Source organism: Akebia trifoliata, chromosome 14 (assembly GCF_017979445.1).
Source record: "Akebia trifoliata isolate Shusen 1 chromosome 14, ASM1797944v1, whole genome shotgun sequence".
Classification (NCBI taxonomy): domain Eukaryota; kingdom Viridiplantae; phylum Streptophyta; class Magnoliopsida; order Ranunculales; family Lardizabalaceae; genus Akebia; species Akebia trifoliata.
The window spans coordinates 34378097-34450185 of record NC_141388.1 but is presented as its reverse complement, the minus strand read 5'-3'; the positions used below and the strand labels follow the sequence as shown (position 1 = coordinate 34450185).

Here is a 72089-nt window from a genome sequence, read left to right as displayed (position 1 = left end):
ATACTCAAAATACTCACCTGACGCTAGGTGTGCCAGAACCATAGACTTTATGCCTCGGGATACACGACCGCACATCCCCCTAAATTTGTGTAGTTTTGTATCCCGGTGAAAGAAAATCTCTAGTTTTGGCACACCCCACATTAGGCGAGTATTTTAAGTATGCCACGTGGGGGTGTCAAATTATCATTACTCATTAGAAAAACCTCAAACCTCTTAGATGCTTATAAATGTGCATCCATGTGAGATTAGACCGAATTTCCATCTACAAAACAAGAAAGAAAAAAAGCTATAAGAAAATGCATTAGTGCCTGTAAGATATGGAAGAAACAGACAGATCATACAAGCAAATGAATGTAACAGTGTAAAATAAAGATAACATGTATCGACCTTTTAATTGTAGTTGGCCATATTGTGATAGGTGAACTGTGATGAAGAAGAAAGCATAAATTTTAAAAGCATTGTGATGCGAAGCAATTCGATCAAGATTGAATTCACAGGATGGAGGCTATAGATTTCTTTATATATCGAACTTTTGCAGAAGAAATCCATGGCATTGTATATCGAAAAGGATTCATGGTGTTGCACTTCAACTAAAAGGTATACAAAAGAACATTTAAATAAGCCAAACCTTGGTTAGGGACCATTAAATCTGGACAAACATTGTGTTTTTAGTTGCAATATTTGGTTTCAAATAACAAAAATATCATAAATGCAGATCATTTACACTTTAGTAAATACCAGGAAAAAGGAAAAATAGAACATCAACATTTATTTAAAAGATAAGAAGGATCACAGCATCATGAAGATACATAAATCTCAGAGATCTAGTAAAATTTGTCTGATTTTCTAAAATGATAATGATCCATACCTAAAAACCCTTGACATGAGTCACCTTCTTTCCAATGCCATCAATTTCCACCTCCGTGCATCTAAATCATCCAGGCTTACCTGCACATGAAAGTACTTCACCACCTTTAAACATTTCTTTTTTATATTCTTCAGCAAGCATTTATAAATATAAAACCAAAATAAGCCTAATATCCTATCTTATAGTAAATGCAAGGCGTCTTTATGGCCTTTTTTTGTGCCCAGTGGAGATTGTGATCTCACCCCCCAAGTGTGTAACATACTCCTTTGGGCTTTATAAGCCAATAAATTTTAGTCTTCCACTCAATGGAAATAAAACATATAGTTTCCTTTAGTCCTCCTCAGTTTGATTATATTTTAAACATTTAATTTGATTTTGTTATCCAAACAAATACTTTAATCCAACAGGTAATAAAATAGTCAAGGGTTTAACAAAACATTTGAAAAAGGAGTCTTCTGGGGTGTGTTCAAAGCGAAAAAATGACATCTATTTGTTAGATACCATGTAACCAGCGAGGTTGAACACAAAGAACTTAATACTTGTGTGGAAAGAGATCAAGCAAAATTAACAATTTTGTTCTTCTTTGATTTTACCAAAAAAGGAACTCTTTTTCAATAAATAAATAAAAAGATTTTCCTGTAAGAAATATTGGATGTATGCTAACAAAGTTGAAAATTTTTAGAGAAATTTACTATCGAAATTCAAAACCTCAAGTTTCGAACACATTGTTCTATCCCTACCTACTTGACTAGACCTTTATTATGATGATAAATGTGTGGTTTTACTGCATTTGAATTTCGACTTATGATGAAGAACAAAAGAGTAGGGACTTACAAAGAGGGGTTGTAGGCGCGACTTGACACTTTGGTCTTCCCATTCCAACCCTTCAAACCATTCAACATTATCTCCAGAAAGCTCCCTCAGTTTAGTAGAGCTTTGCAGGCCCAAAGGACGCTTTTCCAAGTTAGGACAATGGTGCACATGTAGTAATTCCAAGGAAGGCCAATGTATATTGGGCCGATAGAAACCCAAGAGCTTCGGTAATGTATTTAGCCGTAAAGTCTTTAATCGAGGGAACTGAACCGTCTCGTCCTGCTCTCTTTCTACCACTGTTTCTTCTATCATTATTTCCTGATGATCCTCTTCTACCATTATTTCATCTTCCTCATCCTCATCCTCATCCTCCTCTGATTTTATTATTTTCTTCATTTGGCTGCAGTGTTCAATCTCAAGATTCTCTAATCTCTGAAGTCTTTGAACCATGGTTCGTGTAAAGAGATATCGTAATCTTCCACAACTTCGCACTGTCAGGAAATTTAGCTCCTGGAAGCTTACAAGGGGAATGACTCTCTTCCATATTGTAGTCAGACTTGGTAATAAACTCAAATACATCTTTCTTAAACGAGGGATAGCAACATGCCCTTCTTCAATCCCTACTGTGTGAAATACTTCCTTCAACTTATTACATTCACTTAATTCCAACACTTCTAGATTTTGCAGCTTGAACAACAATTCACATGGTAAAAGTTTAACTATTTTATGGCAATTATATACTTGTAAGGTTTTTAATTTGCCAAGGAATCTATTTCGAAGTGATCCAAACTCTTTCAGTCCTCGTAGATCCAATTCCTCCAAACCATTAAGTGTAATTTGTGGAGAATCTTCCACCACACGCGTAAGATATTCCATTTCATTGGACCCTCCTATTTTAAGAACCTTCAGGTTGTCAAATCCTCCTTCACCAAGTTTTACAATACTCTTGAGGCTTTGGCAGTGGTGTAAATAAAGTAACTCTGTTTTTCTCAACAATACCTTCACCCAGTTGGCAAGTGGATCTGATATAGCATAAAGGTCCGTACTCCTCTGGTAATCAAGATGCCTAACCCCGGTACTACCGACAGTTATAATAAAAATTTTCAAGTCTTCACCAAATATGGAGATCTCTTGGGACAAACATTTGACATTGTTTACTACATTCAAGTGTAGGGTAGTCAACAAGTTCAAAGATCCCAACTCTGGTAATCTAACATTACTTTCATCTTCCAATTCCCTATGCCTCAAAGAACCGTAAATCCCCATGTATAACTCTTCTAAGCGAGACAAGTTCGATAACACAGTTTTTGGAATAATTTTAAGACAGGGGATATTTGAAAAGCTTAAAAACCTTAGATTGGTCAATCCCCCTATTCCTTCTGGCAAGTTTTGTATCTTAGTTCCACTTAAATTAAGATATTCTAGTTTCTTCAATTCTCCAACAAGAGATACATCACTCAGTGGATTATCCTCTAGACAAAGTGTTCGAAGGTTCACAAGGCATAAGAGTGATGGTGGAAGAGATGAAAGTACATTTCGACTTAGATCAAGGGCTACAAGGGATATCATTCTTTCAAAAAAGCAATCTGGGATTGTGGTAAAAGAGGCATTTGATGATAATGATAAGGACAAGAGTTGTAGACATTCTGGTTGATCTGGGAGCTCACTGATTTTATTACCTATTAGTGATAATCTTTTGCATGTTCTTAAATTTTTCATATCAGGCCACCGTTTCAATCCCAAGCCTGCTTTTACAATAAAACTGTTACTTTCCTCATGTGCAATTGATATGACTGCATCACGAACAATGTCGTGCATCATTAAGCATCCAACTCGCCATGTACTATCACCTTTTAACAACAAACATGAAGCCATAAGTTTGTTGAATATTGTATGCAACCTTCTTCTGGTATCTTCTAAAGTGTCAACATTTGGAAGCAGTTCCTCTCCCAATACAAGCCATATCAAATCATCCACATTAAAATTTGTGTCTTCAGGGAAAAAGCAACAAAATAAGAAGAAATGTTTGATTTCTTTGCTTTGCAAGTAATCATAGCTCAACTTTATCGAGGGTAAGACCTCCAACGTACCTTCTTGGAAGTAGATGGACGTTTTCAGTTGCTTAGCCGCATCTTCCCACAAAAGTTGGTCCTTGCCTCGTAATGCCCTTCCAAGTGTAACAATTGCTAACGGTAAACCTTTACATTCCTTAGCAACCTCCCTAGCCAATTCGTCATCCACAACAACATCACCCACATTCGATCGAAACAGATCCCATGAATCTTGATTTGATAGCCCTTCAACTTTGATATTCTTTTGGGTATTCAAAGCATTACAAATATCTTCGTTTCTGGATGTGAGTAGAACTTTGCAAGACTTCTGATCATTTCCGAAAGAGATTCCCAAATCAGCCAAATTCAGATTATCCCATATATCATCCAAGATAACAAGGATTTTCTTTTCCTTCAACCTCACCCATAACTGTGCTGCTCTTGCAGAGATGTTGTCGGATGCAAAGTTTATTCCCAATTTCACTGCTAGTTCACCTTGAATTTTAATCAAATCTGGGTTTTGGGACACAGTTGCCATGACAACCCTGTCAAAGAGTTGTCGACCTCTCATCACTTGTTCTCCTACTTCTTTGATTAAGGTGGTTTTACCCATTCCTCCCATCCCCCACACCCCGATTCTGTTGATCTTCTTATCCCTCAATGCTTTGATGATTTTATTCTTTGTAGATTTTCTGGATGAAAAAGGCTGGAAATCTCCAAAGGATACGAAGCCAGGAAGAGGTGCGGGATCTGATACACAACTAGCGCTGCTGTAGTTTCTCCCTTGGCATATGAGTTCGTTCACGATGTCAATATTCTCGTGTGCATCTTTGCCTAGATGATAGCGAGCCAAGGACCACCAGCCTTGGAACCACCTATTGATATCTTCGGATGCACGAATCAATACCGTTGCCTCACCTTGAACAGTGATCACCTTATTTTGCCACCTTTCAACAATTGGTTTGATCAAATCCCCATTCTCCTGAGCTGTTTGGACATATCGTTCAATGCCATCTCTCATACTTCTCAAATCAGTCAATTTTCCTTCAAGGATTTCAACATTTGTCTTGCAGTTAAAAGGATAACCGACGTGAGTCAGGATACAAGGAATTGAGCAACTAATAGCTTCTCTAGCAATCGATTCCATTGCTGTACCTGTTGGACAACGAGTTGGTTAAAAACTAAATTGGGTTATGCGTCCATATATATATATAACATTTTCATGGAAAAAAAAAACGGACAAAATGGTTGTATAATAGAATTTTGAAAGAAAGTAACGAAATTGAAACAGAAGATATCCATATGGAAGTTTTGTTGAAGCTAAAAAGAAAAAAAAATAAATCAGCTTCTTTTGAAGAATTGCATGCAATTTTAATTATTAATTCTTTGGTTCTCACAGATACTCATGAATACCGAGATAATTTGCAAAACGTCACCAACTAACATATCATATCAGGAAGCTCTGTTGAAGATAAAAACAAATAGATTAGTAAAAGAAACACTTTCCTTACTAACATAGTAAGATTTATTCCTTACTAAAGGTTGTTTGGAGATAAGCAGGAATTCTCTAGTTTTTAATTCTTTTGAAGTTTTGCCTCAACTTGGCCTTGGTAAAATTTTCAATGTATAAAATTTGCCAACAAAAAACCAAACGGGTCGTTTTGCTCAAATGGATTATCGCATTAGCAATCCAAGGCCACAGCCCTCTAGATTTCATGAAAAAACTCAGATTCAAAAAAAAAATATATATCAAAAAACAATTATTTTTTAGGGCTTGATCCAAGGTGTTGAAAATGGAAGACTACCAAACTTCTGCCAAACTTCCAAATTTAAAATTAAAATATAACGGTGAAAAAAAAAAAAAAAAACTTATTTTAGAAAAAAAAAAAGAGTCAAAGTTCACAGAATTATATTCTCTACAATCCTGAAGCATCGGATCATGTTTTTGGATGCCACAAGGTTAGCGCAAGGACCCTTGGTAAGAGTGGAATCCTTACAACTTAGTTGGGTTAGTCCAACTCAGTTAAAAGAGAGAGTAATGTTTCAGCTTCTTTTTGAAGAATCACATGCAACTTTAATTGTTAATTCTTTGGCTGTCATAGATATTCAAGAATATACATATTTTTCTAAAAATGAAATGAAAAACCAGGAAAGAATAGTTTAGCTTGATATCCATTCCAAATTCTTGCTATATATACTTAGAATTCTTGCTATATATCCTCAACTTGACCTTGGACGCCAAAAGGTTAGCCCAAAAGGATCCTTAGTAAGAGTGGAATCCTTACTAAGTTAGTAAGGTTAGTTCCACTCAGTAAAAAAAGAGAGTACCGTTTCAGCTTCTGTTGGAAGAATCACATGCAACTTTAATTGTTAATTCTTTGGCTGTCATAAATATTCAAGAATATACATATTTTCCTAAAATTGAAATGAAAAATCAGGAAAGAATAGTTTAACTAGATATCCATTCCAAATTAAAACTAAAATAAAAAATGAAGAAGAAAACGACTTACTGAGCACAAAGGATCACAGTGTTTCGTTCTTCAGCAGTGGAGGGCAGAAGTTGATAGAGAGAGAGAGAGAGCAAACTTAATGAAGGACTAGTTCAAGGTCAAAAGTTGACAGCTGCAGTGCTGCACTCCAAAATTGAAAATATCAATTTTAGACCTTATTTTTTTTATTTCCTATCACTTGCACTCATGTCGATTTTACTTCTTGTTTTTGACAGTTGCACTCCAAAGATGAAAGAATTGTTCTAAATTGACTTTACATTGACACTTTCAACTATAAATTTATTTCCTTCAGTGGGGAACACACGAGGGACATCTTGACGTGGTGGCGCGCACATGCCCATAGATGTGGTTTCTCCAAGATACGAGTAAAACGCATCTACGGACATGCGAGCGCCACCATGTCAAGGTGTCCCCCCACTAAGGTGACTTTAGCACAACTCAGAAAGAAATCTATGATTACATTGCATTACTCGGGGTCTCTCTCTCTCTCTCTCTCTCTCTCTCTTGTTGAATAACAACGAAGAAACTCTCTTTATTTCTCTCGTTAAAAAACGAAGAGAAGAAGAAAATCTATGGAGAGCGATTAACTTTTTGTTTTTTTGGAGATGCAAATATGTCAATGGAATGCAAGTAGGATTTTTTAAGTGATGGACTACAATAGGAGAGATCTTTTGCTCACATAAAAATCAATTTTGAATTTCACATAAATCGTGGCTAATCATTTTTGCAACTAATCATGGGTGGTGCGCAACTAGGCACCTGAGATGAAAGAAATAGGAAAAGGAATTTCAATGGGTGAAGTATTTAAAATAAAAACCAACTCTATTCAACATAAACTTAAATAAACCAAGAAATACAACCTCTGTAATCGTTAAAGAAATGTCACTAAGGACAAGGGATGCCTTCTCAAAAGGAATATCGGGGTCTTTTCTTTCTTGCTTTCCAAGACGATGATATTTCAGTACTCCATTGATTGGTGAGACCAAGAATTTACGATTCAGAGCCCACATAGAAAACTTTCTCTGATCGATTGCAGGTTCACTAATACAAGAAATTTATGTTTACACCACTTCTTGCTAAGGAGTCCAATACATCAACTGTAATTGTTAAGATGTACAAAAAAATAAGGGTCCAACCTCTTACTAACTCTCTAATGTAGCATATCATGGTTACTCTCCCATGCCTTCTACCCACATATTTACATTCATCAATCCCTTACAACCTTTTTTATGGGAAAGCTGGAATTGAACCCATCAACTCAGAGTTGCTTTGCAATGCGTTAAACAAACTGAGCTATGGGTCTAAGACCTGAATCCCTTATAACCTCCAATGGTCTTTCAAAGTAGTTCCTGAAAATCTGAAGATTTTGTAGGAGGGCTTTGAATTTTTTTTCATTGGATCCTGCGTAGCCAATCATAAAAAGAATTTTGTAATTTCACTCCTACAATTTGAAAAACTCGACCACTAGCAGCTTGTCTCAGAAAGTGAAAGAGCTTCCATTGGAAATGGAACCAATATATGTATATATATTATATCACATGTTTAAACAGTTCTGACCATTACTAGAAAACGAGATATTTTCCTTAACAAGAATTCAAACTAACCTTCCGCAACTTATCTAGTGCACCCCTGGTATCAAAAGTTTCATTGCCCTGTTCATCCATCGTAATAGCAGCAAGCTTTGCTAAGAAAATGAACGTCTCGGATTACTGTAAAACATATAACTTCCATCAAGAATTTTCATTGAGTCATATCAAAAGTTGGGGTCACATACCAAAAAAGTATCCCATACATCAAAAGAAGCAGAAAGCATGTGTCAAACAAGAGTTTGTATGATACAAATATGAGTGACTATTTTATAAGATAAACAATTGTATTTCCAACAAAAGGGAAGATAGATAGGGAGAAAAAAAGACTTACATTTCCCATATTAGATCTAGCCTTTGCTTCAAGGGTTGCTGATTCTGCCTCCTGTGCGCACAAAGAAATCAAGAAATTTGAAAGAGGAATGAACTAAATAGCATTAGAACCAAGCGCTACTTAATTATTATCCTCAGAGCTTCATACAACATAACAGTAGGACAGAAGAACATTAGCAACGTGCAAACAAGTAGTTCATGTTGCTGTGACAACTTAATCTCAAATAAAAAGAGGCTTTCAAAGGGTTAAGTTGATAGCTCCTCATGAAAGGTAACAAAGTTAAGTAGGACACGTGACATATATTTTATTCATTTAGACCACATCACATAGAAGGATAACCAATAAAAACATCTCAATGCATAAGTACTAGATCATGCTTTCATAGAAACAAAATTTACTTACTAAATAAAAGCATAATTAAATCACAAAATCCAAAAGCATACACCAATTCTCCAAATTGAGACAAAAATAGTAGAAACAATATCATGTACAATGGGCTTCAAAATGTAACAAAATATGAGCCATATTAATGAAATATATGCACCTCAATCTGTTGAAGTTTGGCTTCAAAATTTTTTCCCTATCTTCTTCCTACACGAAATTATGAAAAGAGAAGTAAACTCTAATTCAACGCAAAGTATGTAATAACTAGAAACAGAAGAAAATTCCTTCCCCAACGAACTAACATAATTAATGATCTACTTCAAAAGACCCCGCTTAGGATTCAGTAGAAATATCCTTCCTGCTTCCATTTTCGAGATGTTTACAAGTATGGAACCAACATGTTCAAAGGGATCCTCTGCCACACATGCAACAGAAGGAAGAAGTATGGCTAAAGTAACAAAACTTGGATTTTTTTTTCTCGTATAAATTAAAAATCAAACCCCCACCCCACCGCAAAAAAAAAAAAAAAAAGGTGAAATTGCCAAAGCCACCAACTTTTAATGCAACAAAAATTGTGGATAAAATTTACACCCCTTTAATCTAATATGCTTGTGGAGAGTATCATAAAGACTAAATTTATTAGGTCAATGGTATAGGAGCATAAACAAGGCATAAGGTAGTAAAATATACCACTTTTTTCGCTTGATGACGTACAAAATGATCTCACAAGCTTCATAACATACAATCCTTGCATCTTCTCATCTCCATTCTATAGAATGAAAAATCACAAGCCAAACTATTCCCAATCAGAATGAGAACAACCCTACCAATGATAGAACAAAAGCATATTCATTCCCAAGCTTCTCTTATATAAAATTGTTTCTAAACAACAAAACTTATGTAATTTAATTAAATGTACTTCTAACATAAAGAAAAACATAAACAGTAGCAGTATAATCAAAGGCAATACTTGAAGTAGAGAAGGGATGCTTGCATCCAATTGCGTTAGATTAACTAGGATCATAACCAACAACCGGGTAATGCTAGAGTCCTTCTTATATTGCATCTCCATGGCTGTTTTAATTATTCCAAGGGCGACCATCTTTGCTGATAGTTTTGAATTTCGTGGAAGATTTACAAGAGCTTCAGCTGCAGGTTCTGAAACCTCCTGAAAGGTCAATTAAATGAGTTTAATCTGCAATAGTGGATCCAATCAGCCCAAATTTTGGTCTTTCTTCCATTAATCATGGAACCATCCATAAGTACGACTAGATTGGATGGTTGAGCTCATTCAATCCACAAAAATTATGGTTTGGGTGGGGAGAGCTTGGCATGCTTTAGAGGTGATATGGTAGTTGAGCCATTCTGGTTGATGGGTATAGACTTCATGGAAACACATGGTGTGGCTGTATCAAAAACAATATTATGCTAAAAATACAAGCCCAAATGTCAGATTAGAACAAGTTTTCATTGCCCAATATGGCTCAGCTATGGTGACTTAGTTTAACTCATTAGTTTTCTATTTTGCAAGTTTGTTGCATTCTTTCACATATTTGTTCATGTTCCATTCAGAATGTTATGCTTCATGATGTCAATTAGATTCCTCTCAAGATGAAAAAAATAAATGTTTTTTTTCTAAAGTTTAGAACACACCTTATTTTCTCCTAAGAGACGGGACAGTGAGGGTAACAAAATCTCCGGGTAGCGGGCAAGTGATAGCAAGCCATCCTTAGAACCTGTTAAGTCCCGAACAATGTCAACAGCTGCATTCTTCATTTGAAAAAAAATTTCGTCATTAATACAAGAAGAATAATTCCAACAAAAAGAAGCAATACGTATAATTATGTTCAAGTTATAACCACAATCATCATTATTTTCACAAAACCTTATCCCAACTATAGGCGGCAACAACATGAACGTTATGTCACCAGTCAATCCTATTTCAGGGACAATGAAACAGAAACTTCATAATAACTCTGTCGGCACAGCATTTAATTGAATTAAGCAATTAAAAATTCTACAATTAAAATAAGCAATAAATTTTTCTACATTCAAGTTAACCATAATCATCATCATTTTTCAAAATTTCTTATAACATTCAATCCCATCTGGAGCTACAAATCCAATGGTTAAGGCACACATCTTCATATCAAACTAACCCAATAAAATCAAACAATCTAAGTATAAAATTATAAACATTTATATCAAAAAAATATAGAGAAATAAAAAAAATTGAAAAATCAATCAGGTTCTAAAACATACCTATAAACTTTAATGTTATTTGAGGATTTAAAGTGAAATCAAGGTGTGGGAGAGGAAGATGGGTTTGTAGGAAGGAGAATTAAAGAGTGAGAGAAGGAAAATGAGCCACAAAAATCAAAGAGAGAGAGAGAGAGAGAGACAGAGGAAGAGAGAGAGATCGAGAATCTCTAGGGTTCTCAACAAGAAAACCACGCCCAAAAATCGAACCACGAAAGCTTGGCACCAAAATAGATTGAGATTCATCAATGTTTTCGCGAAAACCACCTCTACAATGCATCTCTTTGGAGACGTTTCATCAAAAATCGCCAATACTTCTCTTTAGAGGCGATTCTCACAGATTGTCGTTGTTTTTGTTTCTTAGGAGTAGCTTTATTTAAAATCGCCCCCGACCTTGCTCTTTCCGTGGCGCTTCGCAAATTTATTGAAGAAAATCTCCATTGATAGCCTCTGTATTTGTAGTGAGAGAGAGAGAGAGAGAGAGAGAGTGAGAGAGTGAATGAGACGAAGGAATGAAGTGGAAATGAGAGGGAAGAGGGAAATGATTTTCGTGGGCGAGTCATAATTTTTTTTTTTCCGTAAGTTACTTATTTTGTACTGGGGAAATTTTTTTCCGCTGCCATTTGAAGATAAATCGAAATTACATGGGTTCCTATAGACGGATAAAGTGATCCACTACAACAAAATATATCATAGTGGGCTATGCAAGGGTCCTATTGTAGCGGATAAAATGATCTGCTACAAAAAATATATCATAGTAGGCTATGCAAGGGTCCTATAACGACAGATAAAATAATCCGCTACAAAAAATGTACCATGATATTCTATAGCGACGGATAAAATTATCTGCTGCAAAAATGTATCATACTAGTGGGCTATGCAAGGGTCTTATAGCAACGTATAAAATGATCCGCTGCAAGAAAATGTACAATAGTGGGCTATGCAAGGGTCCTATAGCGGCGGATAAAATGATCCGCTGTAAAAAATGTACCATATTGAACTATACATGGGTTCCTATAGCGACGGATAAAATGATCCGCTGCAAAAAAATGTAGCATACTACAGTTGAAATAGTCATCCGTTGCTATTAACCGACGCTATAGATCAGAAAAGTTGTAGTGTTTAGTGGTGTGAATGGGTTGATTTCAACTCTATTCCTAAGACAGTTAGAACCAGATCATTGTAATTTTTTCGGTACTTGTTCCAAAATAAATGGAACTGGAACCACGACCCCAAAAAAACACGGGTACCCATCGATTTTGGTTCTCAAGAATCAAAGAAGAAAAAAAGTATTTCAAATCATTATAATTTTTTTTTCCTTTCAAAATATTAACATATTATCTACAAAATTATCAACTTAGTTATAATTTTTTATACTAAAGATATAATTTAATGATTTTTTTTTTCAAAAATAAAAATTTATCTTTGCGAAAAGTAACAAATATTTTGAAGAGGTGGCTCATTTTAAGCTCCAGTCCAAGTTTATATGAAAAATTGAAGTATTTTATATAACATGAAATAATTTTGATATAAAGAATACCTTGAATCATTTATTGTATCATCTACCATATAAAAAGTAAAACGAAAACAAAAGTTTCATCCGTCTATAGTTTGTTTTTTAGTGAAGCCACCTCAATGGGTACCTCACAACATAATGTCTAATTCATTTCCTTCTTTAAATATGAAGTAAAATTTTTAGTGATGCCACCTCAACATCTACATACTTCTTACTTCTCTAAACAACCACTTACTTCTTTAAATATAGAAGAGTCGTGTTGGGTGACACAATGGGGAACAAACACTATGTGAAAAAAGCCCATATTTGACGGTCTTTGCTCGTCAAATATTTTCTTGTAGAATTTTTTTTTTTTTTTGATAGTCCTAGACTATCAAATTATTGGACAGTGAGCTTAAAAAACAACAAACAAAAATCCATAGAGTATGGCCGTCGAATTTGGAGGTTTAAAAAACAATAGCATGGTCCTCTAATTCACCAATCACAATAAATGAAATAATAAAAAAAAATCAGAAAAATAAAAAACAAAAGCAAAATCATAAAATAAACTCCAAATTAAATTAAACAACTCAAAATTCATATTATATATTGAAATTCCATTACTAAACAAGCTCTAATAGAAGCAATTGACACTAACAATCCAGATTTCAAGTATAAGGCTAAAGCCTCAAAAATACCAATTCCAACAACTAAAAGTTAGGCAGTAGAGACAGATGCTAATTGCTTTCTTCCAGTCTTTTCATCAAGTGGTCTACCATTATTGCTTTCTCTTGAAAGACCCCTATCAGCACACCAATCGGCCCAAAGTCAGATAGAAAAATAGACATAGTTGTGCCAAAAGTATTTCATACATGTATAGTGAACTCAATATAAGATGGCATGTTGAGTTCCTTAGAAGCCATTAAAGGATCTATTTAACTTCACCTGAGGCAGATTCCATGTCGGCATTTTTTGCGATGTCTTCAGCCACAAATGAAGCCACGACACTAAGGAGAGGAATATTGAATATCTTGGATATAATGTTGACGATTGATATGGAAACACCTGCTGAAGCCAACTCCACAGGACCTCTTGAACACAAACAACATTGTAACTTCTCCACAACAATGAAGTGGAAGGAGAAAAATTCAAATGCACTTTGACTTTAGTCGAGTAACCTCAGACATATATTCCGAAACTGATCTCCTTTGGGTTAGTTTCCACCATCCATGGTGCCCTGTTTACAGAAAATTTAGTATATCCAGGTGAAAAAAGAAAAGAACTAGAGTAAGAAAAACAATAAATGGGATCAAATATTTACTTGTTCATTGCAAAATTGATTGTTCCTTGTGATGCTCGTTGGAGAAGGACTTCTTTGGCATCAATTGCAATTCCTTCAGTCTGTATGGAAAATGTGAAAAGGGATTACCAAACCCACTAATGGTTGATAGCTAAATTCCAACTATTGTTGAATGTCAACGAATCTATACATCATGATTTGATATTTTATTCTTCTGTGCCCACTTGATAAGTGGCACGGATCTGTTACAAGATCAATTTGGATTGGCTCTGGTAATTTGGTATTTTCAGCTCCATTAACAGCCACTTAATTAAGTTTTACATCGTCTCAATCCTTTCAACAGTAAATACATACCTCTTCTGGAAACCAAACCCCAGGTTGTGTGCTTCCCTCAAGAACTGCCAGTGCAAACGCAGCTGTTGCAGTTCCACTGATCTGAAAGATAGGCATTAAGTGTAACTATATTGTACAGTGAAAAGCTAGTAGTTCCATTTATCTGAAAAAAGTGGAATGATAAGCAAAGCAAGCATGGAGGATGGGAGAAAATATTGTGGAGTCAATAACATGTCAAGTGAGATGAGGAAAATTCGAACGTCAAATGTCGTAAAAACAACTGGAAAGCTAAGACTTACACATAAAGTCTTTTATGACTAAATATACCAACAGTATGGCGTCCACTTGAGCACTCTAAATCCACTTGTAAAAAGAGAAAAAAAAAGAATAAATAACCTTATATTGTTCTAGCATTCCAGGTTGTATTAATTATTAACATGTGTATATTTGTGCACAGTTCCTTTCTTCCTCTCCATCTCATGAAACCAAATAAGCTTTTCATAGACACAAACACTAATCCAGAAGAAAGAATTTTGTGGGGTTGATCCCATTTGTATATATTTTTTTATAAGTAAAATTTTATTGATGAAAGTTAGAATGAACAGTGGGCAGTTGAGATGACCACCTTTACAAATACTACAGACTAAGAGATACAAACCACTTTCCACCTAAATACAAATTCCTCAAAGAAAACATATTTAAACTCCAGGTAAAGTATGCACCAAAAAAGGAAAAAGAAAAAGAAAAAGAAAACACCTTTAAAATCCAAGGGGGGTTCCCCTGCTCTATAAATCCCATTTGTAGTTCATTAGGAGCAATGGAAGGATAGGATCAAAAGGATCTTTGAAGGAAGGAGTAGCCGGTTCCTGAATTTATCATTTAGGTGACAATTTTTTATGGTGTAAGATCCTTAAGCAAATGGGACCTTGTAGTTGGGGAGGATAAAGAGTTGAGTGGTTGTTAAGTGTTTAGCTTGTTGCTTTACTTTCTCTGTTTCTTTTCTGCTTTTCATGTAGGTCTCCTTGACCTAACAACATTTGTGATGTTTTGTTCTCCAATTTCAGCGAGCCCTCCTGCATAGAACCACATTAATTATGCCCTAATGCTCTATGTCAAGGACAGAAGAAACATAAAACCATCCAAAATTTTCATTTTAGAGAGGTAAGTGTTTTTTGCCAATTTTAATAGCATCTATTTGATGTAGTTTCCATCTATATATGCACAAAACTTGCATGCCAAGAGAAAAACTCACAAGGAAACAAAGTATATGCTGCATCATCCACAACTAAATAATCTCGTCTATTGGGGTGGTCTTGCCATCATCAACAAAAAAGACATGTACTTGGCACTATGACAACAGAGTTGATGTGGCTACTACATAATGTCACCAAACATGTTCATGGAAACAAATGCATCACTGATTTTCAGTGAGGATGCCCTCATTGAAAATCATCCTCAGTGATAAATGTCTGCACAAGATAATTTTTGGTGATGCTGGTGAGGAGATACCCTCGCAAAAAATTAGCCATTGAAAGGTCTCCATGTATATCTCATAAGCATGTGTCATCTTAATGTGTAATTTGGTGTCATCTTCATGGATCTCATATATGTGCACAATAGAAGGAAATGCAATCAAATTTATACTTACACGCGGGACATTCCTCACAATACATGTCATAACTCCACCGACAGAGTCCCCTTTCACTCGGACATCATCAATGGCAGCAATCATTTTCTCAGCATAGTCTGGATCCGGGCGATATTACTTTCTATCTGGTAAAAATTTGTATAGGGGAAGAACATTTCAGTAACTTGCAATATTGGCCACACTAGCAAAGACCCTAGAAATAAAAAGTGGGGGAGAATTATTATTATTTTTTTTTTTTTTGAGGTTTAAATGAAAGCAATGAACTTTGATAATAGGTCCCCACGCTCCCTTTAACCATCTCCTTATAAATTAGTTGTGTGTTTACATTAAACTAGTAGGTGGCATCTGCAAACGCACATGTATTATAAGAATCTTGCCACCAAAGCCAACTAATTCCATTTTCTTATAGGAATCTTTTTCTTGGATATTTTCATTCTTGCAAGCATTGGTCAGAGAGGGGCTGAATACATGAAGGAAAAAAGACTTCAATTATCCAGATGGAGTATTATAAGTAGAATTGGATCAAGGCTCCATCCTTGCCACAAGTCTACTCTCCCTTTTAGAAGGGAATTTTTGAAACTATATCACTATAAATAGAGTGAGGAACCTAGAGGAATATGTTTATTTAGGCATAAAAAGAAAATTTAATAACACCATGGCAATATGCACACAACAAAATTATCTTACAAATTCTCTAACATATACACAAGTACAAGATTACTGCACAAATTACAGATCCACATACGCAAGAGACAAATTGCAATTCAGAATACATTTTAATTCTATATACTTGACCTGAACAAGAATAGTGCAATGTAAGCAAAACAGTCATTAATGTATTTATATGATTAAAATCAATAAAATTTTATTTTGAGTTCTATTTGAAGCCAATAAAACATAAAACCAAGAAAATAGATACATCAAATGCATGTTATCACAAGGATCTTTGATGCAGAGCTTGAGAATGGAAAAGCATATAAATATGCATAAAAAAAAGATATATATCAGACATGCCTGTGATTTGCAACGGCATATTAATGTTTCAGCTGTGATAAATAATGTAGAAAACAAATCTATGTAATTTGGGTCTTGTGAAATTGCTTCAGTACTGAAATAAGATAAGGAATACAAAACACACTAATGAATTATGGAAGCCTCCTTTTAGAAGCTTTGAGCAGCAAGTTATTCTATGAATATAAGCAAAAATGAACATAATCAGTCTGAACAAATGAACATTGTTGTCATGGGCATTTTATATATCAACTCTTTCTCCTAGTACTTCTCTTTTCAATAAGTAATGTTGCATACTTGGTTCTTAAAAAAATGAAAGAAAAAATCCAATGTCAAATTACAGGTAAGAGAATGGGGAAAGCTTTGGTCTATGAAACAAAGATTAAATATTGCAGAAATGGCTATAGTAGATTTATCTTCAAGTCACAGAAAAGGAATGGGGTATGTAGTCCAAAATAAAATTCACATGTGATAATATAGGAATTACAAGACGGTTCCACGAATCTTCCATGGGAATGTAATAAGCAAAAAACCTGCATACATTAAATATGACAAATCCTACATCAAGTAATGACTAGAGTGGGAAAAAAATTAGCTAGAAGAAAGTGTTTTCTGTTTGTTAATCCAACAAATATTGGACACAAAGATAAGTGTAGAAGTCACAAAGTATATTATGAAAGACTAGAATAGAGAAAACAGGAAAAACACTAAATGAAGGTCAAGAATAGAATCTGCTTTACGAATGGAAGGCTCTTCGTAATACATTTATATGTGTGTATTCCCATTTTGTGCTTCTCCAAAGCATCATGTCAGACACCTTGTATCCTTGTCAAGCACCAAGAAATGTGCTCGTGCCCTTATTACATTGACTATATACAAGCTCAATCTAAAGATACATTCCAATGTTGCTATCAGACTATTACGTCAACCATGACTAAACTATATATTATATGATATATTCCATGGACGGATATTAAGATTTAACAAATCCTTGTGTCATTTACCTATGGAACCAACAATAGTGCAAATATAAGTAAGACTAGAAAAAATACATTAGTAACACAATAATAATACTCACCTTTTACAAGACATATAGTCCTCAACTGCTTTGTACTGTTCAGAATCATAACCAACTGGACGATACGTCATTTTAAACCTTGCTACAAAGTATAATGATGGCACAATGAATATGAAGGCTTTCTTACTAATTGAAGTACTAATGAGACAAGACTTGAGAAAGATAGAAGAGCTTTTAATACGTGAAACAAGAAAGAGATTCCATTGATAATTCAAACCACTGAATTATAAGGACTCAATCAACGAACATAAAATAATTGGATATATGCCTGATATATAACCTTCACATCTATATCGGATCCAATTAAGATTCTACAATTGCTGTCCAACACTTCATGTCTAGTGTGACCAAGAGGAAACCAATGTTACTCGGACCATAGATATACACTTCAATGAAATCATTAAAAAGTTCATAAAATATATATGGCATAATTTATCCATAGTTGGAATCATCCAATTGGGTAAATTTTTGAGCTACAAGATCTCATAGCTAAGAGAAATCAAATTGTAGATCTTGACTATTTTGTATGCAAACCATATATATTTCACTGGTATGTCATGGAAACCTTTGGTAGTAACTCTTCCATCTTCATTGAACAAACACAACATCAAGTCAATAATTGAAAGAGAGTTGTTCCCAAGGTCAGGGAAACATAAATGAAACCTAAAACCAACGAAAAAAAATCAAAAACCAACAAGGTCTTATCAAATTTAAACAATTTTCTTGGTGCATCGCAAATGGTCACAAAACTGTAAACCCAATTGAATTAACCTAAACCCTACATCAACCAACATCACTAAATAATTCCTTGAATTTCTACATACAAGAGCATCACAAACAACCAATAACATTGCAGAAGGACATTTATTCGTTAATCCAAACCATAAACCCTAATACAACAACCAACAGTAAAATAAACCCTAAACCTTATGCATCAGCCAAATGAACGGCAAACACTAAAACCTAATCCATCAAGTAACAATAAGATAAACCAAAATCCCAATTCTCAATTTTCTTAAAGAAAGTGCATATACACGGTTATACCAAATGCATAAATATTGTCAAAAAACTATAAAGAGTTTTATATTCAAAATTTAGGCAAAATAAATTGGATCTATTCGATCTGAAATTTAGAAAAAAAAATCCAATCAAATTAACAAAATATAACATATTCTGCAACACAGAAAATAAGAGATTAATGTTTAATTACCAGCTTTTTCCGATTTTGGCTCGTTTCTAGATTGTTGTTGCTGTTGCTTCTGATTTTGTTGGTTGTTGGTGTCACCCACACTATCTTTATTCTGCTTCTCTAAATTGATTTACAGATCAAGAATCCTCTGGGAACAAGCAATCGATCTCTGGGATTCAAAATTAGGGGCCATCGCGTCCATCTTTTCTTCCAAACTGGCCTCCCCTACATCTTGCTTTGCATTTTACTCCAGCTTTTCTTCTTCCTTTGAATCACAAGGAGATTGCATCTCACCATTTCCACATCTAGAGCCATAGACTTAGAATCTGACACAGAATTGATCACCCCACTTCTCTCTGGAGATGATTTCAAAGAAGGGAGGGCCTGTAGAGAGACAACCCTCTTGATGACTCTTCCAGGAAAAAAAATACAAATCTCTTATGAGATTGTTGCTGTTGTGATCATATTGTGCATCAAATGCTTGTCATCTTTACTAGGCACAAAAGCGATTATCATCCAAAGAAAGTACCAATCTTAAGAGATTGGATTTCTCTTAAGTAAATTAAACAGAACTGACATGATTATCATCCAAAGTACCACATGTGTGCTTTCGCCACTAAATTGATCCATAGTGTTAGAATGAAATATAATAGGAATCTTAATTTCTCTATTTATAGTATAAATTGAAAGATTCGGTAGATCAAAAAGCAATAAAACAGAAACTGAAATCATGAAATTATGTACATATCTAGGGATGCCCAATTTAATCTAGTAGTTCTGACTCAACCATAATGGTGAAATATCTGTTGTTTTAAATTTCCCTATCACTTGTTGTGCAACTTTTTATTCTAGTCGTTCTCTTGATCCTACTTCAACTCCCTTTGGTTTAGTGTTGAACTAGTTAGTTATCATGTAAATGACATTTGCACATAAGAGCAATTAACGACAGTTTCTATCGAAGCAAACATAGTTTTAACAATAAAAAATACACCGTCTAGAATATAGCTTCTTACCTCATCTTTGGGAATATTCTTCTTCTCATAACCCCATTTCCTTGCCAATTTCAGGGTTGTTTCTACTAGGGGTGCTTGGCAAAATTGAAACCAAACCAAACATGACCGGTTCTACAAATTTGGATTCGAATCAATCCAATTATCCTATAGAACCGAACCAATCCAAACCAACCTTGGTTCGGATCGGTTCTCGGTTCTCTTACTTTCAAAATAGAAAGGCAAATATTTTTTCTTTCAAAAGAGGAACCATTTGGATTAGATCATAAATAATACCTATTTTTATATTGAAAATGATTTTATGATTAAATTTTGACTGAAATCTGTATAAATTAAAAATTAGAGAAAACTCAATGAGACTAAAAAAAAATTACAATTTTAAAATTGGTATTTTGAATGGATTAATGAGAAAGCTAATTCATAAATAGTAGATTAATGAATCCAAGTCTATGTTTGTATAGTATATTTCATCTAGTAAACACGGCATAAATGTTCTTATAAAAAAACAAGGAATCAAACTCTTTGAAAAAGTTTTTCCGTAAATGGGTTGATCCATTTAAGAGTTGAGAGAGATTTGTGTACATTTTTTTATGAGTTTTTGTTAGAAAAAAATAGAGGAAATGAAGTTGAAGACTTTGATGAGTTACCTCTTCATAAAATGCTAACACAATTGAGAGAGAGAGAGAGAGAAATAAATAATAATAATATATATATATATATATATATATATATATATATATATATATATATATATATATATATATATATATATAAAATAGATATTTTGGATTAGTTTGGTTCTCGGATTGGTTCGGTTCTATTAAACAAGTTCCCACTGGATCTTTTTCAATTCGTAATAATTCTTTGGCAACTTTTTCCCAGTAGGAAATGAATATTTTTACAATTTGAGTGACATATCAAATGATTTATTACTCCATCCATTAAGACATTTCAGATGTAACAACTTTACAATGAAAAATATTTTTGAAAATTTAGTGCAACCCAGATATAACTCAATCTCGACAGCTTTCAACATTTCATAAAACTTGCTTCCATCCTCATTTGGCTCATCTGGATCGTTGTCATTCGACTCATTAACCTCTTCACAATAAGAGTTTGGGATTTTAAATGCATCTTGTAACATTCCTTTCATATCATCACCCTTTTTGGACTCGTCAATTCTAAATTCATCTTCGAATGTCTCACCATGACGTGTCTAATGTATATATATATATCTTATCTACCCCATTCCATAATAAGTCACCATACACATTTTCTCTATTATTTACCAACACGTTGAGACATTTGACGCAAGGGCATTAGATCGCATTATCGAACTTTGAACGAGAAAATGCAAAATTCAAGAACTTATTAACTCCTACTTCATACTTAGGGGTATCTCTAGGTAACTGAATCCAACTTTTATCTATCGGTATATCCACTTCACGTCAATGTCATATTTAAACCAAAAGCACATGGTCACATACAACTAACACTAGGGAAACAACTAGTCAACTATTGACAAAATATTTGATCAAAGAACAAAAATTTGTTGAATTACTATAAATATTTTAATAATGTATTAAGTATATTTTTAATGGGTGAGTGTTCAAATACTTTTATTGAGCTTTTTGTTAATCCAATATCTATCTATTCAACAAGATGGACACGTTTTTCAAGCCCAACCCAAACATTCTAAAGGAATGTGAGGGACTCCCATAAAACAAGCTTGAAAATGGGATCATGCTCCTACTCTCACGTAGTAGCTCATCATGGGGCCATACTTACATGTGGAAATCAAACAATCCCTTCTATCATCAAAGACATTATCTCTCTAAGTCACCATATAGATTTATCGTTTACCATGTCATACGTCTTTAGAATCATGGGAAATTGCATACCACTCTGTAGACCTAATAAAAATTCTCCATCCAAATCGTCGGGGCACGAAAAGGTCTAACGGATATCGAAAAGCAATGGCAAGATCCTCGAATATAGAACATTGATCCTCATGAAGGATCTTTTGGTAAATTTCATCGATTTCGTCGTATGTATCTCACAAGAAAATTCATAACATCATCTTCCACCAAATTATGAGTTGAATATTGTCCATATGTATTATCTTGTTGGCTGCCCGAGTTATCTTGATTCTACTAATAAGGTGGAAAGGTGAATCTATATACTTACAAAGTCTTTTATTTTGTTCATGTTGAATTTGTGGTATCCCTCATTTGTTACTAGCAACACATTGGGATTCATCCGCAAATTTACAAATTTAGTTCAAAAAGGATCTCAATGATAACACTTTGGTGTACTCTTCATATTTAAATTCGGGTTCATGTTCCCAACTCAATTCACAACCACCACAACAACATAAAACTTATCACTTATTTTTATTTGGTCTCATGAGAGAAGTGCAATTTTTGTACTGATTTATGTTGAATGCATACTAATGCAACCGAATTCGTGGACACTAGTTTGAACCACGAATCGGTGGTTTATACAATCAAGCGAACCACGGACCCACATAATTTTGGTTGGATTCGACAAACCCAACAATTTAGTTCAGTGAACCAAACCACCAATTTATTATATTTTTTTCATTATTCATATTTAAAATTTTTATTTTAATTTAAAATTTTTTAAAATTATAATTGTACTTATAATTGTATACCTGAATTATATATATGCACAAGAGCGAAGTAAGAGATGAATGATCTTTACCAGCCCCCACAAATTGGATCCATTCTAGAGTGGTGAATCACAAAACCCAAATTCGAACCAAGCAAGAACCAAGAAACAAATAACATAGCCCTAAACTAGGGCTGTCAATGGATCTGATTGGGGTTAATTTGGTACCGATCAAATAAGGATCGAATTGGACTGATCCGATAAGTATCTGATTGACTTTTTATCAAAATCCAATACTATGATCCAAATTCAATCCATTAATAATCAGGTCAGATTTGATTTTATGTACAAAATCTAAATAAACTTCATACATCTCAATAAATATATGATATAATTTATATACTTTGTAATATAATTTACATTGGTCTACAAGTTGGAAAGGTGAATCTACTATTTCGAGAATGGCAATGAACTATCAAATTCAAGTAAATAGATTTATCATAAACGAAAATAATAAAAAAACAACGGCACATTGCATTTCAGGAAAGTAAACAAAAAATTGAACCATAAACTCACCTGAAATTTGATTTCGTCCAAAAAGTGATTGAGATCAAAGCTGAAGTACAACCAATAAAATCTTTAAAAACCTGCCTTTCGGTGCTGAAGCTCAAGTGAGTTGATCCCCTCTCGATATTAAAAACCTAGAAAATGAAATCTAGGGTTTAGGATTCGATTGCTACACCGTAATCAAAAGTACCACTTTCTTTGATTATAATCTTATCTATAAAAATGAGAAGTTAGGATTCTGGTTTGAAACTGAAACAAAAATTAAATTAAAATTATAGAAATAGAGATTTTGCTTTGAAATTGAACTAATATTTGAATCAACACTATAGAAATTTGGTTTATACAATGAGAGAAACCGAGAACTCAACCTCATAGATCAAAAGAAATAATTAAAAAAAATCACTAAGTGAGACTAAGAGTTCACACCCTATAATAGAAAAATCTAGGATTTAGGGATCGATTGGAGAAACAAATCAATGAAATATGCAGGAAAATATACATTTTCTATCAAAGGAAATCTATTTCTCAAAATTTAAGGAGGTCGAGATCAGATCGGATCTGTTTAAATTGAACCCTCACACATTTGAGAGATCAAGAGAGAAAGATCGATAGAAAGAGAAAGAGATCGATAGAAAGAGAGAGATCGACAGAGAGAGACCTTAATTTGAAGAACTATTTCAAATGAGACCTTAAGTTTAAGTATGAGATGAGAGAGAGACAAAGAGACTTCGTTTTTGAGCTTGAGATGAGAGACAGAGAGATCAACGAAATTGAGTTTGAGATGAGAGAGAGAGATGGTTTTCAAGTTTTAGACGAGAGACAGAGAGAGTGAGTCAGTGAGAGAGTGAGATCAGAGTCAGTTCACGCATCTAAATGACTCTATAGCGACGGTCAAAATCTGACCGTCACTATAAGTCGTTGCTATGTCTTTTTTCCAATAGTGACTTCCCAGAAGAATACATATATAACCCAAGCTCACTCCACTTCAGAAAAGGTCCCTTTTGATTTTACATCTAAACTTAATACGATCACTTTCTAATTCAAACCACTTGCCGAATGGACCTAATAGAAACTAAGGAAAAAAGGGTCAACATAAAGTGCTTTCACTTAGAAACTTTGGATTTAAAAAAAGGAAGATAACTAAGAAGATTTTAGAAAATAGTTGTGATAATCTGACTCCCCCATGTGGCATACTCAAAATACTCACCTAACGCTAGGTGTGCCAGAACCATAGACTTTATGCCTCGGGATACACGACCGCACATCCCCATAAATTTGTCCAATTGTGTATCCCGATGAAAGAAAATCTATAGTTCTGGCACACCCCACGTCAGGTGAGTATCTTTAGTATGCCACGTGAGGGTGTCAAATTATCATTACACATTAGAAAAACCTCAAACCTTTTAGATGCTTATAAATGTGCATCCATGCAAGATCAGACGGAATTTCCATCTACAAAACAAGAAAGAAAAAAAGAACTATACGAAAATGCATTAGTGCCTGTAAGATATGGAAGAAACAAATAGATCATACAAGCAAATGAATGAAACAGTGATAAAATAAAGATAACATGTATTGACCTTTTAATTGTAGTTGGCCATCTTGGTGAAGAAGAAATTGTGATAGGTGAACCGTGATGAACAAGAAAGCATAGATTTTAAAAGCATGGCGATGTGAAGCAATTCAATCAAGATTGAATTCACAGGATGGAGGGTATAGATTTCTTTATATATCGAAACTTTGCTGAAGAAATCCATGGCATTGTATATCGAAAAGGATTCGTGGTGTTGCATTTCAACTAAAAGGTATAAAATGAACATTTAAATAAGCCAAACGTTGGTTAGGGACCATTAAATCTGGACAAACATTGTGCTTTTTGTTGCAATATTTGGTTTCAAGTAACAAAAATATAAATGCAGATCATTTACACTTTAGTAGAGACGAGGAAAATAGAAAAATAGAACATCAAAATTGATTTGAAAGATCAGAAGGATCAAAGTATCAAGAAGATACATAAATCTCAGACATCTAGTAAAATTTGTCTGATTTTCTCAAATGATAATGATCCATACCCAAAAACCCATGACATGAGTCACCTTCTTTTGAATGACATCAATTTCCACCTCCTTGCAATTTCGACCTCTGTGTAAGTACATCATAATTGGTTACCTGCACATGAAAGTACTTCAGCACCTTTAAACCCTTTTTTTTTTTATTCTTCAGCAAGCATTTATAACTATAAAACCAAAATAAGCCTAATATCCTATCTTATACTAAATTTAAGGTGTCTTCGTGGCCTTTTTGATGCCCAGTGGAGATAATGATCTCACCCCCCAAGTGTGTAATATACTCCTTTGGGCTCTGTAAGCCCATAAATTTTAGTCTTCCACTCAATGGAAATAAAACAGAGAGTTTCCTTTAGTCCTCCTCAGTTTGATTATATTTTAAACATTTAATTTGATTTTGTTATCCAAAACAAATACTTTAATCCAACAGCTAATAAAACAGTTGAGGGTTTAACAAAACATTTGAAAAAGGAGTCTTCTGGGGTGGGTTCAAAGCGTAAAGATGACATCTATTTGTTGGATGCCATGTAACCAATGAGATTAAACACAAAGAACTGAATACTTGTGTGGAAAGACATCAAACAAAATAAACAATTTCGTTCTTCTTTGATTTTACTGGAAAAGGAACTCTTTTTCAATAAATAAGTAAAAAAGATTTTTTTATGTAAGAAATAGTGGATGTATCTAACAAAGTTGAAAGTTTTTTACAGAAATTTACTCTCGAAATTCGAAACCTCAAGTTTCAAACACACTGTTCCATCCCTACTTACTTGACTAGACCTTTATTATGATGATACATGTGTGGTTTTACTACGTTTGAATTTCTACTTATGATGAAGAACAAAAGAGTAGGGACTTACAAAGAGGGGTAGTAGGCGTGACTTGACACTTTGGTCTTCCCATTCCAACCCTTCAAACCATTCAATATTATCTCCTGAAAACTCCCTCAGTTTAGTAGCGCTTTGCAGGCCCAAAAGACGCTTTTCCAAGTTAGGACAATCGTACACATGTAGTAATTCCAAGGAAGGCCAAAGTATATTGGGCCGATAGAAACCCAAGAGCTTCGGTAATCCACGTAGCTTGAAAGTCTTTAATCGAGGGAACTGTATCGTCTCATCTTGCTCTCTTTCTACCACTGTTTCTTCTATCATTATTTCCTGATGATCCTCTTCTACCATTACTTCATCTTCCTCATCCTCGTCCTCCTCTGATTTTATTATTTTCTTCATTTGCCTGCAGTTACTAATCTCAAGATTCTCTAATCTCTGAAGTCTTTGAACCATGGTTCGTGTAAAAAGATATCGTAAACTTGCACAAAGTATCACTGTCAGGGAATTTAGCTCCTGGAAGCTTACAAGGGGAATGACTCTCTTCCATATTGTTGTCAGACTGTCTAAGTTAATCAATTTCATCTCTCTTAAACGAGGGATAGCAACATGCCCTTCCTCAATCCCTACTGTGTGAAATACTTCCTTCAACTTATCACATCTAATTAATTCCAACACTTCTAGATTTTGCAGCTTCAACAACAATTCACACGGAAAAAGTTTAACTATTTTATTGCATAAAGTTACTTTTAAGGTTTTTAATTTGCCAAGGAATCTATTTGGAAGTGATCCACGATGGATCACCTCAAACCCATTCAGTCCCTACAGTTCCAATTCCTCCAAATCATTAAATGTAATTTGTGGAGAATCTTCCACCACACAAGTAATATATTCTATTTCATTGCAGCTTTCTATTTTAAGAACCTTCAGGTTGTCAAATCCTCCTTCACCAAGTTTTACAATACTCTTGAGGCTTTGGCAGTCGAACAAATAAAGTAACTCTGTTTTTCTCAACAATACCTTCACCCAGTTTGCAAGTGGATCTGATATAGCATTAAGTTCCATACTCCTCTGGTAATCAATACGATTAAGTTTCATACTCCGCCACCGGGAAACAAGTGGAGCTACAGTTATAATAAATTTTTTCAAGTCTTCACCAAATATGGAGATCTCTTGGGACAAACATTTGACATTGTTTACTACATTCAAGTGTAGGGTAGTCAACAATTTCAAAGATCCCACCTCTGGTAATCTACCATTGCTTTCATCTAACATTTCCCTATCCTCCAAAGAACCGTAAATCCCCATGTATAACTCTTCTAAGCAAGACAAGTTCGATAACACAGTTTTTGGAATAATTTTAAGACAGGGTATGTTTGAAAAGCTTAAAAACCTTAGATTGGTCAATCCCCCTATTCCTTCTGGAAAGCTTTGTATATTAGTTCCACTTAAATTAAGATATTCGAGTTTCTTCAATTCTCCAACTAGAGATACATCGCTCAGTGGATTACCCTGTAGACAAAGTGCTCGAAGGTTCACAAGGCATGAGAGTGATGGTGGTAGAGAAAAAAGTAAATTTCGACTTAGATCAAGGGCTACAAGGGATGTCAATCTTTCAAAAAAGCAATCTGGGATTTTGGTAAGATAGGGATTCGATGATAATGATAAGGACAAGAGTTGTGGACATTCTGGTTGATCTGGGAGCTCACTGATTTTATTACCTATTAGTGATAATCTTTTGCATGTTCTTAAATTTTTCATATCAGGCCACCGTTTCAATCCCAAGCCTGCTTTTACAATAAAACTGTTACTTTCCTCATGTGCAATTGATATGACTGCATCACGAACAATGTCGTGCATCTTTAAGCATCCAACTCGCCATGTACTATCACCTTTTAACAACAAACATGAAGCCATAAGTTTGTTGAATATTGTATGCACCTTCTTCTGGTATCTTCTAAAGTGTCAACATTTGGAAGCAGTTCCTCTCCCAATACAAGCCATATCAAATCATCCACATTAAAATTTGTGTCTTCAGGGAAAAAGCAACAAAATAAGAAGAAATGTTTGATTTCTTTGCTTTGCAAGTAATCATAGCTCAACCTTATCAAAGGGTAGACTTCCAACGTACCTTCTTGGAAGTAGATGGAAGTTTTCAGTTGCTTAGCCGCATCTTCCCACAAAAGTTGGTCCTTGCCTCGTAATGCCCTTCCAAGTGTAACAATTGCTAACGGTAAACCTTTACATTCCTCAGCAACCTCCCTAGCCAATTTGTCGTCAACAACAACATCACCCACATTCGATCGAAACAGATCCCATGAATCTTGATTCGATAGCCCTTCAACTTTGATATTCTTTTGGGTATTCAAAGCATTACAAATATCTTCGCTTCTGGATGTGAGTAGAACTTTGCAAGACTTCTGATCATTTTGGAAAGAAATTCCCAAATCAGCCAAATTCAGATTATTCCATATATCATCCAAGATGACAAGGATTTTCTTTTCCTTCAACCTCACCCATAACTTTTCTGCTCTTCCAGAGTTGTTGTCGGAGGCAAAGTTTTCGATTCCCAATTTCACTGCTAGTTCATCTTGAATTTTAATCAAATCTGGGTTTTGGGACACAGTTGCCATCACAACCCTGTCAAAGAGTTGTGGATTTCTCATCACTTGTTCTCCTACTTCTTTGATCAAGGTGGTTTTACCCACTCCTCCCATCCCCCACACCCCGACTCTGTTGATCTTCCCATCCTTCAATGCTTCGATGATTTCATTCTTAGTAGATTCTCTGGATGGAAAAGCCTGAAAATCTACCGAGGGTAGCAAGCCAGGAAGAGATGCAGGATCTGATACACAACTGGCGCTACTGTAGCTTCTCCCTTCGCATATGAGTTCCTTCACCATGTCGATCTTCTCGTGTGCCTCTTGGCCTAGATAATAACGAGCCAAGCGCCACCAGCCTTGGAACCACCTATTGATATCTTTGGATGCACGAATCAATGCTGGCGCCTCACCTTGAATAGTGGTCACCTTATTTTGCCACCTTACAACAATTGGTTTGATCGAATCCCCTTTCTCCTGAGCTGTTTGGACATGTCGTTCAATGCCATCTCTCATACTTTCCAAATCAGCTAATTTTCGTTCAAGGATTTGAACATTTGTCTTGCAGTTAAAAGGATAACCGACATGAGTCAGGATACAAGGAATTGAGCAACTAATAGCTTCGCTAGCAATCGATTCCATTACTGTACCTGTTGGATAACGAGTTGGTTAAAAACTAAATTGAGTTAAGCGTCCATATATATTTAATATTTTCATGGAAAAGAAAAAACGACAAAATGGGTTGTATAATAGAATTTTGAAAGAAAGTAACGAAATTGAAACAGAAGATATCTATATGGAAGTTTTGTTGAAGCAAAAAAGAAAAAAACAATTCAGCTTCTTTTGAAGAATTGCATGCAATTTTAATTGTTAATTCTTTGGCTGTCATAGATATTCAAGAATATAAATATTTTTCTAAAAATGAAATGAAAACCAGGAAAGAATAGTTTAGCTAGAAGAAGAAGACTTACTGAGCACAAAGGATCACAGTGTTTCGTTCTTCAGCAGAGGAGTGCAGAAGTTGAGAGAGAGAGAGAGAGAGAGAGCAAACTTTATAAAGGACTAGTTCTAGATCAAAAGTTGACAGTTGCACTCCAAAATGAAAATATCAATTTTAGACCTTATGTTTAATTTCCTATCAATTGCACTCATCTTGGCTCTATTTTATGTTTTTGACAATTGCACTCCAAAGATGAAAGTCATTCTAAATTGACTTTCCGTGGACATTTTCAACTATAGATTTATTTCCTCAACTTACAAAGAAAAAAGAAGATTAATGTTGGAGTGGCCTTAGTGGGGGACACACAAGGGGGACATCTTGACATGGTGGCGCACACATGCCTATAGATGTGTTTTCTCCAAGATATGATTAAAACGCATTTACGGACATGCACGCGCCACCACATCAAGTTGTCCCCTGTTGAGGTCACTCTTGCACGACTCAAAAAAGAAATCTATGGTTACACTGCATTACTCTCTCTCCCTCCCTTCTATCTCTCTCTCTCTCTTTCTCTCTTGTTGAAGAACGACAAAGAAGCTCTCTTTCTTTCTCTCGTTGAAAAATGAAGAAGAAGAAGAGAATCTTTTCTACTTTTTGTTGACTGTTGAGCACAACTAACTTTTTGTTTTTTTAGAGTTGCAAATATGTCAACGGAATGAAAATAGGATTTTTTAAGTGATGGATTGCAATGGGAGAGATCTTTTGCTCACATAAAAATCAAATTTGAATTCACATAAATCGCGGCAGATCAATTTTGCAATCGATCATGGGTGGTGTGCAACTAGCCACTTCCACACTTATGCCATAATGATCAATTTTTTTATTTTCTTTACTTAAATCTCATATTAAATTGTAAATACAAATTGGAAAACTGAATTTGACTCTTTATGCAACACCATGCAGTTTTCTTCGAACTTTCCACTTAAACAATTGGCTTTGCATTGGAATAAAAAATGGCTTTACTTTCCACCAAAGCAAATAATTACTTAATCATTATCGTACTATATAATGACAAACGGTGGTTCAGTGGCTCCACACGGCAATATTACTGTTCCCTTGAATTATTTAGGAGAATTACTAAAACGGGATTGCTTTTCTTATTAATTATAAGAAAATAATAAATTTTACAAAATTTATCAAAAAGAATCTAAAACTTGGTACTATGACCACGGTCCGGGTTCTTGGAATTATGTGAAAAAAGATGACTAAGGTTAATTTTAGTGGGGGACGTTGACCTCACCTCGTGGCATTCAAAAACATGATCCGATGCCATATGTTTGTACACGACGGTATTCTATGAACATAGAAAAAAAAATTAAAAAAATTATTATTTTTTGTAATTGAATTTAATTCTAAATTTGGGAGTTCTATGAAACTTTTTTGAATCTGAGTTTTTCAATGAAATTTAGAGGGATGTGGTGTTAGTAAGGTTTCAAATCTCACCAAGTTAGTAAGGAACGTGTTTTTGAAAAAATAAGATGGGAAGCTTAAAACGTTGGACAGTCCAACATGTTCTAGTAATACGTTAAAAAAATATTATTTTTGGGTAGTTATTATCAAAATTAATTTTGTTTTGTTACTAATCCCATTATTTCAGTACGAAAGCCTTCTTTGGATATGATCACATACATCGGGTTCTATGGTAATGCAAAATCAATACCACATCAGTACCGTCAACTGTTCATATTTTTATTAATCTAACTGATGAACCCAATATATGGAGGGATAGTAGATCATGTATCATCCTGAGAGAACAATCAAACGGTTCATATTTTTTTATACGAATTAATAAATTCATTGCTTCTCTGGATATCAAAACCATAAATTGGGTACTTCGGATATTAGCTTTTCTTTTTTTTTTTTTTTTCTTTTTTTCTTTTTTTATTTTATTTGGATTTCAAAGTGTTAAACTCGTTAATTTTTGGATTTTATTCATAACCAAAAATTCATTAATATATATATATATATATATATATTCAGGAAATATAGAGTCAAAGACAGATTCTTCGTCCTCTTCAACTTTAATATCTTTCTCCTTGAACTTTCATATGCCTCAAAAGAAAAATCTTATTTTCATTTAATATTGTCAAGAATTATAATTTTTTGGGCCTTGGACCCCATGATTGTTTGTCCAGTTATTGTGATTGGTTATTTTTTAACAGTAAATTTACCCTCAAAAAGGAAAAATGTCTATGAAATAAGATAAAAAGAATTGGTTCATGAGAATCAACATTTCGTATATTGAACCGTTGATTTAGAAACAAACCAACAGTTCTTTATAAAGGACTGATTCAAAGTGAACCAAATGGATATTTTTGAAAGTCAGGCTTATGTTGAAGGACGATGAGGAAGCTCTCTTTCTCTCTTGTTGAAAGATGAAAATTTCCTCTCTTTTTGGTTGAAGAGGAAGATGGAGTGTGACTAACTGTTCTCTTGATTTTTTAAGTGATGGGAAGCAATCAGTCGAGATCTTTTACTCACAAAATAATTAACATGGGATTTATAGATTCTCAATTGACCAATCGCATGAAGCTTAACGGGTAGTTTTGTATATTGAGTAAGGCCACAATACAAGAGGGATGGGTTCATGTGATTGATCGATCTGAGATTCTATGAAATTCAAGATTGACTTTTCTAAGAGCCACTTTTTTTTCTTTTTTTGATAATAGGTTATAGGTGGTGTGCAATTAGTTTATGGCTAATTTATCTAATACCCCCTCATGATCGTTTCTTTTTTCTTTAGTTTAATCATATTTAAAATGTAAATAAAAATTTAAAAATTGGATTCGACAACTTAAACAATGCTGCTTAGTGTCCTTTTAGTTTTCCCACTAGAAAAAGTTGGATTTGCTTTGGGAAAAATTGGCTTTACTTTCCACCAAAGCAAATAATTACTTAAATAAATCTATAGTTGGTGATTCAGATGCCCTACGTGGCATTATTGTGTGTTCACATCCTAACAATTATTGTATTACATTGATTCCGTTTTAAATAAATCTATGGTCGTTGATTCAGAGACTCCACATGACATTATTGTGTGTTCACATCCTAACAATTATTGTATTATACATGATTCCATTTTAAATAAATTTACAGTCGGTGATTCAGAGACTCCCCATGGCATTATTGTGTGTTCACATCCTAACAGTTATTGTATTATACATTGATTCCGTTTTAAATAAATCTATAGTTGGTGATTCAGAGTCTCCCCATGGCATTATTGTGTGTTCACATCCTAACAATTATTGTATTATACATTGATTCCGTTTTAAATAAATCTATAGTCGGCCATTCAGAGACCCCAAACGGCATTATTGTGTGTTCACATCCTAACAATTATTGTATTATACATTGATTCCGTTTTAAATAAATCTATAGTCGGTGATTCAGAGACTCCGCATGGCATTATTGTGTGTTCACATCCTAATAATTATTGTATTATACATTGATTCCATTTTAAATAAATCTATAGACGGCCATTCAGAGACCCGAAACGGCATTATTGTGTGTTCACATCCTAACAATTATTGTATTATACAATGATTCCGTTTTAAATAAATCTATAGTCGGCCATTTAAAGACCCCACACGGCATTATTGTGTATTCACATCCTAACAAGTATTGTATCATACATTGATTCCATTTTAAATAAATCTATAGTCGGTCATTCAGAGACCCCACACGACATTATTGTTATTCCCTTGAATTATTGAGGTACAAAAGTCTCGTTAGGATGTGATCACATACATCTGGTTTATGGTAGTTCAAAATCACTACGACATAAGCACCCACTACGTCATAATGTGCCAAAAACGACTGCCCCTACAATCGAAAAAAAAGTCGTTTTAAAAGGAATGGTTTTTTAAAAATGACTATCCAAGACAGTCGGAAAAAACGACAGTAAAATAGGGATAGGTAAGATAGGGATATAGCGACGATCGGCGACTGTCGCTTTAGGGTATTTAAAAAAAAAAATTTACACCTGCCCCCCTTCACATGTTGCTAGATATTGGAGATACCCCTATGTTTTGACATTGATGACCTAGACCCCAACTAACAGTATAAAAAGACCCAAATGCCCCTCGTCTTCAACTTTCAAACTAAAAATCATTCTGAATAATTCTGAAAGGGCTTTACCTTGTATAACTTGGAGGAGGATTGAATGAAGAAAACATGATGCCCTCCACACATTTGATCTCTTTAGAGGAAGTTGAGACCAATGGATATTCCACATAATTTCTTGCAAAAGTCAACTCCTATATATACTGATCCTGGAGTAGAAGAATGGCACATCATGTAGGGAAGTCAATATTGTCTTAATCCTTCAAAAATGTATTCCACTCATACACATGCCATGTGTGCACAGTCTACATAAGGAACTACAATTTTTTAGCGTAGTGGTGGTCGTAGTAGCAACAACGACAATAAAACTTACTTAAGAGACTGAATGACAAGAAACGTAGCAATAATTATTCCTCAACACACCTGTAGGAGTGATAACTTGCTTCTCAGTGAATGGCTATTGGTCAGATTTCAGAAAAGGGAAATATTAAACACAGTGCACATATGAACTTTGAATAACTTCTATGGCAGAATATACCAGACGAATAAGCCTATCCGAATAAAAGACAAAGTCATGCTTTGTTATTTCCCGGTCTCAGATTAGTGAATGCATCCCTCTTATCTGTTGCAAGGGATTCGAGCATGAGCATAATTACACCAAGTACTTGAAGAAAGCAGAAGGAAAGAAACAAACAAGAATTTCTAATGGGTGAAGACTCAAAATTGGGGTGTGTTTTGTGTCCATGCTATAATGCACATGGCCAATCTAGGCATCAACTCAGATAGTGTATTTAATTGCCATTCAACAATCCCTAAAAAACCCGACTAACATGACTAACATTTTAAGTGCCCCATCTTTAGCCCATCTTCTCTGCTCGCATGTATTAACAATCGAAGGATTTGCTAAGATTGATGATAAGGATGGTGTTTTGCTATGAAGGCAGCCAGGACTGTAACGGAAGAACAATAGAAGAAGCCATTAATATATAAATAATTTTCAATAGCAATTTAAGGGAGCTAGGGGTTTTAAGACCTCTAAGCTGAGTTACGATTTTTATCATCTCAACAAACTCAAAGATCAGAGATGAGGCTAGGGAGATGGAGGTGACCAATAAGTTCACTAGACAATGTAAGAAGGTAAAAAAAACAGGCAGATTCGCAATCAATGCAGAAGAAGAACAGAATTTGTGGGGTGAATTCCTATGAGTAACCTAATGCAAAATATTATATCTCTAGTTGTTTAGAATAAGGAATTACATCATGAGGTTGCCAACACATGACTCTGTTCACTAATTAAGAACTTTAGGTATTCAGCCTCATTATACCACCAACTACAGGATGCATGTTATAAATTGTATATAATACAGCATATCGTGGTCTCATTAGTTTTTATTTAATATTAGATATAGTGAAGGTATAGTATGATCATCCAACAATCAATAGAATTTCAATTTCTAATGAAAAGAAACTCAAATATAAATTTACCTTTTAAGAGATGCAATAAATTCTTTTTTTGATAGCTTCTTCATTTCCACTAATTCTTTCTCATAAATATTTAGCTGCAAAGAACACATAAACCTCATTAATTAACTAACAAATGACTAAAAAGTTCAATTGTAACCAATGGAACTGTTAATCGACAATAACATACGGGGAAGTTTTGTTGTTGCGCTGGTGCCCCAATACTTAAGAGAAGCCAAATCATAAGCCCTAGCAGCTTTCTCTTCTATTTGATAACTACCTATTAAAGAATATATAATTACAACAACAAAATATATATATATATATCATATTTTAAGTTTGCATTGAAAGATTAAGAATCGAGAAAAGTAGTAGGTACTAAATGCATGAAACATTAAAATTTAAAGAACAATAATAATCGATAAGGTAGGGTACTAAAATACATGAAAGATAGTAATTTTAACTTACCCCAATAGACTACGAGAAATGAAGAAGCAACCAGTATACCCATGATAACAAACCAAAATAGTTAGGAAGCCGTAAGAAGGATATTTGGAAAACCCTAAAATCAATTTTTTTTAAAAGAAAAAAGGAAAAGAAAGAAGTTAGAGCTAGAATGTTTACTTTGGCGCCCTTTCCTTGGCTGTCCCTCTCTTTTATATCTGTTATCCCATATATGGGCTTCATATTTTCTTGTCCATCTGTTCCTACTAACACCAAAAATCCAATAAAAAGTTCACTTCTTTTTAATTTTTTATACATAAACATAGTATGCAAAACTACACATATGCACCAAAATTAATAGGTACTTACCGTGTTACAGCCCGATATTGCGAGCTTCTTCTTTCTCCAAACGGAAGGGAGGATCTTAGTGCAAGTGGAGTTAAATTACTTTCACCGTTAGAAGCAAAGTTTTGGACTGACTGAGGAATGTAGGAGGCATTGTGATCATAGAGGGTAGTTTTATCTTGGTTAAAGGCAGAAATATTAAAATGTTCCGATGGGTTGTCAGATTTTGCAGCTGCCAAAAAATCATCGTCTCCAGATTGAAGGTTGATTAAATTCCACTCTGAAAAATCTCAGTAAGTGTATTAAGTGATAAAGAACATTAAGAGACCAACAAAAGAGATAATGATTCAATAAAAAATTAAGGAATTACTAATTAATATCCAATGGAAGATGAGATAATCTGGAAAACAATCTTGTTTCTTATCAATATCAAACTGGATCTTCTTGGTGTTAGTCCAATTGGAACACTTTCATCATTCAAACACTTACCAGCAGTAGAGTTTTCAACTTGTTGAGGAGTACAATATGAGGGGTTGTCAAAATTTGTGGATTGATTTTGGTTGAAGATAGCCCAAAAATCATCCTTAAAAACTTCATTCTCTATAAATTGGGACTTGACTAAATTCCAATTTGAAAATTTCAAAAAGAGTAATAATAGATAAAAATAAAAAAAGTAAATAAATATTGTAATTGCACCATTGAATATATAAGAAGATTTTCTTGGTGGTGCAGGTCCAATTAAATTATTTTCATCACTATTTGGAAAAAAAATATTTAAAAATAATATGTAATTGCTTTCATCATCTCATTTAAACGCTTACCAACAGTAGAATTTTCAATTGGCTGCGGAGTATAACATGAGAAGTTCTCAAAATTTGTGGGATTATCTTGGTTAATGCAGTCAGGTCATCTAGAAGATCATCCATATCAATGAGTTCCTTGTCGCCGCGTTTTGAGTCAACGAAATTCCACTCTGAAAATTTTCAGTAAGAGTCTTAATAAAAAAAATATTAAGATAAAAGGAAGAATTTAGGATTAAATACAAATTAGGGATATCCTAACATTAAATGAAGATATTAGATGTTAACAATCTTTAAAATCATGGATAACAGAAGTATTACTTAAGAAAATGTACCAAAACAGGTGAGTTTGCATTTGTAAAAAATTAGTCCAACTACAATTCCAATGTAGCCTCACACACAAACAGCCTAATTTAGATATTTGGAAGGTGACAATATATGCCACTAATTTCTTTTAGTATGCTCGATAAGGGATCTAAAAACCTGCCCAAGCATACAACACACACCTATCAGCTTCAATTTATTTGATAATACAAACGATTAGACCTTTTTCGTTGCACAGTCATACACTTAAATAAAAGCTATTACTCACCTCATCGATCATTGGTAAAAATTCACTTGCAGGTTGGAATAGATTTACCTCCTTACATTACATACAGGAGGAAAGAAGATCAGCAATATGTACAGAGCACAACTGTAACTTAATAAGAAAGGATGAGAAACCAGGTATTATTGCTACCAAGTATGACATCATTGGCCATCAATCAGTCAGTATAATTAATCTTTTTTCAAGATTGGTGGCAATCTATAACAATCAAATACCAGAAAATACTGCAAAATAGCTATAGATATAACAATACATAGATTTATAGTCCTGAGAACAAAGTTATCAAAGATGGGTAACCTCAACAAGAAGTAAAATTTCATTTGCATTATTTACTGAAGGAAAAAACTTATGAACAATTAATCTAAGAGAAAGACTACAATTGGTATTTATTCAAAATATAAAACTATACACAAAGAGTAACAGTTTACTTTTGAAAGGGGAAATTTGTTTATGTTGCTGACCCAAATAGTTGGGATAAGGCATTATGAAACACTCGAAGGAAGAAACACAGTTACACAGCCATACATACTTGCATTCAAATAAAGCAAAAAATGCTAACCTTAACATGTACAACGGAATAAAAATAGGAATCCACCAATTAATCTATAATTTCAACTTCATTCAAGGTATAGTACTCAAATTTATTACCCATTTTTGTTCTGTTTTTAGGGGTACAATTTCATATTTAGATTTCAGCTATACATATATGCTTTATTACTACCGATAGAACATCAAACAAAACAATTGACATAAAGAGAAAAGAAAGAAACTCACTTGTATTTTTCTTCCTTCAGCTAGCATTAGGGGGTAACTTCTTCCTTTTGCACACAGAGCAGTCTCTCCACATCTCCTGCGATAAAAGGATAAATGGTTAACCATTTTTCCTTTGTGAGGGGGCAAACCATCCAGAGAAAGGACTCTATTGTCCCACTAAGGTGAACATATTAAGCAACCCATGTATACTTGTAATTAAGATAAACCAGCCATAGTTCAAAAAATTTAAATCCATAGTGCAATTTATTAACAAGAAAGCCAATGCATCTGACTTGGAACAACATGTGACACCCATAACTTTACCATACGATCCCATCTCAGATTTAGAAGCACAACAAACGTCTTGCCACGAATGCATTAGCCTTGGAACAGGCCATGCAGAAGCTAAGTAAGAGATAGTTTTCCTAACTATTGGCTATATGTTGATAGAACAACCCAATAAGCATAAAAATTAAGTACAAGAACAAAAATTATGCAAGACTACCAGCTACAATTGGAGAGGAAGTAAGCTCAGAATAGATATTTTGCCAAGGCTGGCCAAGTTCCTCCTCAATAAGAGACATAGCCACATCATCTAGGAATGAAGGAACCTTCAATTATCATTAAACATAACTCAATTAGATAAGGAAAGGATAACAAGAGAAATTTGGATGCTGATTAGACAAGTTGAAATCACCAGTGTAATTGTAAAGCTTCTAGTACCAAAATAAATACTTGTTTGAACAAGTTGAAATCACCAGTGTAATTGTAATTTCTTTGAACAAGTGACGTGAACTTACAAGATGGCGTTGATCAGGGGACAGAGCTGTATCAGTAACTGTCCATCGCAAGCTTTTGGCCAAAATTTCCTTTTGAAGTTTCCACCCATCATCCACGTTGTATATTCTAATGTGGCTTCCCTATTTAAAAAAGAACAAATAATATCACTTTTGTAGGTCTTAACATAAGCAAAATAAAATTTCCACATAAACAAGTCATTTATTTTTTTCCTCTATGTATCACATCATGTATATTTGAGAACGTGAATTCCAGATTCACATTGAAACAAGACAACTTGTTTAAAGCAAAAAAAAAAAAAAAAAACAAAAAAAAATACAAAAAACAAAAAAAAAAAAGTTAAAAGAAGAATTTCTACTGGATTTCGAATGTACCCTTAAGTATAAGACCTTAAATTTGCTGAAGAATTCATAATAAGACGAGCAACTCCAATCGTAGCAGATTGAGCATTTGAAGAAGGGACAAGATCATGCTTTTGATCTTTATATCACTCCACACCTACAAAATGGAAGAGTGGTTTAATTATAGATTCCTATGACAAAAATTAAAGGCTTTGACCACAAGTAAGAAGTGGCAACATATAAATTTTCTTTAAGTGCTTTTGTTTTCTTTATGCTTCATTATGTGATTTCTAAGGAAATAATCAGCTTTACTTGGAACGCAAAGTTGTAAGGGTCTGAAATTATCTTATAAAGCCCACATACCTATATATACTTTTAACAATCTTTCATCCTTCATAAGTGCAAACATCAATTCCAATTCCTACGGTGATCCATTGAAAAAAATCACAAAGTAAGCCCATTATCAATTTCAATTGAAGATTAGAGACAGTAATACAATTACTAGGAGAAACATAAGTGGTCTTGGTTTATAAACCATAAATAAAGTACATATTTTTGTACATATACAGTTAATAATCCCCTCTTTTAGGATTCTTAATCAACATTACTGATAAGCATTGGAGAGCAAACAAATATCAAGAACATTAATACGATGTTGGAGTTGTGCACAAAAGCAAACAAAACTCTAGGACTCACAACGCTAAATATTTCACTAAACAACTTGTACATTCTTCTGCCTTAGAAGTCATGCAATGTAATACTATTCTAGGGAAGGAAGTGCTGACCTCATTGCAATGACTTTGTAGCCATTGATGGAAGACTGAATGTTTAAAGAGATTTGTCACAGCACGAATGCCAGTTAAACGGTTTGTTGTCAATGCCGGAGCTGTTATAACTTTCTTCATTGTATCCATCAAGATATCTGGTAAGATTGTATAACCTCTACATTAACTATTAAACCCAAAAAATAGAGCTGTGATGACTGATGACAGACACATGAAACACCAGAAACTATAAGCACCACAGCAACTAATCGGGTTGAGAATCCCAAAATTACAAAATATTCAACAAGACAAGCTTCAATTCGAAGTTATATTCTAGGAAAAGCATCAGATCCAATATTAGTTAGCAGAAAACATTTGAAAACATTTGAAACCCTAAATTAATTAAGGAAAATCTAAGATTCAATAAAAAACTTCAACATACCTGAAGATTCGATCACAAATCAAGTAAAGGGAGGGAGATCGAACAAAGCCCTAAAACTTTCGATCAAACGCCGATCGATTCTGTCCTAAAACTTGCAAATTGAAATTTGATTGCATCTTCAAAATCATAGATCTGTGAGTGAGAGATCGAGCGAAGATCTTTCGATCAAACTCCAATCAATTTCTTTCCAAAAAAAATAAAAATCCCATCGATTTACTTTCCAAAATGAAAAAAAAAATTGATCGATTCTGAGAGAGAGAGAGAGAGAGAGAGAGGGTGTTGAGTGAGAGAGAGAGAAACGCTAGATCAAAACTTAGAAAGTTGATCTTCTAGATCGAAACTTAGAGAGTTGATTCGAGAGAGATTCGAGAGAGAGATCCGAGATGAGCGACGGATTTGAGTGGTTATCCAGTTTTTTCGAGAAGATGAGCGACGGATTTGAGAGGTTATCCAGTTTTTTTGAGAAGATGAGCGACGGATTTGAGCGATGGATTTAGAATAGTCGCGTGATAGTGAGAGGAGATATAGAGACGAGTACAGAGTGAGAGGTGAGAGATGAGACGATGGCGGAAGTCGATGGTTCTGTGCAAATTTTTTAGAATGGCTATCGGCACCCCAATTTTTACTTATTACACCTCAGTTATTGAAACGACGCTTAAACAACAGTAAAAAACTGTCGCAAATAACGACGGCCTTTAGCAGTCTTTTTTAGCGTAATTCTGGAGTCGCAATTAACACAATATGACGTAGTGACCGTACAACAATTTATATTTTCATTTATCTAACTGACCCCCACTTTATAAAGGGATGGTAGATCATAAACCATCATGATTGAACGATCTTAACCGTTTGGTTAGAAGAGTACAACAGAGACTGCCTCATCAAAAAGTGGGCTCTTAAATAAAACGGTTGGATCTATTTGTATGTCTTTCGAGGTCTGTTACACAATTAGTTTCAAAATTGATGCAATGGTATTGAAATTAGGGTTGTCAACGGAACGGATTGGATCAGACCCAAAATCCGATCCAATAACATTTCGTTTGGATGGATGTTTCGGATTTCGTTCCAATATCTTTTTGGATCGGATCTGGGTAAATCATGTCCAGATATGATTTGCTAATATGTTAGAAAATATATAAATTATTATATATTTGTTGAGATGTAAGAAGTTTATGTAGATCTTGTATTTAAAATCGTGTTTTGCACAATTTGGATCAAATCCGATTGTTAATAGATTGGATCTGAATTTTAATATTGAGTTCCAATAAAAACTTGATTCAATTACTCAATGCATGTGTACTGTGGGAGGGACTTCTTTCTAAATCACCTGTTAGTTTTGGGGATAACTTCATGCCCTCACCTTAACAAGAGTTTCCACCACGGCAGACCCATTATCTCTCGTTCGAAGTTTTTACCATTAGAGATAAGTTTACAAAAGAACAGTTACAACAATTAATTTTGCCAATGCATCCGTAACGCCATTGCCTTCCTTGAACACACGGCGGGCCTCCCATTGGAAAAGGTTTGAATTATCTATCTAATTTCATACCATAAGGATTTCAATTTTCAAAGAATACTCAAACCATCCACTATAACAAGAAGGAATTTATACCCAGTCTCAATTATCAGATACTTTCCCAAGAGAAGCATTAGAAGCAAACCATGAAATGAGGCTTTGAGTTCCGCCCAGTTATTAGTACACTTACTCCAGTAATTAATACCTGCACATCCCACGTCAGACTTGTGAAAATCGCAGTAAATACCCTATGTCATTCCAGCATTTTCCTTAATTTTATTAGCGAGATTGCCACATTAAGATTAGAAGAAATATTTGTGATCTCGCCACCTCATGTTCATGCATGTTTTGGGAATTAAAATGAACACTGTACTGAAATGAGAATTTTAACAAAAGTTGTGCATTTTTTGGGAATTTTCTCTACATAAATAATTTTGAAGATAGGCATGAAACTTTCGTCTACTTATGAAAATGAAAAATGAAAGGAGAATGACATACTTAAAATTTTGAAGATTTAATCGTAATGCTTGATCTGAGTATCTTTTACACCTGTAATATGTAAATTTTTTAAATTTTGAAAAGATCCATCTAGCGTTGAACTCAAAAAATTGAAAATACAAAGTTGTTGAGATCGATGATTAAAAATATCTATCTTGACAAGATTTGGAAATGTTAACCTTGAAGGGGCAAGAGCACAAGTCATACATTTGTGCTATTTGCGAACAATTGAGGAGTACAGGTTTCAAATTTAATGGATTTGACAAGAGGATATATCATTTGGACAATCCCTAATATCATAATCTTCGTTCATTTTATACGATTTTCAACTTTCTTTTTGGTATAATTATTTTTCTTTCGATTTGCATCAAATCTTTTTCTAGGGACTATAGATTTCAGATTATGGGTGTCGCAAAAGGTTTTATTATTGTAGAGCCTAATGGTGTGGGCCAACAAGGAGTATTGTTCATCATTTAACACAATGCTTTTACTAATGTTTTACCGGTATTTGAGATTAGAGGTGTTGCAAATGGTGTTTTTGTAATTTCATTACTATTAAGTAAAACCTAGTTGTGTTTTCTTAGGGTACATATTTTATTTTTAAGGATGAAATGGTGTAATTTGTAATTACGGTTTTTCTCTTCATAGTGAAATCAGTGTGATCCATGGATGTATCTCAATTTTTAGGGAACCGCGTAAACCTTTGTGTTCTCCATATGATTTGCGTTTGTTTTTGTTTTGATTTTATTGCCCTTGTTTTCTTAATAAAAGGTGGGTTTGAGATTATTTTCTCATTCTTTATAAGAAAGAGTATATCATTGTTTCTTTGGGGATTGAATTCTCTTTCATTGTTGATGACACTATGTTTTATTAGAAAATACTAATTTCAAACAACTTTTATAGTAGAACATCAAACCTATACATGGCTGAGATGGTAAGATTATCCCAATCATAGTCGCAAAATTCTTTGAATTTTCCCAAAAACTTGTAAAATTCTCTGAATAAATAACTAGCCGATTAAATTGGTGAACAGAAGAATTAATTGATGATTTATTAGTTAATCATAGAATATGAAAAGATTTTTATTTTCATCTTCAAAATTCTATTATCTTCAACATTGTAGTCTCCCCATGAAAAGATAGGGTTTTTAGGGTAAAATGGTGAGTTTTTGCACGAAACCCTTAAACATCATCTGAATATTCTTTGGAATTTTTTTGATTTTTTTATGAATATTTTTAGAATTTATCCGTGAATTGAACCTCCATCGAATAACTACCGACTATTATGATCCCAACTAGGAGTGTCAATGGGTTGGTTTCGACTCGAGTCCTAAGATACTTAGAACCATAACAATTATGTTTTTTTGATCTTCCAAACTAAAATCGGAACCCCCAATAAACACGGGTACACATCAATTTCGATTCTCAAGAATAAATATAAATAAAAAGTATTTCAAATCATTATAAATTTTTTCCTTTCAAAATATTAACATATTATCTACAAAATTATCAACTTAGTTATAATTCTTCTCTAAAGTTACAAAATTATCAATTTAGTTATAAAAATTTCTATTTCTATTTCCATTATAAGAATGCAAGCATTCGGAAATATGAAATTACTACAAATATTATTATATGATCTGCCATGAATTTCATAGCATGCTTTGAACTCAAAACCTAATGATTTGTTCTTATAGCTTCAACAAATTTATAATTTAACAAAGCGATGTTTCGATGTTTTCTTCATAATACACCAAGGACATTGATCTTGGAGGGCCATCTGTAGATAAACACCTTCATAATTGTACTAAAAACTGCCTTCATCCTTTGTAATATGTAAAAGCTATTCATTCAATGTCTTGAAGAGAAAATTAATTAATAAAGTCCATCAAATTGAAGATTTTAGTTAATCGATGTTTAACTAGTAAGAAATTCAAATATAATAATTGTAGAAAAGTAATCTAATTTAACTTAACTAATCTAGAGAGAAAACTTTGCGGTTAGAATCCGGGTAAACTGCTTCGATAGACTCTGCCACACTGATTCGAAGTCGCTCTGAGCACCTCCCTCCTCGCGGCGGTGTGGTACCTGCCAAAATCACTTCGACACTTAAGTTAGAGAAACTGAAAAATAGTCTAAGAAAACTAGTTAGACTTCTGATCCCTCCAAAAGATCCTTTCAACAGTGTTTATTGTGCTACTTATAGTTCCTGGGATATCCACTGACTCTATAGAGTTGTTTACCTAATGAGGATCTTTTGGATTGACTGTACTATACTATAGAGATCTCCTCCGAGATCCCTGGGATTAAGGTGTGCACATCAAGCTTACGGTTATTTTATGATCAGGTCTGTCCTGCTTTGCTGACCTGGTTTCACTTAATGCTGTGCTGCCTTTCTAGCCAGGCTAGGGAGGTCTCTACCTTGCCCTATCTTGCTTAAAGGGCAGCAACCGTATGCTGACCTACACCTGGTACCACTTAATCAGTTTAAATTACTGCGCAATTATTTCCTTTATAATTACCCCTTCTTGAGGAGGCGTGAAGTCTCTTCGTCTCCTTAAGATGCATTTTTGCTTTCTTATTGACTGCTTTGATCTTCATAATTACGTCTGCTATTTTTGAATCGACGCATTCAATGCAACTTTGCTTCAAATCTCTTCTGATGGCTGAGATGGATCACTACTTATCTATGTTCGTCCACGTGTCTCACTACCTTCTGTACTATCCCCAAACTAAGACGCTTGAGGTGGACTCAAGTTGTCCTCTCAAGCATACATGCTCCTCTGCCTATCTTTATAAATAAGGGACTTAGTATTCATTTATCTTCTTATTGTGCTAAAATTCTGAAATTATGTATTTTACTTCCTATGAAAAGTTCACTCTCTCTCTCTTTTTGCTTCATTGCTACTGTTACCTCTCTCAAACCGAGGTAATCTTCTTCACTTGTCTTCTCTTTCCTACACATTTACTTTCTTCATGACTATTAGTGTAACCCAACTTCGGTGGAGTCTCTATATTTTTGCGTCTGTGTCTATTCAGGTCAACGAGGACCCTAACACCCCTGGCGAATGTCGTCAGGGAGAAATCCTGGTCTATGCTAACCAAATTAAGGCTGGCCTTAATTTCCATCTCTCTTCCTTCCTTAGAGAGGTACTGAGTAAAATAAACTGGGCCTCAGGCCAAATGTTTAGAAACTTCTACCATTTGGTGGAGGTTGTGGAGAAGATGGGTATAACCCCCAAAAACTTCCTCTCTAGAAACAACCTGAAGGCCATTCCCAAACGTCCAAAGTACTACTCGCTGTCCTCCAAGAGTACAGCAATGGCACTGGTTCCTTTTCTCTCCAATTCTAATAGAAGGTAGCACAAGGATCCCTTGTTCATCTTTGGAGACTGGGAATTTTCCCTTGACATTCCTCATTAGGGATTTAGGGTCCCTCAGACTTTTTGGGATAAGGCCAACCTACGATTACTTACTATGTCTCACACTTTTACTCGGTTTGTGGTTTGTTCTGCTTTTAACTGTTATTGTACTTCCTTCACAGATTCTTCCATCCTTGCTGTTGTTGAGGCTAAGAAGGAGCAACGCAAAGCATCCAAAGATCGGAGGCTAGTGGCAGTAGACCTCTAAACCAGAGTTGTTGAGGGGGTGGCGGTGGAAGACACCTCTCTTGTTCTGCCTCAGCCACCTACACGACGAGTCTCTTCTAGACAGGCCGAGCAAACTATGGAAGATCTTGATCCATTCCCCCTTGCCTTTGCTACCCTTCGATCTCCTTCACGACAAGTGGTTTTATCTGGTCAGGCTTCCTTTCCCCAGGTCGAATAGGATCTGAAACGTTTTGATCCTTTTTGTGCCTTCATTTCTTACCCTCCTTTGTCTGTAACTTTGCCAGGGTCTTCCGATGTCAAGAACGTCAACCTCTCGGAGTTCATTTCTCATGTGTTCCCTATCATGAAGACTCCCACTGGCCCAGTCAAGAAGATGAAGAAAAATAAGAGTCAAACCTTACGAGGTTCCACCCTTACTAGAGAGGCTGGCCAGCTAGATGTAGTGTTTGGGGGACTAGCTGCCCCTTGCTTCTACCTCTGCCTCTGTTTCTGCTACAGTTGCTACTGATACTACTACTGTAGCAGTTGCTGTCCCTACTAAGCTCCCCGAGGAGATTCAAACTCAGGCAGGATAGAATTTTGCCACCCTTAGGGAGTGTAGCTCTGCTCCTGACCTATAGTTATGAAAGAGGTGTCGGCTGGTCAGGAAAAGCTTGAGGCGTCCTTCTCATCCAAAGGAGTCCGACCCTGAGGGCCCTAAACATCGTAAAAATCCTTTAGAGGTAGTTTCATATGTCTGGATGGGTCATTGAGCCTACCTCTAGGATGGGAATGAGAATAACATTTTTTTGCCCCACGTCTACGTTTACAATAAAAGCTTTAGGGAAAAAGACCCTGTGTCGTTGCCTCTCTGCTCTCCCAGTCCATTTCTCCTAAGGACTGGGATGTCGTTGACCGGGCCAATGTCGACTTGGGCTTTGGTCGGTTTACCCATGGCCTTCATCAGTGAATTCTATGCTCTTCATGTCCTGCAATCTACTTTGCACGCTTTACTCACTCAAATGCTTTGCTCTGTTTCGCAGGCCCATGTTTGTGGAACCCTGGCCTTCTTAAAATGGCATGAGACTGAGAACCAAGCAGTTGTCCTTGCCAAGGAGCATTAAGAGAAAATAACTTTGTTCCAGGCTGAGTTGACATCTTCTAGCCAATTTTCCTAGGAGGCTAAAAAGTAGATGGAGACTAATCTGGCCTAGTTTTCGAAGGCAAACTTAGCCTTAGAGGTCTCTAGTAGGAAGTTGACAAATCTCCAGGGTGTTCTACAACTGGAACTGGCCAGCTACAAAGAGAGAGTACAAAGGAGAGATATAGAGCTAGTGGATCTCTTAGAGAAAGTGTAGCAATAAGAGCTTGTGTTAGGCTCCCTGAGAGCAGGTGTTGAATCGGCTAGAGCGGCTCAGGCTAAGGAAGATGAAACTGAGACCAAGAGATTGTTGGGGGCAATTATAGGCCCAATACTCTCAGTTGGTGGAGCAGGCTTCTACTAAGGCCTATTACGAAAGCTTTAAGACTACTCGACTTCAATATGAGGATGAGAAGGAAGAGAGGGACGATGAGGGAGACATGTACGACGCTCATTTGGTTTCTCTTGTTAAGAACATACCTTGGACTAGATGCTATGGTCGTATCCCACCCTTCCAATTGGATGAGGAGGAGAACCCTGTGGCTAACCTGGAATGACTCCCTGGTGTGCTCATGGAGGCTGGGCTTACCTTAGAATTGAATCCTGTCTAGATGGCAGATTCTTCTGCCCAAGTTAGTGATCTATCCCCTACTCTACCATTTGATCTACCACCCATCCCTATTATTGATGTGGATTAGGATGTTACTGTTGATCCTTCATTTCCTGCTTTTGAGGCTAATCCTCCTATTCTTGTTACTCAGACTTCGCTTTTTGCCAGTCAGCCTTCCACCACTGAATGAAGATCTGCTCTTTGTTTTTTGTTACTGCATTTTGTATTATCCCACCTTTGGGATCTCTCTCTTGTACTTTTCCCTTTGTTATTAATGAATATTTTTTTCTTTTGCACATTTGTTGTTACATCTGCATAATATGCTAATCTGTTTTCTAACTTAACATAAATTTCAACATTATGTTTTGCTTAAGAATCCCAATTAGTTTGGTCTGTCACGTCACTTGCTTTACTCAAACTAACTTAAGCCATCTACGCACCCACTTCTAATACGAACTTTATCGCACTGTTTGCACTTGCGCAAGCCATAACTGAACTACTGCACTAATCATTCTCCTCATATTTAATACCTTAGCTGAACTGTTGCACTGCTCATAGCATTGCTGCTCTGCTTATTACATTGATATTTTGCTTAAACTGCTCATACTACACTACTACTCTGCTTATACTACTCATACTTACTAGCATTGCTGCTCTGCTTATTACAATATTATTCTGTTTAAACTGCTCATACTGCACTACTATTCTGCTTATACTACTCATACTTACTAGCACTGTTGCTCTATTTATTACTGTGGCACCCGTCAAACGCTAACACAAATACAAGGCCAAACCTCAAGATACTAGGTAGCACCTCGAAATTTGGACATGGCTCCCTCTGTTTATATTAGCGTTCCACGGAACTTGAAAACTTAAATATCCCATATACAACAAATTCTGTATAAGAAAGTGCAAACACGAGATAATAATGGAAAACTAAATATATCTAACACATAAGTAGATCAGAGTGCAGAAGTTTAACAATATATAGGATTACAAAATTGTTCTTACTCTAACATGAACCTAACACTCAACCCCAAAAATCTGCATACATCATGGATGAAACTGACCACACTAAAGGGTGTAGCCCTAATTCTCACCATGCAACAGACTTTGGCCGTCGATACAACAAACCAGATAATCCTCACTTGTCGACTCTACGCCTACCTTGACAATTACAAGTTCTAAAACTAAAAAAATAGAAAAGAAATAGTAAGTAACGATGGTTACTTAGTAAGTCCACAACCAATTCCTACTAATAACTTCTCCTAAACATGATTGAGTAAGCATGCTAAACAGTTTAACATATGCAAAGTTTTATAGAAGAAAATACGATCAACTAGTACATATAGATAAGGATGAGCAATTAAACAATTTATAAGGTTAACACAACATTAATCATCAGTCCTCACTATACATTTTCATTTTTATACAAATATAATTGACAACATTGAAATGACAGGCATGCTTTTCAATTTATATTTCAAAATAAAACAAAAGCTACATAATATACAATGGTGGAGTAGTATTAGAGAGTTGGGATTCACGACTGGATCGCTCTCAGTCGGAACATGATATTCCTCAATAAAGTTGCAGTTCCTGATTTCATGATTGGTCTTTGTTTACCACACTTGCGGGACCATTTATCCGGCTTAGGCTAGTCGTTTGATGTGACCGTAAGCAATGGGTCTCTTTTTTATGTGTCAGAATGATTGACCACTACTAGATTGTTAGTGATCACTGACTAATCATCTTCGTCTATGCCTATTAGGCGTGCATGTGATTCTCAAATTATATACTCCATTCGTATACAACCACTTTTACAATACATGTTCACTAGAATAGATAGAAAGGAATGGACCTGGATTCCAGTTGTTGCTCCACTCTCATACGCGTCCCATACCACGAATGAGCTTGATGGTCCCTACTATATATCCTAGGATAATACACCACTCTAGATGATATGACGCACTATCCCTTCAAGTATTCACGAACTCTTTAATAGCTCACAAAATAGGTACATATATGTATTATTTTTCTTTCAAAACAAAAGAGAAATTAACATAATAAGGTTGAGAATGGATATCCAATTTCTTATCATGTAAGTATGGCCCCTCGGTCTAAAACAAATAATAGTACTCAACGTTTTTGCTCTAACAGAATTTAAATAAACATGCAACAATTCATTATCCCTAGATATCCCTTCAATAACTTATACACAATATACAATGTAAAATGCAGACATCACCCCTCGGGTGTAATTTTAACATTTTACCGTTCCATCCCTTTCCCAATTCTTCAATGTTTTTACTTATCAAATTTTCAAACCAAACCATTCTTTCTAAGCTTTCAAATTCACTTAGATCATTCAATAAAAAAATTATCAAGTTTTGTTAAAACGGGATCCCAATAGTAACGTGAATGCAAACAGTCAAAATTGTAAAAATTGGTGAAAATTTGGTTAAGTGTCAGAAACTTAATTTTTCAAAGTTCTTGAATTTGAACATGGTTTTTTTGGAAAGAAAAGCATTAAGCACGAGATTCGACACCATATAATTTTTATAGTCTAATTCAAAGTAATGCGAAAGATATTAACTTTTGAAAATCGGGCGAAAACGTCGAAATTTACGTTTTGGTTCTTGAAATCAAAATTTAGATTTTGACCCTTTGAGATTTGGATCTTGAAACCATTCCCATTGTTCTGAAATAGGGGGTAAAACCTTAATTTCATTAAAGAACTAAAAAATTAAAGAGGACATTTACTTAAATATTTTTAATGAAATGAATGGTGAGAAAACATGTATAAGTCATGAGGAAAAGAACCCAAATGTCAAAAGTCAGTTTTGAACAAATAGTTTATGTCGATGGTACCGACAGAATGGCTTGCGGTAGATGGCGGTGGAACTAACAGCTCCTGCTAACAGCACTGAACTAATTCACGAACTTTTTATTTTTCAATCTATTTTTTTGGGTTTCTCTTTTGTTCTTCAAACCCTTCGACCCACCCACGAATTTTTTGTTAAAACTTGATAAAAACACATCAAATATCTAATTTTAACATGAGTTTAAAATCAAACATAAGAGTTCTACGATTTATAAATACCACACGTATTCGATAAAAGTTCATAAATGCATATTTTCAAAATTTAAGATTACTACTAAAAATTGAAAGTCCCTCACCAGTTGTGGACGTTAAGGGTGATGAGCTAGCACTACGAATCAAGATTGGACGGAACGGGAGTCAAGGTTGGACTGACTTGAGTGCAAAATGAACGAGGGTTTGCAAAGCTTCGACGATGGCACTCTTATTCGCTCCTATGAAACCTTTGGATGAAATGGGTAGCGGTTCACTCGAACTACACGGCTAGTTTTTTTTATGGAGGATGGGGAAAATGAGCGAGAATGGGTTAACAAGGATGGTGAAATTGTAGCTTTCGTCGTAACTGACAACTTTACATTCTTCGTTGAGGTTCAACGGTCTTTCGTTCTCAATGAATAAAGAAATTCATCTTTCTATTATAATAAGGTTGAGGGCATATTTGTAATTTTACTATTATTTTTAGTTTTGACGATAACTTAACTATTTGGATTTGAAAAATGACGAATGAATATTCCATTTCGAATATTTTTTTTTGTTGCAGACCTAACGGTGTGGTCGAATTTTCTTGATTCTCGCTCTAACGAAATCTCATTATTTTGGGTCCCATTCAACATGAAAGTTGAGGATTTTAAAACTTTTCATCTGAACTCAAATTCAAGCTTGTTAACAGGCTAAAACATATATTTCGACCCTTTTGATTCCAATAGCAGAGTTAGTTTTCGTTAAAAATTAACAGGACAATATTCGAGTGTTTTACTCAAATTTTCTTTTTTTGTATTTTCATCAAAATATCACCATTTAATTTCTTCGAGATACGAGTTAAAAATTCTGGGTATTACAATTACACTACCATTCTGTTTAAACTTCTCAGACTGTACTGCTACCCTACTTATACTGCTCATACTTACTAGCATTGTTGCCCTGCTTATTACATTGCTATTCTGCTTAAACTGCTTATCTCTGCTTATTACACTGCTATTCTACTTAAACTATTATTTTGCTTGTGTTTCTCAAATTGCACTGCTACTCTGCTTATATTGCTCATGCTTACTACTTTCTTCCCTTAGGGTCTACCTTAAGTAAGCTTTACTTAGGTGGAACCTTCTAGTAATGGCTGTAACAAATTTAGGGAATGGCTCTTCGAGTTACTATCTTTGAAGAAGGCTTTAACTCTACTTCAACCTTCGACTTTTTCAATGGTTAAATTTAGTGCTCTTGAACTCATGATAGAGTAGGACCCCGACCAGCTTCTTACTCTACCAATGAAGGCAGAGAAGACCCACATAGGTTCAAATCCAGGTGGGATCCACATTAGTGCTTTTATTACTCGTATTAAAGTTCGGCCCCAAGCAGATTCTCACTCTGCTAACTAAGGTAAAGAAAACACACATAGGCTTGGATCCAGGTGGGATCCAACTTAAGTTCTCTCGAAACTTGTGATAGAGTAGGACCCCAATCAACTTTTTGTTCTACCAATGAAGGTAGAGAAGACCTGATCGGGGTCTAGAAAGTCATTTCTAGGGCCCTAATTACATAGATTTTATTAGTAAATTATATACTAACCCTCTAATTACATATAGTTCATTGTTAGTTTATAATAATTCGTGTTTTCCATTAAATTATATAATTCGGAACTAATTACTATTATTTACGTATAATAACAATTATTCGCGAAGTGTCAAGGCGAATCAGGAAAATCTGAAGTTACCACTATAATCCAGGATCCAAAGGAAGACTATGGATCAAAAGTCAAGTCAATTGACCAAAACTTTATAGCGGTGCCATGGTCAACTATAGCGGCGCGATCAACTAAGAAAGTCAAACCTCAAGATTTGTAATGAAGCTTGGCGACTGGATACCATTCGCAATAGATTATTTTTAGTATTTTTTGTAAATACGAAATGTCTTTGAAATCCTAATTTCTATAGAAAATCCTAATCAGGTCTCTCTATAAAAAGAAGACCAGACCAAGAGTTGAGGAAACTGAATTTTTAGAGAATTAATTTAGTTTTATTTTTCTTTTCTTTTAAGTTTTATGAAAGTTGTAAGGAGACTCTGCCGGTTTTAAGTCAAGCAATAAAGATAACTTCTTTCTTTCATCTCTCTCTTCTCTCCATGATTTCTTTATTATTCTTGCGATGACTATTGGCTAAATCTCCAGTAGATCGGTTGAGGAAGCCTGAGCAAGATTTGTTAGTATTTTACAATTCTCGTAATGATTTTATATTTTTATTATGATAGCGTAGGTATTTATTATTAGGTTAAATATTAATTATTTTCAAAGTTTTGATGGTCTCTTTCTTTGATAAGTTCAAAAAGAACCATATTCTACAGAGAATAGTTAATGTTTAGCTAATAATCTCGACCTAAACTATTTCATACTGTTGATTTTGTTTATATATAACTGCTTTATTTTTCGATCCACAAACATTAGTTTTGTTTAGTGGATCGAGATAAGTAGAGAACCAGAATTCACTAATAAAGCTTGTGAAGGTGGATCCAATTGATCTACACTTTTCTCACATATTCTTAATCTTTTATTTTACTAGTTTATTTTAGATAAATCATCTTTTACAAACTATTTTTAAATCATTTGTTGGAATTGAATTGGATTATTAGAAGTAAAAATACTTTGAATTAACGTTGTCTCTGTGGTTCAACCCTTACTTGCCAAGGTTTTTCTTTTGTTCATTATTTTATCATCATCTACAGCTCGAACATATTGACGCCGTTGTCGGGGATAACGGTGTAATCCAATATTTTTTTATCCGAAAAACGGATTTGATTTTTTGGTGATCAAAATTTTTATTTCAAAAAAATTCAAAAAAAATATTACTGGATTCCTGAAGTCAACACGAACAAAACTCTAAAATTTGAGTCAATTTCATCAAAAAAATTTCGCGCCGCCTTGGTCAACTGTGGCGCAGTGGTCAAACCTCAAGATTTGCACTTCAAATTTTTGCAGAATTGTTCTTCAAACTTCTAGATTTCAATGAACATATAAGTTTTCTGAAATTCTAACTTTGATTTGTCTTCTATTTTCAGTCGAAGGATTCGACGAAGAGCAACGTGGTTCAAAAATTTTATTCCACCACCCGGATCTGATTCTTTGACGAAAAGTAGGAATTCAATTTTTTTATTTTAAGTAGAACTATAGTAGGACTCTCTTTCTAGAAGTTTTAATTTTTTTTATTTTATTTATTTAATTTTAATTATTTCGAGAAAGTTCGGACTATAATAGAATTAAGGGAGGACGATAGTGGGACGTAACTATTTCGGTTTCTCGGGTTCGTACATCGAATTTGGTGTCGGTGGTCCGAGTCGACTCAACTCGATCAACACCTGTCTAGAGCGGGAGGCAAAACTCTAAACTCCCACGCATCCCTTGCTAGTGGGTTTCTATATTGAATTTGAGTGAGTTAACTGCATACTTTCGATTGCACAATAGTAAAAATGGCACCTTTACGAGGATGGCACAAACAAGATAAGAATCAGATTTCATCATTGTATTCTTGCCTTATTAGGAAATTAATTCACACAAGCTCAAACTTAATTAAAATTTGATTAGACTTGACCATAGGTCCCATCGAGCTCAATAGGCAAAGCTAGTTTGAGTTGCTCCAATTGCACTTCTTGATCGAAGTCAATACCTAAGTGAAACTCTACCCCGCTATACCCTACTGTACGAGAGGGATAGACTATGTCTATTCTAGACGAAGAGGTGATTTAAGAGTGCCCTTGCTCAGGATCACGCGCCACCTTTCATCTAGGGATTAAACTTGCTGATTTCGATTTCATAGAACTAGGTTGGAGGCCCAAGCTATTCCTTTGAAATAGTTAGGAGCTATCTAGTCTAATAAGAGCCAATCAAACACGTGTGAAATTCTTTCCTATTATCTGTGTTCGTCATTAGTGCATGTTAGGTAGGAGATCTCAAAAGAATCCACTTAAACCATTCGATCCCGAGATCACAAGATCTCATCCACTTCAAAGGATTAGAATAGAATTCGATTCCTTACCTATCTCTCAACCACCCGAGATGGCTCAACCAATTGGTCCATCATAAATGATCCAAGAAGATCAACGAACTCTTAACGAGTTATTTGCACCTACTACAACCATTCCCTCCTCATGTATTGTTTTACCAGCAACCAATGTGGCACAATTCGAAATTAAGGCAGCCACTATCAATATGCTCCCTAAGTTTTATGGGTTCAAAAGTGAACAACCCTATAATCATTTAAATAAATTTCTGATCATATGTCAAACCTTTCGAAATGGTCACCTCAATAATGAAAATGTTAAGTAAAGGTTGTTTCTTCTATCTCTAGAAGATCATGCAGAAGCATGGTTGAACTTGATGCCCTCTAACTCGATCACTACTTGGGATAAGTTATCCCGTAAATTCTTAGCTAAGTTCTTTCCAATGGAAAAAACAGAACAAACAAAAAATGCCATTAGGAACTTCAAGGGCAAACCCGATGAAGAATTTTCCCAAACTTGGGAAAGATTTAATGACCTACTTGTAAAATGGCCACATCATGGGATTAATAAAACCCAACTGGTCAATTTATTCTATCGTGGTCTTACGATTTCCTCATAGAACTCACTGAAAATACTCGAAATGGGAACATCAATTTAGGAGACTCTGATAGGAGTGACTTTGGAACCAATAAACCAGGAATGTACGAGATCAAAAGTGATCCTGATCTCAAAACCGTAATGACTACTATGATTAGTAGTATAAAAACTTAAATAAAAGATTTGATGCTTTCAGCATCAAAACTAGCCAACAAGAGGTACATTTTGCACTCCAAGTAAATTCAGGAATGCCTTTCGAATGTAACATATGCGAAACTTTTGACCACCTCACAGAAAATTATCTTATGGCCAATATAGAACAAGCTAATGCCATTAGGTCATATAACACTTCTAGGAAACCCACTCCAAACTCGTATTATCAAACTTGCCACCCTCACAATAGGTTTCACCCTAACTTCTTCTATCGTCAGAACGAACCTATCCAACAGGGTGGTGCTCCAAGTTTTCAAAAAAGCTATAATAGGCAGTCTCAATCCAATGCGAGCCTTTCTTTGATTCCACAAACATCTTACTCTTCACCCCATACATCTGATCAAAAGGCGATTGTTTTCAACCCTATGACCAACTATTCTCCCCTAATTGTACAAATAAACTCTGCATTATAAATAATGGTGACAGAGATGTTCAAACAAGAATAGAAATTCATGTAGGACCAGGATTAAAGGCATGAACAATCAATTAAAAATCTTGACGTTCAATTAGGACAATTATCTCTCTCTATCTTGGGGAGAGAAACAAAGGAAAATTTTCAAGTCAAACTGTGCCTAACCCAAGAGGAACTGTTGAAAGCGTCCTCGATCCGCGGAGTGTGCGGATCTGCTTTTGATTTTTAAGGTTTGGGAGTTGCCACCTAGTTATTACGGTCTAGGAACAGAACAGTGACTCTAAAAGGCAAATAACACTAATCTACGAAAGAAAATACGGGTCTGGGGATCACTTTACGGAGTTGGAAGGTGTTAGGAACCAATCCCGTCAGGTAAACGCCGGTATCTACTTTTTTCCAAGAAGATTACATTGCTAAAAAGACCTAAACAAATAAAAAATAAGAAATATTTACATTTACGAACGCAACGATTTTGTTCCCTCAGATCTAGCAAAGAAATCCCTTAATTAATATTTCTTGCTTCGTTTTGTCTCTGGATTCGCTTCAGATCTCCAAGACGAAGTACTTCCTTCTTAAATCTGAATTTTTCTCATTTGTTTATGGATTTCTGAATATTTTTAAAGGTTTCTAGGTATTGTTTGAGCTAAAGTTGAGGTATGGATGTTAGGTAAGGAATTAGGACTTCCAAATTAAGGTTTAGGGGTGGCTAGGGAAGCTTTTTGACCTACGTTTTCTAGGATTTTTTTACCAACGAGATTAGATTGTAGAGACTTCTATTTATAGACTTTTAAAAGTAATTTTTAGATAGAGTTAGACTTAAATCATGTTTATTTTAGATAGTTTTAGAATTTAATTTGAATTTTATTTGGGTTGGGGTTTGACTTTGATTTTATTAGATTGATTCGGGTTTTGACTTAAGTCTTACTTGATTGACTAGATTTTAGGGTTTTGACTTAAGTCTTATTAGGTTGACTAGATTTTAGGATTTTGACTTAAGTCTCACTTGACTGACTAGATTTTAGGGTTTTGACTTAAGTCTCACTTGATTGACTAGATCTTAGGTGGGCTTTACTTGGTCAAGTAGGCTACCATTTAAAATTTGGCCCTTGAGCTTAATTGGTTGATTTTATTGTTTTAAAAAATTTAATTTTAATTAGGATTTCATTTTACATTAATTAATGTTTTAATTATTAATTTCAAAATTTTTAATTATTAGTATTAAAAAATTATCGTTTTACCCCCGGAGAGGACTTTTGCATTTTAAATCGTTTTTCGATGTTACAAAATATTTTAAAATTGGTTTTTTATAAGGAATTCAATGGGAATATTGGTTTGGGTCATTTATGAAATTTTTTGTGCGAAATGGTCGTGAACTTTATAAGGGGCATTTTCATAATTTTGTCAAATTTTGTGAAAATTGACGAAATGGTTTATTTGATTTCAATGTGTTATTTTATATGTTCGAAAGGATTTTCCTAAGCATAAATTAAGCTCTAGGGATGTTTTGAAGTTAGGGGTATTTTGGTAATTTGATCATTTTTAGTGATTTTTATCGTAAAGATTCTTTTTATCTGCAAGATGATGATTTCTATGTTTTTGAGGTTATATTTTCCTAGCGTAACGTGGTTTCTACAGTTTTGTTAGTTTGAGATACTTCATCTAAATTTTTGAAACATATCTAATAACCAAATAGAGCCTTAGAATAACCATCCATCATTGGGAACCGTCGCAATCAGGTTAACAAGTTGATTAATCAGGCGAAAGCAAAAATTTGGTGTCTACAACCACCTCAAAAGGATAGTATGAAATAACAAGTCAATCTGGTTCTTCTAATGACTCTGTTCAAGCAGTCCATACACTACATTCTGGTAAGTTAGTGGCTAACCAAATGCACATGCCCAATGAGATCCCAATACAAGAAGACATCCAAAGTGCACCTTCAAAAGAGGAAGAGAACCAACAAAAAGAAACTCCTACTTAAATGAAAAAAGAAATTACCATTCCCAAGGCCCCATTTCCACATAGATTAGTAGACAATAAAAAGGAAAAGTAATTAGAAGGTATTCTTGAAGTCTTCAAGAATGTTCAGATTAACATTCCTTTTTTGGACGCTATCCATCAAATTCCTTCATATGCTAAATTCCTTAAAGATCTCACTACAGTGAAAAGAAAAATCATTGTGCCTAAAGAGGCTACAATGATAGTCCAATCATCTTGTCTGATTCAACAGACAATTGTGCCTAAAATTTAAAGATGTAGGATGTCCAACAATCTCTGTGCATATAGGTGAAACCCCGCCCTCGATCCGCGGGATGTGCGGATCCACTTTTGACCCTTGAGGTTTGGGAGTCGCCACCTAGTTGTTAAGGTCTAGGAACCAAACTGACTCTAAAAAAGGTAAACTAATTTACGAAAGAGAAAAAGAGTCTGAGGATCACGTTATGGGGTTGGAAGGTGTTAGGCACCAACCTTGCCTGACCAAAGCCGGTCTCTACTAACTTCTCAAATAAATCACATTGTTAAAAACCTAGATAAAAATAAATAAAAAAAATTTTTATACCTTTCCGATAGGAAGGATTTTGTTCCCTCAGATCTGACAAAAATAGCTCCTTGTACCGTACTCCCTTACTTCGTTCTATTTTCGGATTTGATTTCAAATCTCCGAGGCAAGGTATCTCCTTATTTTTGGATCTGAACTCTTCAAGTTTGTTGTGGATTTTGGGATACTTTTGGAAGGCTTTTAGGCGTTTTTTATGCTAAAATCGAAGGAGAGATGTTAGGTAAAGAGTTGGGGCTCCAAAACTAGGGTTTATGGGAGGTTAGGGGGGCTTTTAGACCTACTTCTCTTAGGGTTTATGATTTGATACGAAAATAGGGTGTGAGCACCTCTATTTATAAATTTTTTAGGGGTTGAGTTGGATAGAGTTAGTGTTTAATTAGAGTTGTGTTTTACTTAGACTTATTTTAGGTAGAATTGTGTTTTAATTAAAATTGTTTTAGGTAGAATTACTTTTTAGTTAGAACTCTATTAGATAGAGTTATTATTTAATTAGAACTCTATTATGATTTTGACTTTTGGTCTTATTTGATTGACTTTTAATATTTTGACTTCAGTCTTAATTGATTGACTTTTAATATCTTAACTTCAGTCTTGCTTAATTGACTTTAATTTTGACTTTAGTCTCACTTGATTGACTTTAATACCTTGACCTTAGTCTTGCTTGATTGGCTTTGAATTTTTGGAGAACCCCTCTCTATTATATCTTTAATTCTTTGGACCCCTAAATGGAGGGGTCCTTAAAGAAATATCTCACGAACCCTCAATAATTTTACTTGAAAGCCTGATTGATCGATTTCTTTTGTTCAAAATTTTAAATTAATTTCATTAATGTTTCACTTTAATTATTTAATGTTTTATTTCTTAATTTCGAAATTTTTAATTATAAAAATTTTGAAATTACCGTTTTACCTCCGGAGAGGACTTTTCACGTTTTAAGTCGGTTTTTAATGTTCTAGGATGTTTTAGAATCGATTTTTCATAAGGAATTCAATGGAAATATTGGTTTGTATTGTTTATAAAATTTTTTGTGTGAAATGGTTGTGACGTTATGAGGGGCATTTTCGTAATTTTATCGAATTCTGTAAAAATTGGCGAAATGATTTATCTGATTTCGATTTGTTATTTTATGTGTTTTAATGAGTTTTCCTAATCGTAACGTAGGCTCTAGGGTTATTTTGAGGTTAGGTTATTTTGGTAATTTGGTCAATTTTAGTGATTTTTATAGTAAAGTTTCTTTTTGATTTGCAAGATGATGATTTCTACGTTTCTAGAGTCGTATTTTCCTAGCGTAGTGTGGTTTCTAAAGTTTTGTCAGTTCAAGAGATCTCATCCGGATTTCTGAAACACATCTAGTAACAAAACAAAGCAATGGAAATAACATCCATCATTGGGAATCATTGAGATCGGGTTGACGAGTTGATTAATCAGGCGAGTGTAAAAATGGGGTGTCTATAGATGCCCTTCTTTGGCAGAGGGTTGAAGCAAACTAGATAGCAAATCTATTTTGGTAGATAGTACGATATCTGAATGCCAAAGCTAGTGACAGTTCATTTTACAGCTTGATTTAGTATTTCGTCAAGGTGTTCGGATCCTTGAGGGGTAAACCTCTCCCCGAACTAAAAGAAAATATCTGGTCCTTGAGCGCGAGCTCTCACTGACAGTGTCAGATCCTTGAATTTTAGAGAATTCTCCCTGACTAAAAAGTGCAAATGTGCAAGTGTGTGTACTGTGAAATTTGAGCATAACCTGAGCATAAATTGAGCATAGACTAAGCATAAACTAGGCATAAATGAGTAAAATTCCGAGAAAACCCTCGGCGATAACTGAGCAAAATCCAAGATAACCCTTGGCGGCATCTGAGCAAAATCCAAGATAACCCTTGGCGAAAACTAAGCAAAATCCAAGATAACCCTTGGCGACAACTGAGCAAAATTCAAGATAACCCTTGGCGGCATCTGAGCAAAATCCAAGATAACCCTTGGCGGCAACTGAGCAAAATCCAAGATAACCCTTGGCTGCAACTGAGCAAAATCCAAGTTAACCCTTGGCGGCAACTGAGCAAAATCCAAGATAACCCTTGGCGAAAACTGAGCAAAATCCAAGATAACCTTTGGCGGCATCTAAGCAAAATCCAAGATAACCCTTGGCGGAAACTGAGCAAAATCCAAGATAACCCTTGGCAGCAACTGAGCAAAATCCAAGATAACCCTTGGCGGCAACTGAGCAAAATCCAAGATAACCATTGGCGACAACTGAGCAAAATCCAAGATAACCCTTGGCGAAAACTGAGCAAAATCCAAGATAACCCTTGACGGAAACTAAGCAAAATCCAAGTTAACCCTTGGCGAAAACTGAGCAAAACTGGGAGAGGAATGAATGAATTTTGAAAAATAATGAACGAATTTGGAGAAAACTGATTAGAACGAACCGGAGAACGAATAAATCTGGAAGATAATGAATCTGGAAGAGAAATGATTGATTCCAAGAATGATCGGATCTAAAAAGAATCTGGAGAACGAAAGAATGCCATATCTCCTTATGTGAGATCCAAAATGCTTTTGTTTGAACCTCAAGGATTTATCAAAAAGTTTTAAAACCTGAGTTTTTATTTCTTTTGAACCTCAAGAGTTTTTTGAAAAACTATTATCAAAAGGGTTACCTTAAACTTGGGGTTCTCATTATCTCTTAGGATTAACATTGCTCAAGAGCAAATTGCCTCTAGTTTGACAATGACCATGGCCTTGAAAATAATTGAACACATCATAAAAAAAATGCCCCTAGTATAAGGGGGAAAAGTTACATTAAAAAAAGAAAGAAAATGCCCTTTGTATGAAGGTTTGAAATAATTGATTACCACAAAGGCAATAAAGACTCAACTTTTAATTTTGATTAATTTTATTAAAAGTTTTTGAGTCAGGCTCAAGAGTACAAAATTATTTCCTTTCGAGTTTCATCATAGAATTCACCCTTATCTCCCTCGGTTCACTTGGGGAAATAAATATTTTCAGATCGATCGTAGACAAGATACTTGTGACTTCTGAGTCTATGCCTGGTTTAAGCTAAGTATTGAACTTGATTATTCGGACTTCTGATGTTTCAGCTTGGACTGCTCTCAGCTTAGGATTTTCTTCTATTTTTCTTTATTGCTCTAATTTTTTGCTAGATCGCCTTTTCAAGTTTTCAATCTATCGAGCTTGTTCTAGCTTTTGCCTAGATCGCCTTTTCATGTTTTCAATCTAGCGAACTTTTTCTTTTTTTTCTTGGCTCTGATTATTGCCAAAGTTGTCCTTTTAGATTTTTAACCTTGCGAGCTTGCCTAAATTTTTGCCTAAGTCACCCTTTTCGGGTTTTCAACTTAGCAGACTTTATCATTTTTTATATTTTTTTCTTCTCCTCTGAACTTCTGGAGTTGCTGTCTGATCATGCTTTGCTATCTTCCTTGACTTTTCGCTCAGTACTTAGGAGGACTTTCATGGGTAGGCTTAGGACTTGATATAAAAAGAAAGGGATTTTGAGGCTCAAAAACGCAAATGCCCTTTGTGTGGCATTTCCTTTTCAATTGTTTTCTTTTTCCTTAAATTTTCTTTCCCATTTTACATTTATTTTTCTTTTGAATTTTTTTCTTAATTTTTTTATTGTGTGGGGAACTAGATTTTTTTATTTTGATGTGGTCGGGCCTGAAGTGACTTCTCAGGTTGCCTACGTACCCCAGAGTTTTGGGATCAGACCAAAACGTAGTTCGAAGCTTCCCTTCCCTAGGTTAAGTGATCGGGCTGAGAAAGAAAAAAACATAATTTTTCTTTTTGAAAAGGCTGCAAAGGGGTTGAGAAGGATATATTGAACCAGGTAGCTGGGTAATATGAGGACTGATTCGGCCAAAGATGACCTCCTTAAATATAGTACCGTTTGATTTGGGCAAGGTTGGTTGGTTCTGGTAATTCGATTTCATCATGATCTTGAAGTCTGACACTTTTTTCGGGTAATATTTCTTTAACATTGAACAGACCCCCCAATTTAGTTTGAACTTCCCTTTAGGATCAAAGATAGGTGTCCGATAATAAATCCTCGACTTGCAAGTGAGGGGCCTTGATGTTTTTGTCAAACGCACGGACAACTCTTCTTTGATAAGCTTGCATGTGATACAAAGCTCTTAGTCATTTTTCTTCGATCAAGTTTAATTCTTTATGCCACTGACTAACCCAATCTGTTTCTAATAATTGAATTTTCTTGAAGACCTTGAGATACGGGATTTCCATTTCAACTGATAAGATTGCTTCCATATCATACACTAGAAAGTAGGGAATAGCTCCAGTAGAAGACTGCATTGAAGTACGATGTTCCCCTAGTGTGAATGGTAACTTCTCTAACTAATCCTGGTGTGACGCATTGTCTTGATAATTATTTTGAGATTTTTTACTGGCTGCTTCAACCTTTCCATTAGTCTAAGAACGTAGGGAGATGATTTGTGATGCCAAATCTTGAACTTTAAATATAGAGTAATAACTTAAGCTTTGATATACAACTCATTATCAAATATCAATACCGCTTCAACTATTCATTAATCTGAGAATGTAATCTATTATGGGAGCTTTACCATGTTGAGAAGTCTAGCACTAATACATTTTATAACATCTTCTTTGATATCCTTTTATCAAGTCAATATATAATCCATGTCAGACAACACCCAAACTTGCACCTAACATATCCTCATAGGCCCAAGCGAACAAGTCTTTTGAAATTTCTAAGAAAATTCATTATCCTCTTGTGTTCCTCTAGGGATAGGATGATTTCTATTTGAATCTCTTTAGGAATTATTTCATGTTTCGAGGTCAAAGACATTTCCTTTCTCGATTAAAGGTTGAGCCCGACTCTTATCTTCTTGTTCAGAACATAAATCTATCAAATTATTAGTTAATTTGTTAATGCGCTCGAGGTACTCAAAAATTTTCTTTATCCGATCAATTTCAGATGGGGCGACAGACACCTCTATAGACTCGATAAACTAACTTGACTCAATAGGAAAAAAGTAAACTCAATCTAAGGAAGACATAACCTTGCTGGAAAAAAGGACTAGAGCTAACCCAAATAACTCATGAAAACTCAAGGCAAGTACCCACATGAGTTTGATTAGGACTGAGGACTGAGATATTACCTACAACCGGTATGATTGAAGCACTATGATCTTTAGGGAACAACTGGGCGATGTTGAGAAATTCTGAGGTCATTTCTGACTATTGACTTGATATTGACGTTTACTCTAACTGACCGGATTTACAATCCTAACTAGACTAGGGACGATTGAGCTTAGATACAATGATAAGCTAGTAACCTCTTTGAAGGTGAATTTAACCAATTTCAATGTCACCCCCTTGATAAAATTTTAAATGAACCCTGAGATTTTATTGAATTTTATGCACCAATCCATTAAACAATTCATCCATTCAATGATTATTCAGAAGGAAAATAATTTTATTGCACTCTTGAAAATAATATTTTTATTGAATAACGATTTTCACAATTCTGATTATTTTTTGCAATCATTTTCTTTTTAGAAAAACATATTTTGATAATTTTACAAGGTCCATGTAAAAAATAGATTTTTGGTAAAAAAATATATTTCAAAAATTTTCCATGCAAAAATATATCTTTTGTAAATCATTTTTCCTTTATTTTCTTTTCTTTTGGAAAATATTTTCTTCTGGAAAATATTTTTTCTTTGAAAAATAGTTTTTTATTTGGAAAGCATTTTCTCTTGGAAAATCTTGTTCTTACGACAAATATTTTTTGGAAAACGTTTTTTCTTAGAAAATATTTTTTCTAGATAATAACACTTTTTCTTGAAAACACTTCTTTTGGAAAACATTTTTTTTCTAGAAAGTACTTTCTCTTTGTAAACTATTTTTCTTCTTTGAAAATTTGATTTCTATTTTGATTTAAATGGCCCGGTCTATCAGGATTGTTGGATCTAGTTGGGCTGGGTCATTTGCAAGAGATGGATTTTTTATTGGTCGGTGCACCCATTTTAATTTTAAAAACAAAATTTTTTATCCTTGAGGACAACCATACATTCCTTATCTCATCATTCACATACATTCATATGCATTCTGATCTCATCATTCACATCATTTACCTACATTCATCAATCAAAATGTTCCATTCAATAAATAACCCGGGAACACCCACGATAAGTTCGAGTCGTGACTTATAGGGAAGGTTTCTAGACTCTAAGCTTACTACGTGCAATGTATTTTTATCTGACCACCTTTGCCCATGCACACCTATATACCTTTCGATACGTGGTGACTTGGTTTGATATACCGCATAGGTGATAATCTAAAACCTAAATTCACTTCTCTGAAGCCAAAAACAGCCAGTTCGATCTCCAGTTGAGAGGTGGCGTACAATGCTGAGCAAGGGCCCACTTAAATACCTCTCGTCTAGAATAGATGTAGTCTATCCCCCTCGTACAGTTGGGTATAACGGGGCAAGATCTTACTTAGGCACCGGTTTTGACCAAGAAGTGCAATTTATATACTTAGATTATCTTTTACATACTTATGGGTACAAGTCAAGAGTTATAGCTTTCGTAAATGGTTTGGCAACTCACGAGGGGACCGACCACGTACTAGTACTACTTTGGCAATCGGGACATGTGACTGTATGGCTTACAATAGGTCAAAGGCTCAGGTCGCTCCAGCCTAGGTGCATCAATATATCTCTCAGAATCACCTGATCAGACGGTATTGATGCCCCCAGTTTGATATACCCTAAGGTACGTGACTGGAGTTGTGGTTTTCATGAATGATGTCGCATCTTCGAAGAGACCAGGCCACGCACTAGTGCCACGTTGGCTATATGGGACGTGTAAGTGGATAAAACAGTACGTGCATGTGGTGTGTGCAAAACAGGGTGGGGTGTGCCCGGGGTCTTTTTCAAAACAAATGGGCCTGATTAAACCATCATACATTGATACCACATGAAATCTTAATCGAATGATTCAAAATTCATAATATAGATCAAAGTAGACACATCAGAAATATATATCAACTACGATTACGACAAACCAATCAATGAATATGACATGGAAGAATTAATCAGATCCAATCCAATATCGAAACAAGCACACAAATTTTTTTTTTCAAATCAAATGAATTTTTTTTTATATGGTCCAATCAAAGGGTTATTTTGGGTGATCTCAAACAAATTCAAATTTTAAATGAATATCGAATTGAGATTAGATTGCTAATTATAAGATAAGGAGTTATGAATTCTCTTTCCTTTTTATATTGCCACGTGGTGAGGTCAAAGATGTTAGCAAGATTTAAAATCTCACTAACTTTGTGAGGATAACCTTACCCTTTGAATTCAACAAATTTTGAGGTTAGAAATCTTAAACACTAAAAAATCACCCATTTTACACGTGGACAATGCCAATTTGATCCCTTTTTAAAAAAAATGCGGATCCCTCACCATGATTTGTCTGTGTAACAAAACTCTATAGACTTTTAGAATAAAAATTACAATAAAGGACTTGCCTAACTTGCAAAGAAAATTCTTTTTTTTTTATATATACACCACAAATCTTTTTTCCTTTTTTTTTAGAGACAAGTCTATAAAGGCAACTGATTTAGTCCAAATTTCACAATTGAAATTCAGACTTTTGAGTGACGTGCTTAAAACCTCTTCTTGCTTGTTCTTTGCAACACCAAAAACAAAAAAAAAATAATAAGGTATAAATGGAGGCAAGCTTTAATTTTTTTGTTTGGAATTCTCCTATTTACCAACATCTACATAGATGGTCATACCATAACAGAAGCTTGGTGCAGCAATCAAATCAATGCTATAGTAGTGGATGACAACAACATGGGTTTTTGAAAACCTCGCTGATTTGGAAAACCCATTCTCCAAAGCGGATGCAGCGACAATGTGCATTGGTGTCCAGCAAATTTGAAACATTTACAATTAGATCATTGGTTGGGTGATTCTCCTTTTTTCTTCACTCTTCTTTTTTTTTTTTCTCTTGTTGCAAAAACAGGATCCCGCTAATCTAGTGAGTAAACACCCACCTTAAAAGATGTCTTCTGAACTGAATTTTGAAAACAAGCAGGAGAAGGCCTCACATTCTTTAGAGTTTAGGATTCTGGTTTGAACAATGTGAGACATTGAGAGATGAAGGAGAGAGAGAGAGAGAGAGAGAGAGAGAGAGAGAGAGAGAAAGAAAGAGAGAGAGAGATTGAAAGATGAAGGAGAGATAGAGAGAGAGAGAGAGAGAGAGAGAAAGAAAGAAACAGAGAGAGAAAGAGAGAGAGAGGCGTTTCTCTCTGTTGCTGTTTTTTTTTTTGCTTATTGTTTCTTCCATTGGGGAAGAAGACGATGTGCAGATTTAAAATAAATAAATTTATTTTGGCACACCAAACATATCATAATGTGGTGTAAAAAAAAAAAAAAAAATTTGCAACTTATTCATGGCACACCACGCACATCAGCATGTTACTGCTGTTGACAGACCCTTAAAAAAAAATTCTCTTTTAACTATTTCTTTAATTCCCTCTTGCTGTTAATGGACGGCAAGCTAATTTATTTATTTATTTATTTTTTAAAACAAATACAAAAAATTTATCGAAGGGTACATCACACATCCTTAAATGAAAGTTTTGTTTTTTTTTTTTCACCTTTTTTATTTTCCTTGCTATCAATGGACATCATCACCTAAACAATTTTTTTATTTTAAATAAATCGATTTTTCTGTTTTTTTTTTAAACAAAAAAAACAAATATATAAACAAAAAAAAATGTCGCTGAAGGACACATCGCACCCCCTTTAAATAATTTTTTTAAAATATTTTTTTAAAGAGAAAAAAAAATGCTTGAAAATAAAACCTGAAAACAATAAAATTAAAACTGCAAAATTTATTAATCATCACTCCATCTTCAATTAAACCTCTTGATCTCTTTAATTATTTAGGGTCATTCTATACAACCCTCAATTGAGCAATAGAAAATAGCATTGCAAAACAAAATACTCAAAATCCCCGCAAATAATCAATAATCGAGCATAAAAAATAAATAAACAAATAAACAAACAAAATAAACTGAACTAAAAAATAAAAAAACTAGGTCATCTTGGCAATGTTCCCGTACTTGGGGTTTTTCAAGTCTGATCCTCAATGTCCCTAGTGGAGTCGCCACTGAAACCGCCCTCGATCAGCGAGATGTGCGGATCCGCTTTTGACCCTTGAGGTTTGGGAGTCACCACCTAGTTGTTAAGGTCTAGGAACCAAACTGACTCTAAAAAAGGCAAACTAATCTACGAAAGAGAAAAAGAGTCTGGGGATCACGTTACGGGGTTGGAAGGGGTTAGGCACCAACCCTGCCTGACCAAAGTCGGTCTCTACTAACTTCTCAAATAAATCACATTGCTAAAAATCTAGATAAAAATAAAAATAAAATTTTTTATACCTTTCCAATAGGAAGGATTTTGTTCCCTCAGATCTGACAAAAATAGCTCCATGTACCGTACTCCCTTGCTTCGTTCTATTTTCGGATTTGATTTCGGATCTCCGAGGCAAGGTATCTCCTTATTTTTGGATCTGAACTTTCCAAGTTTGTTGTGGATTTTGGGATGCTTTTGGAAGGCTTTTAGGCGTTTCTTATACTAAAATCGAAGGAGGGATGTTAGGTAAGGAGTTGGGGCTCCAAAACTAGGGTTTATGGGAGGTTAGGAGGACTTTTAGACCTACTTCTCTCAGGATTTATGATTTGATACGAAAATAGGGTGTGAGCACCTCTATTTATAGATGTTTTTAGGGGTTGATTTGGATATAATTAGTATTTAATTAGAGTTCTTTTAATTAGAGTTATGTTTTAGTTAGACTTGTTTTAGGTAGAATTGTTTTAGGTAGAATTATTTTTTAGTTAGAACTTTATTAGATAGAGTTATTATTTAATTAGAACTCTATTATGATTTTGACTTTTGGTCTTATTTGATTGACTTTTAATATTTTGACTTTAGTCTTAATTGATTGACTTTTAATATCTTGACTTCAATCTTACTTAATTGACTTTAATTTTGACTTTAGTCTCACTTGATTGACTTTAATACCTTGACCTTAGTCTTGCTTGATTGACTTTGAATTTTTGGAGAACCCCCCTCTATTATATCTTTAATTCTTTGGACTCCTAAATGGAGGGGTCTTTAAAGAAATATCTCACGAACCCTCAATAATTTTACTTGAAAGCCCGATTGATCGATTTCTTTTGTTCAAAATTTTAAATTTATTTCATTAATGTTTCACTTTAATTATTTAATGTTTTATTTATTAATTTCGAATTTTTTAATTATGAAAATTGTGAAATTATCGTTTTGCCCCCAGAGAGGACTTTTCACGTTTTAAGTCGGTTTTTAATGTTCTAGGATGTTTTAGAATCAATTTTTCGTAAGGAATTCAATGGAAATATTGGTTTGTGTTATTTATGAAATTTTTTGTCTGAAATGGTTGTGAACTTTATGAGGGGCATTTTCATAATTTTGTCAAATTCTGTAAAAATTGGTGAAATGATTTATTTGATTTCGATTTGTTATTTTATGTGTTTTAATGAGTTTTCCTAATCGTAACGTAGGCTCTAGGATTATTTTGAGGTTAGGGGGTATTTTGGTAATTTGATCAATTTTTCTTGATTTTTATAGTGAAGCTTCTTTTTGATTTGCAAGATGATGATTTCTATGTTTCTGGAGTCGTATTTTCCTAGCGTAGTGTGGTTTCTAAAGTTTTATCAGTTCAATATATCTCATCCAGATTTCTGAAACATATTTGGTAACAAAACAAAGCAATGGAAATAACATCCATCATTGGGAATCATTACGATCGGATTGACGAGTTGATTAATCAGGCGAGTGCAAAAATGGGGTGTCTACAATAGGAAAAAAAATGATTGAGAAATGTCTGCTAGATCTAGGGACCAGTGTGAATCTTCTGCCCTTTTCTGTCTACAAACAATTAGGTTTAGGGGAACTCAAACCTACATATATCACTCTCAGTTTGACAGACAGATTAGTCAAGATTCCCAAAGGGATAGTGGAGGATGTAATAATTAAGGTTAAAGACTTTTATTTTCCTGTTGATTTTGTAGTACTTGACATTGAACCCTTCATAAACCCAGACAATCATGTTCGAGTAATCTTTGGTCGACCATTCTTAACCACATCTGATGTTGTGATCAGATGTAGAAAATGGATTATGACCTTAGCCTTTGGAGACATGAAAGTAAAATTGAATGTCTTCCACAACAACTGTCAATCCATTGACATGGATGATATGGAGGAGGTCAATATGATTGATATATTGGTCAATAAAACATTCCAGGAAGCGGAGAACACTGACCCACTAGAAGAATACTTAGGTTAATTTGACATCGAGTTTGATAATGAACAGTCCATCAAGGAGGTAAATGCCCTCTTAGAATCCGTCCCTGAGATGGATTTTGCAAATTGGCAACCTAAAATAGAGAGTCTCCCCATATCTTAATCCCCACCTTCAGTTGAAGAGACTCCTAAACCTGAACTCAAACAGTTGTCTAACACGCTAAAATATGCATTCTTAAGAAAGACCGAAACCTTCCCTATAATCATATCACCTGACTTAGAAAAGTCTCAAGAAGAGTAGTTACTAGAGGTCTTTCGAGAACATAAGGAACCTATTTGTTGGACCATAGTTGATATCAAGGGCATCAGTCCCTCCGTGGTTATGCACCAAATACACCTCGATGATAACTACAAACCATCAAGAGAACCACAAAGGAGATTGAATCCAATCTTATAAGAGTTTGTTCGAGGAGAAGTCCTCAAATTGCTAGATCCGAGTATTATATACCCCATTTCAGGCAGTAAATGGGTAAGTCCTGTTCAAGTGATCCCAAAAAAATCTAGTGTCACCGTTGTGACCAACAAGGACAATGAACTAGTACCAACTCGAATCTAAACTGGGTGGCAAGTCTGTATAGACTATAAGAAGTTGAATTCTACGACACGAAAAGATCACTTCCCTCTCCCATTCATAGATCAAATACTCGAACGCCTAGCTGGACACACCTACTACTACTTTCTTGATGGATATTGGGGGTACAACCAGATCCTGATCACCACTGAAGATCTAAAAAAACAACTTTCACGTGTCCCTTCTGGATTTTTGCCTATCGATACATGCCATTTGGGCTTTGCAATGCTCCTATAACTTTTTAACGATGTATGTTGAGCATTTTCTTTGATATAGTAGAAAAATTTCTTGAAGTCTTCATGGATGAGTTTTCAGTCTTCGGATCTAGCTTTGAGAATTGCTTACATCACTTCAAATTAGTCTTAGCTAGATGCCACGAAAGGAATCTAATGTTAAATTGGGAGAAGTGCCATTTAATAGTCACTTCCGAGATTGTGTTGGGACACATCATATCCCACAAGAAAATTGAGGTAAATAAGGTAAAAATTAACCTTATCGCTAATTTACCTCCCCCTAAAACTGTGAAGGAAGTCTGTTCTTTCCTAGGGTACGTAGATTTTTACAAGCGTTTCATTAAGGATTTTGAAAAAAATTTCAAACTTCTATGCAACTTATTATCCAAAGATGCAAACTTTGAACTCTCTATCACCTGTTTAAATGCATTTGACAAACTCAAAACTGAGTTGACAACAACACCTATCATTTAACCACCAAACTGGAATTTGCCCTTTGAGGTGATGTGTGATGCTTCATACTATGAAATAGGTGCTGTATTGGGGTAATTAGTTGACAAACTCCCCCATGTTATCCAGTACGCGAGCAACATGTTGAACGATGCCCAAATTAACTATTCAACTACCGGAACAGAGCTGCTAACAATAGTCTTTGCTTTGGAAAAATTATGCTCCTACTTAATAGGATCCAAGGTTATAATCTTCACTGATCATGCAACGCTGAAATACCTTTTTTTTCAAAAGGGAAGCAAAAGCAAGGTTAATCCGATAGGTTCTTTTACTATAAGAATTTGATCTAGAAATTCGAGATAAGAAAGGATGCGAGAATGTGGTTGCCGATCACTTATCCAGACTGGTAGTTGAAACAAGTTCCGATTCCCTCGCAATCTCTGAGAACTTTCCAGATGAACAACTGATGTATATATATCAAATATAGATACACCTTGGTACGTTGAAATTGTCAATTACCTGGTGATTGGACAAACACCTACCTCATGGCAAAAACAAGAGTGGCTAAGATTTATCGCCCAAGCTAAATTGTTCTTTTGGGATGACCCATACTTATTTAAGTACTGCCCAGATCAAATAATTTGTAGGTGTATTTCTGACCATGAGTAAAAACATATACTCGATTTCTGCCACAACCACGCCTGTGGTGGACACTTCGGAGGCAAGAAAATAGCAGCAAAAGTGTTACAATGTGAGTTTTACTGGCCAACTCTTTTTCGTGATGCCCATATCTTCGCTAAGTCTTGTGATCGATGCT

The 72089-nt window shown here is 34.8% G+C and overlaps 4 protein-coding genes and 3 long non-coding RNA genes across 24 annotated transcripts in view; all 7 read right to left on the bottom strand.

Annotated features, from left to right (window-relative positions):
- LOC147386923 (putative disease resistance protein At4g27220) overlaps positions 1 to 11312 on the bottom strand; it is a 12872-nt gene extending 1560 nt beyond the window's left edge. The window contains exons 1-10 of one of the 9 annotated variants that reach the window (XM_086422833.1): positions 10809 to 11312; positions 10200 to 10316; positions 9517 to 9714; positions 9237 to 9315; positions 8163 to 8213; positions 7847 to 7951; positions 6243 to 6362; positions 1703 to 4887; positions 869 to 948; positions 211 to 262 (exon numbers count right to left, since the gene is read on the bottom strand). In XM_086422833.1, coding sequence (XP_086278959.1) covers positions 889 to 948; positions 1703 to 4879 — 3237 coding nt within the window. In that variant the 5' untranslated portion in view covers positions 4880 to 4887; positions 6243 to 6362; positions 7847 to 7951; ... (3 more) ...; positions 10200 to 10316; positions 10809 to 11312 and the 3' untranslated portion in view covers positions 211 to 262; positions 869 to 888. Of the gene's footprint in view, positions 1 to 17; positions 263 to 868; positions 949 to 1702; positions 4888 to 6242; positions 6363 to 7846; positions 7952 to 8162; positions 8214 to 8706; positions 9196 to 9236; positions 9316 to 9516; positions 9715 to 10199; positions 10729 to 10808 lie in introns of those variants that run through there. The other 8 variants (XM_086422834.1, XM_086422842.1, XM_086422835.1 and 5 more) reach the window with 8 other exon arrangements.
- A 1548-nt stretch (positions 11313 to 12860) lies between these two features.
- Positions 12861 to 20466, bottom strand: LOC147386922 (uncharacterized). 9 transcript variants are annotated; one of them, XR_015172218.1, is made up of 8 exons: positions 18881 to 20078; positions 17671 to 17752; positions 17059 to 17125; positions 15582 to 15706; positions 13955 to 14035; positions 13622 to 13701; positions 13246 to 13537; positions 12861 to 13102 (listed from the first exon to the last, which is right to left on the bottom strand). XR_015172218.1 is itself a non-coding variant. In XM_086424016.1 (8 exons), exons 5-8 carry the CDS (start codon positions 14729 to 14731, stop codon positions 13480 to 13482), a joined length of 261 nt encoding a protein of 86 aa, XP_086280142.1. In that variant the 5' UTR covers positions 14732 to 15006; positions 15582 to 15706; positions 17059 to 17125; positions 17671 to 17752; positions 18881 to 20466; the 3' UTR covers positions 12861 to 13479. The 9 variants fall into 9 exon arrangements, 8 of the variants coding, with proteins under 8 accessions (XP_086280142.1, XP_086280144.1, XP_086280137.1 ...); XM_086424016.1 differs by adding an exon at positions 14690 to 15006 and having other exon boundaries at positions 12861 to 13537; positions 18881 to 20466; XM_086424018.1 differs by lacking the exon at positions 17059 to 17125 and adding an exon at positions 14690 to 15006 and having other exon boundaries at positions 12861 to 13537; positions 18881 to 20466.
- Positions 20467 to 23046: 2580 nt separating this feature from the next.
- On the bottom strand, positions 23047 to 27845 carry LOC147386921 (disease resistance protein At4g27190-like). Its single transcript, XM_086423935.1, has 3 exons — positions 25994 to 27845; positions 24468 to 25236; positions 23047 to 23201 (listed from the first exon to the last, which is right to left on the bottom strand). Exon 1 carries the CDS (start codon positions 27818 to 27820, stop codon positions 26783 to 26785), a length of 1038 nt encoding a protein of 345 aa, XP_086280061.1. The 5' UTR covers positions 27821 to 27845; the 3' UTR covers positions 23047 to 23201; positions 24468 to 25236; positions 25994 to 26782.
- A 7-nt stretch (positions 27846 to 27852) lies between these two features.
- Positions 27853 to 29685, bottom strand: LOC147386920 (disease resistance protein At4g27190-like). Of its 2 annotated transcripts, XM_086423934.1 has the most exons (3): positions 29532 to 29685; positions 28092 to 29210; positions 27853 to 27992 (listed from the first exon to the last, which is right to left on the bottom strand). In XM_086423934.1, exons 2-3 carry the CDS (start codon positions 29200 to 29202, stop codon positions 27856 to 27858), a joined length of 1248 nt encoding a protein of 415 aa, XP_086280060.1. In that variant the 5' UTR covers positions 29203 to 29210; positions 29532 to 29685; the 3' UTR covers positions 27853 to 27855. The 2 variants fall into 2 exon arrangements, with proteins under 2 accessions (XP_086280060.1, XP_086280059.1); XM_086423933.1 differs by having other exon boundaries at positions 27853 to 29210.
- Positions 29686 to 33530: 3845 nt separating this feature from the next.
- LOC147386919 (uncharacterized) lies at positions 33531 to 35364 on the bottom strand. The gene is made up of 4 exons (XR_015172114.1): positions 35274 to 35364; positions 35108 to 35181; positions 34046 to 34244; positions 33531 to 33831 (listed from the first exon to the last, which is right to left on the bottom strand). It is a non-coding gene; the product is annotated as an uncharacterized LOC147386919 (long non-coding RNA).
- A 325-nt stretch (positions 35365 to 35689) lies between these two features.
- LOC147386918 (uncharacterized) lies at positions 35690 to 36915 on the bottom strand. Its single transcript, XR_015172225.1, has 3 exons — positions 36694 to 36915; positions 35897 to 36152; positions 35690 to 35793 (listed from the first exon to the last, which is right to left on the bottom strand). It is a non-coding gene; the product is annotated as an uncharacterized LOC147386918 (long non-coding RNA).
- A 58-nt stretch (positions 36916 to 36973) lies between these two features.
- LOC147386917 (uncharacterized) lies at positions 36974 to 40797 on the bottom strand. Its single transcript, XR_015172034.1, has 5 exons — positions 40378 to 40797; positions 39957 to 40093; positions 39535 to 39592; positions 39205 to 39328; positions 36974 to 38952 (listed from the first exon to the last, which is right to left on the bottom strand). It is a non-coding gene; the product is annotated as an uncharacterized LOC147386917 (long non-coding RNA).
- Between the last annotated feature and the right edge of the window lie 31292 nt (positions 40798 to 72089).

Coding starts and splice junctions, on each gene's coding strand:
- LOC147386920 (XM_086423933.1), bottom strand. CDS start 29,202: ATGGAATCGATTGCTAGCGAAGCTATTAGTTGCTCAATTCCTTGTATC.
- LOC147386922 (XM_086424011.1), bottom strand. CDS start 15,665: ATGATTGCTGCCATTGATGATGTCCGAGTGAAAGGGGACTCTGTCGGT. Junction 13,702..13,954: donor GGGTTTGGTTTCCAGAAGAG/GTATGTATTTAC, acceptor TTTTCCATACAG/ACTGAAGGAATTGCAATTGA. Junction 13,538..13,621: donor ATCAATTTTGCAATGAACAA/GTAAATATTTGA, acceptor TTCTGTAAACAG/GGCACCATGGATGGTGGAAA.
- LOC147386921 (XM_086423935.1), bottom strand. CDS start 27,820: ATGCACGACATTGTTCGTGATGCAGTCATATCAATTGCACATGAGGAA.